At 38.1% G+C, this 72,089-nt stretch overlaps 1 protein-coding gene and 1 long non-coding RNA gene across 2 annotated transcripts; one reads left to right on the forward strand and one right to left on the reverse strand.

Moving 5' to 3' along the window:
- Positions 1-20,469: 20,469 nt before the first annotated feature.
- LOC113292646 (DEAD-box ATP-dependent RNA helicase 1-like) lies at positions 20,470-24,633 on the reverse strand. The gene is made up of 9 exons (XM_026541533.1): positions 24,351-24,633; positions 24,025-24,269; positions 23,688-23,935; positions 22,783-22,934; positions 22,253-22,424; positions 21,793-21,977; positions 21,427-21,631; positions 20,831-20,936; positions 20,470-20,704 (listed from the first exon to the last, which is right to left on the reverse strand). The coding sequence occupies exons 1-9, from the start codon at positions 24,497-24,499 to the stop codon at positions 20,586-20,588; spliced, it is 1,581 nt and encodes a 526-aa protein (XP_026397318.1). The 5' UTR covers positions 24,500-24,633; the 3' UTR covers positions 20,470-20,585.
- Positions 24,634-30,890: 6,257 nt separating this feature from the next.
- Positions 30,891-31,750, forward strand: LOC113330742. The gene is made up of 2 exons (XR_003350472.1): positions 30,891-31,097; positions 31,381-31,750. It is a non-coding gene; the product is annotated as an uncharacterized LOC113330742 (long non-coding RNA).
- Positions 31,751-72,089: the final 40,339 nt, after the last annotated feature.

Here is a 72,089-nt window from a genome sequence, read left to right on the forward strand (position 1 = left end):
AGATATGTAGTCTCACGACTGGACAACGGCATATCTCATGAATACTGGATACTTTCAGTGATTATTTCTATACAACATCACGAGATGGACGGCTCCTAGACAGCTTGCTCTGCTAGTATAGAGCGATAACGTCTTCAGGAACAAACAACAAGTTTACCCTGACTATATAAAGGATATGACTTACCGGCAAGCTCGTATCATGATAATTAATGCTCCTAGATAGCTTGCTCTGCTAGTATAGAGCCATAAAGTTAATTATTCCTAATTACAATCGCTCTTATTCCATGGTCGAATCCACGACTGGTCCCATGGAATGACAATAACAAATGTTCTGATTCTATGATCGAATCCGCAGCTTGATCTCATAGAATAGCAATAACTATATTATCTCATTACTACGATTTCATGATCGAATCCACAACTGGTCTCATAAATGGTAATAGATAAACCTTAATTACTCCGATTCTATGGTCGAATCTACGATCCCATGGAATGGTAATGCTCACTTTATTATTCTGAATTCGTAGTTGAATCCTCATCTGATCCTATGAATTAATAATAAACATCTTATTACTCAGTTTTGTGAATTATTCTCCACTGAATTCCAAAATTAGTAATAAATAATCAACAACTGGGCGTCTGAGCTACCTCTAAGTAAGCCCCGATTCAAATGGTGAAGGTGTATTCAACGATGATACACTAACAATCACCGCACGAACGAGTAGTTCAAAAATACAACGAAACGATGAACCTATGCAAAATAGAGAAGAAAATAATAAATAATTAAAAATATTGACCAGGATGCTGGGAGCACGGACACACGACCGACCGTGTCGTGGTCAATCCCACGCCAGTTTTATATTTTTAATGCATTTTTATTGTTTTCCATGATTCGATGAAAATTCTCTCATTTTATCAAATCTCCTTCGTCTTGAGGAAACTCCTCGGTTTCATGGTAGTTCCATAAATCCATAAAAAATAATATAAAATTAAGGAAAGGAGTGTGGGGCTTGACCATTGGCCAACCGGCCCCACACCCACAGTTCCTTATTATTTTATTATTTTTTTTATTATTATTATTATTTCTCTAATTTCATGAAAAAACTCCTTGATTTCATGGTATTTTTGCACAAATCATCAAATAATAATAAAATAAAATAAATTATGAAAACTTGTGGGATCGGGCCTTGGCCGGCCGGCCATGCCCTATCCGGTCCCACACGCCCCTTTGTTCTATTAGTTTATTATTAGTTTTCCTTGAATTCATCAAATTCCTTGATTTCATGGTATTTCTCTCAAATTAGGAAAAATTCCCTCAAATCATCAAAATACCTAAAAATATTAAAAAATTAGGAAAACTCATGGGACCGGGCCCTAACCGGCCGGCCATGCCTTCCACGGTCCCACACGCCCTTGTTTTTTATTATTTTAATATTTTTTGCTTCCTTGAACTCATGAAAACTCCCTCAATTCATGTAAACTCCCTAAATTCATCAAATTTCTCAAAATTCATGAATTTTTCATAAAATCACTATAAAATTAGGGAAACTCGTGGGACCGGGCCCTAGCCGGCCGGCCATGCCTTCCATTGTCCCACACGCCCTTGTTTTAATATTTTAATATTTTTTGCTTCCTTGAACTCATGAAAACTCCTTCAATTCATGGAAACTCCCAAAATTCATCAAATTTCTCAAAATTCATGAATTTTTCATAAAATCATCAAAATATTATAAAATTATGGAAAAGGTACCACGGGACCGTGGACGCGGCCGACCGACCATGCCTTGACCACGGCGGTCCCACGCCTCCTCATTCCTTATTTTATAATTATTTTTCATCATCTCATGGTGTTTTCCTAAGTTTCGTCGAAACCCTAATTTTGGCATATTTTCTCGAATGGATGCTCAATTGCACGCCAGAAAATATCAAAATTCTCATAACTGAGACACGGACGCCTTGGGGACACGAGCATGCTATCTTGACCGACCAAGATTGGCTCCTTGGCTCACGGAAGCCGGTCCCATCCATTTTCACAGTTTTGACCTAATTTGCACAATTGCTCGTATTAGGTCCAAAATTCTCCCAAATACTTTGGATTTGCATGAAGTGATCGTCAGGCGGTCACTGTACAACCCAGGGACGGTTTCATGACTCCATGGTCGGTCCCTCGCCTCGTCATAATTAATTAGGTTTTCTCACCTAAGGCTCAGACGAGCATTTTCGAATAAATGATTAAACAAGCATTTAATCATTTTTTCACCAATAAATCGTCAACTCTTCAGGAGTTCTTCGTATTTGCTCACGAGAGCATATGGACACTACATGGTTGATCCACGGTCCCATGTAATCGCTCCCTCCTTCGTCCCATGGTTGAAATTCTGACGAACCATGAATTGATCATCAATTGATCAAATTAGGGTTTCTGAATCCAAGGATCATCATTCCAGATTCTAACCTTAATAATTTTATGACGACCTCATGGTCATTAATTTTATTAATTATGACCGGTTTAACGACTAGTATTTTAATTAATATTTTTGGTACGCTGCCAATAATCCATCAGACGAGCAACACATGCTCAGACGATCAAATATTCAACAATTCATCACATGAGCAACACTTGCTCAGATGATAAATATTTGTTCAAACCAAGGAATATTGGTTCAACAATCCACCGAATGAGCAATACTTGCTCACTTCATTGTAAGAACTATACCTTTGTCTCATGAAATGTTCAATTCACGAGTTTCAGAACATCATGTTCAACTCAACGACTACATGGACTCATCGTCCCACCAAACCACAAAATCATCAATTGACTAACAAACCACGAGACGTCAATCGTGTCACTTGGGGGGATATCACTTAGGGTTCTGGTATGGCGGTCTACGGCACATGTGTTCAAACACACGATGGAATGTGAGCAATTCGTGAAATCAGTTGAAGGAATTCACGAGGTAGTGGGTGGAAAATCGACCAAGTCTCCGCACGTTGAGCAACTGGTTTCAAACACGATCTCCACTTCCCCACTCCTTGATTCCATCAACTGTCACACTTCATGGAATCATGGTGTCTACAATTCCAGCAATATAAATAAGTCTCTGAATCATGATTGAATCATCATCAGTATCATCAATCTCACATCAAACTGACAACACGAGATCATCAACTCATCAATTGAGCAACTACTCTCAATTGAGCAATTTCAATCACTCATAGCTTATCGTATTCAGAATTCACACACCCACAATCTTTGATTACCATTGATTTCACACATTTCTCAGCTTCCCTCCTACAGATCAACCCATCCTCTCTTGTGACCGAATTTACTCTGGAACGGTCATTGTCTTGATTTAGGACGGAGTACTACAGATTGATCTCTCAAATATAAAGCACCCCATTTGCAGCGGTGCATCTGTGTGAGGTTTAACATTTCGCTCGGTTCGAGGAGTCTCCTCCGTACGGTCGTCTCCTCAATTCCTTAAAAACCAGTAAATAGTTTTTCCCCATCTACAGATTGGCGAACACAATGGGAGATCATTCTCTCGGTTGCAATCTCACAATTTCACAAGATGGTTGATCTCAGGTCAGGTTCAGTTACGAATCCTAACACAAACCGTGCTAGCACTAGCAACAACAACAATCAGAATATCCCGAAGATAATTACGACCTCCAACACTGATGGTGGTGACACTACTCATCCTCACGCCGAAGGTCATCCACTGTCCGGAAGACACCCTGAAGAAGTCAGAGGAGATCCACCGCCTACCATTGCTGATCTTATCAAAGCGCAGGAGACTCTTGCAAAGAACCAGACTGACATGGCTGCTACACAGAAGGAGCTGTGTAATTATCTCAAAACTCTCACTGAAAAGATGTCAGAGAATAATCAAGAGAAGGGAAAGGAGAAGGAAAAATCCTCGGACGACGTTCCTGAAGTAATTCCAATCCATACAGTAGAAGACGACGAAGTCCACAAAACTGCTGCAAACAACTCATCAACGAAGGGATCACCGAATTTCATCACTCGCGAGGATTTGGAGCACCTCTTAGAGAACCATGGAAAAGGCAAGACATCGCATGACCATCGTCATCAACCTCCTTATCCTGCCGCTACGCTGAGGATTCCACTCCCCAAAGGTTACGTTTCTCCAACTTTCACCTTGTATGATGGAACTGGCAATGCTCGGGAACATGTCTCTCGTTTTCTCGAAGCCTTGGGAGAACATGAACATAATCATGTCGTTCGTCTCAAGGAATTCTCAAAATCTCTGAAAGGCAGGGCATACACCTGGTATAACAGCATCACACCAGGGACCATCAACAAATGGGGAGAAATGGTTAATGCATTTTACAGGAAATACTTCTTCGTGTCAGAATAAGTCACCCTCTCCGACCTTGAAAGAATGTTTCAGAGGGTCAGTGAAAATCGCAATGATTATGTGAAAAGGTTCAGAATCCAAGCCTTGGATTGTCATGACCCAAACGTCACGGAGCAACAACTGGTGGACTTGTGCATCAATGGCATGCTCCCGGTCTACATGGCCTTGCTAGAAAACCTTCGATTCCAGACTTTCTCAGAACTTCACGAAGCTGCGAAGAGGTCGGCAACCACTGCACCCGCTCTTTTGGAAAGAGAAAAGTATAAAAAGACTGAAGATTCAAAAGACACTCGAGGAAGCAGGCGTCTGATCAACAAGCAGTATAACTTGCAACCTTCAATAAATACTGTCACGGAAGGGAGTAAGCGAAAAGCAGAACCACAACACAAGCAGACTTCATCCACCCCTTCAAAGACACACAAGAAGGAGAATTCTAAAACCCCTCCCCAGCATACGGAAGATCCAGAAGCACCTGATTTTCCCTGTTCAATGGAAGAAGTTAATGAACTACTCGATGCCTGGATTCAAGACGGCGCAATCAAATTGCCTTAAGTCAAGAAGGAACCAACTGAAGAGGCCATGGAAAATCCTCGGTATTGTCGCTTCCATAGATACGTCAGCCATCCCACGAGTGATTGCAAAATATTGAAGCGCATATTCAAAGAAAAGGTCGAATCAGGAGAGCTCAACCTAGGGACTGAGGGGGTGCACACAAAACCCCTCCCAGTCAGAACTTTTACCATCTCCGAACCCCCTGTCAAGGAAACGGTCCAATATCTGATCGAACATGTCTGCGAGCTGTTGTATCTTTCAAAAGCTCAAAGGAAAGACATGTTTGCTGCACTGAACCACATCATGTCCGGAAGAAGTACGTTGATCCAAGAGATTATCACCGGACCTTCAGCCACTGACACAGAAATGTATGACTGGGGACCGCTCACCACAGTGCACATTAAAGGAAATGAGTTAAAGAGGGCGTTCATCGATGTTGGTACCGCCGTCAACATCATCCCTTTGAAAACTCTCAAAGATGCTGGTATTACTCGACGGTAAGCCACCCACGCTCCCATAGCAATCAGAGACCACGAAGGAATCTCCAGAAATGCATACGGCTTCATCACTCTCAAAGTTATGGAAAGATCGATCTGCACTGAGGCCAAGTTTTTCATAATCCGGGAAGACCCTGGATACGACATGGTCCTTGGGAGAACTTGGATTCATGCTGAAAGGACAACGATGCCTTCAACACATCCTGTCATCGACAAGGATTCCGAGTCGGAAGACGAAGCAGAGGACGCACCACCGTTTGAGCATCTGGAAGAAGTAAAAACTCTAATGGGACTTACACAGGAACTTGGAGATAATCCGCACACCTTTGACAGAAGGTTTCGAGCTCAGACAAGTCTTATTCCCCCTCTTGCTCCAATATTACCAATGTTCAAATACGCTATTATGGTCCAAGGACTTCTCCCCATGAATAATTTAGCAGTCATCAAAAGCTACGACTGGGTAACTTCACCTCAACAATATTACACTCAATGGTTGGGTTCAGAACTTCTTCAAATCGGTCACTCCATCGAGAGGTTTATTGCTGAAGACTTGGCTAAGCATGATCAACACTATGCTGGATACTCTCTTCCGCGCGAGTGTCCATACGGGCCACAATCGAGGAATTCCATCAAACAGGGAATTCCGAATCAACGGAAGATATTCAAGTCACAATCGACCAAGCCTAACAAGTTTCATGAAGGGGACCTGGTTCTCAAAGCAGTTCAGCGCGGTCTTCATTCTACAAGGAACTCCAATTGGGAAGGACCATTCATGGTCGCTGAATCCGTGGCCGAAGGATACTACAAATTGACCAACACATATGGCAGAACCCTACCAGTAATTCACGAAAATTGGCTCAAGGCATTTATCTGAAATTATTGGACATTTAAGGTATTGGGCGTTTGAAGCACTCATGGTGTTGGGATTTAACATTTAGGATTTTCTTTCATTTGTATTACAATTCCTCCAAAACATTTGCAATACTTGCAATTAGTATTTGAATTCAGCAATTTATCAAAATTCAGTTCATATTTCGTAAAAGAAAATCTCTATCAAATCTATAAGAAAATCCTCAACCATCAGTCAATCCAAAACCATCTAAATATCAAAAATCCAAGTATAAACCTCACATCTCTCAGAAGTTCAGAAGTTCAAGAGATCAGCAAGAAAAGGCTTTCGCTCATCAGCATCCTTCAAGATTTGCAAAGCCGCCCTCTCCTTGTTCAACTCCTCGGTCAGCTTGGCAATATTGTCCTCCTTCTCCTTCATAGAATCGTTTGGAAAGGGTATGTTCTTCTCACATGAATCCTTGATAACGTTTATTTTCTTACGAAGCCATTTCACGTTGAGGCCAAGCCTTTCTGAATTCTCCAAGTTAAACTCCCAATCAAAGAGTATATCTGGAGTCACGGCATTCCTGGGTCTCGTATGCATGTCACTCACGACACGCAAGATAACGCCTACTTGCATGATTAAAGCATAAGCACTCCCAGGTTTCCTGTCAACGATCATATGGCCGAACTTCTTCCATATCGTCTCATACAAGCGTGCATATCCAATGGGAACGCTGAATCCACCGATCAGTTCATGATACGGGAGTAAAGTGTTAAATAGAGGATCGAAAGCGACCCCTGCAGTTGGATATTCATACACTATTATATGGTTCTCGGTCACTGGAGCGGCTCCCACGACTAAAGCAACAATTCCTTCAGTATTCTCCGCCGCTGTCTCGATTTTTTCTATCACTGAGGCAACAACCATCTGAGTTTCCATAACAGCAGTAGCGACCTTCTCATGGCCTTTAAATGCAGGGATGTTTGTATCTTCATCAATAACTCCGGAATGGTTAGAGTTATCATCGTTGGCTCCAGTATCCTCAACTTCGGTATCTAGCACCTAATACGAAGATTACATGAGGTTAGAGTCACGAATCCAAAGGAGATTATGAAAAACAGTATACCAGCAAGGCAACATCATCAAGGTTCATCATACTACATTCAAGGCACGAGAAAATAACATGGAAGTCATGAAAACACATTTTACGATGAGTCCGTCTGAAGAAACTGAACTCTTCCCTGTACTAGGAGACTAACTGGGAGAAATCTACAAGGAATCCGAGGATGTGTCATATTCCATTCTCTTCGTATGGATGTCCTCTATGACATGTCAAAATTTCATGACAACCTGATGAACGAGCGAGTAGATGTGGCCAAAATGTCAAGTGACGCGCAATCTGAAAAAGTTCTGGAAGTCTCCTGGAAGTTTACTATTTCGCCTTTTTCAGGCTCTGAACGTGCTCAAAACTTAAAAAAATTCTTTCACAAAGCTTGGAATTTTTCCGGGATTGAATTTGCACATGCAGATCATCAAAATCCGACTCCGGACGAAGATTCTATAGCGTTTCTACTAAAAAGCTGGTTTCTGAATTTTCTGACGACAAAATTCGACTAAGTTTTCACATGTTCACATGGGTTCTCATTCATTCATTTACAAGTCAGCCCTTTTATACTTCTATGAAGAATGTACAGGATATATACTTACTTGAGGAGTCTCCAAAGTGTCCAAGAGGTTGGAGTTGTCCACATCAACGACAAGAGGAACATCACTTCCATCCGGCTCCGAATCTTGGGAATTACCTCCATTCCTATTCCCAGAGGATGATTGAGTTACAGAATTCTCCATCTCCATGATGACATCCTCCTGTACACGTCCTTTACAATCAATATTTTCATCTACGAAACACCCCATTTGAACATGTGAAGAAATACTTACAGTTTCTTTGTCACTCAAATCAACGATTGCTTGTTCAGTAGCAGAAAATTGAAGACCTTCAAGACTTGATGGAGTAAAATTCTGGAACAAAATTAACAACGTTGGCTTCATGATTCTAATGCTAATAGCAATGAAATTCACGGTGATAAATATTGGGAACTCACCAAAGCACCAACTGGGGACTTTACGGTATTAGGTAATAGCTTATAACCTTTGTGCCTGCCTTCTCCGCCATGAATAACTGCCTCAGTCTCTGAGAAATCTACACCGATTCGAGGTCGTATATTACGACCGTCCTGTGGTGAAATCCAGTAATATAATCAGAATAAAGTTCTTATAATTTCGTGAAGATTATATGAAGAAACATACCTGAGAGCATCCTGGAGACGATTTTCGTTTATCACCAAAAAGATACTTCAATCTTGGTCGACTGGAAATCATCTCAGCCGAAGGAAGATCCTTGAATGGTGGTCTGGGAAATCTTACAAAGCCACGCAAACGCCCAAGTTGCTGGTCCCATAATTCTACATAACCTGGGGTTACATAGGCGAATCTATCAGAACCAGGAAACCAGTAGCTACTCCCTTCCACGTGAGTATGATCCAAATGAGTCCTGAGTTGCTCAACTGATGGCTTCCTTCTCCGTATGGTTGGAACACACTGATCCATACCCATTTGTCGAGCTGCTCTATCAATATTGTACTCCTCCACTGAAAGCTCTCCAAATGTGACTGATAGCAAATGACCAGGAGTGCAACTCAACATGAAAGATCTTTCGCCATCACTCAGATGCGCACCAGACGTCAAACTCGTTCTTTCCCCAGTATTGAAAGTCATCGGCTGAGAAACATAATTAGGGACTGACACCCACAGGCGAAAATTGAACTCAGATTCTTCATCTAACACATCAATAAAACGTATTTTAGAACGAGGCTACTTGGTGGACCAACGCATGATCCTAGCATTGTCTTTCTCAGGGAAAGTATGGCGCGCGTCAGTATTCGGTCCTTGCAGAACATTACGTGGAGTAGGTGCATAATTCTTAAAATGCTCCCACATCAAAGCTTGAAGAAACATCGTGTTGGCATAACACTCAATCTTCATAAAGCCGTTCGACACACTGGAGTCTATAATCAAGGAGTCCAGGTTGTAATACAAGGAGCCTAAAAATAAACTATCTATCGGAAGTTGCTCACCTTGAGCCATCTTAATAGCAAAGGGAATCACAAAAGGCTTCAACAAGTTTCCACTGTCTTCAAAAACGTCTCTGGACAACCACAAACATAAGAAAGCAGAAATGGGTAACATACCGTCGATGGGTTTATCAGAAACCTCGTCTTTGGGCCACCAGTGTGTCAACCAGGAAGCATAACATCCTTTACTACCAGCCTTATTCGCTTTCTCCATTGCAGCTGTCAAGACATGAGAGACGGGGTATCCTCATCTTAAATATCCCCAGGAAGATTTCCCGTGATCGGGAGATGCATCAGAGCCGCCACGTCTTCCAAGGTAATGGTAAACTCTCCCCATCTACATATGAAAGTGTGAGTGGGAATGCACCAGCGAGCAAACAGAGCCACAATACCACTTGCATCATGATAAATGAACAACTCTCCAGAAGCTTGAATAGCTCTCGTCACCTGCGCCTGGTCGAGCATAGTCCTCACATGAGGAAAACCCAATATGTGCCTCGCCCAGCCGGCAGATTTCTCCAAAGGTTGTCGAGAAAGCTTAAAATCTATGATTGATGAGGCGAAGACCCCTCGTCACTGTCTTAGGAGTCACCAATTTCTTCTGAGCAACAGTTCTGGGATTTATCAAAAGACGATACACTGGGGATTTCAAATGTTGCTCAGCTCCTGGAATATCTTTTTCAAAGAATGCATCATCTATGTTCGGGACATTCTTAATCCCAGGGATTTCGTCTTCGTCTCCCCCAACGGAATTTTTATCCATGCATGTCTCATCTCTGGAGATACCATCGTCAACACACATCTCTTCCCTCGAGGCGTCGTCAGCTTGGGAATTGGACATCTTTGCTAAGTAGCTGAAAAGGTTCACACTACATTCTACTTCAATATGTTGTCCAGATATAAATCAAGGAAATACAAGAAAAAATGGTAACTCTTAACTCTTACCTTTTATACTTCCACTAACAATAGTGATAGTAATGCTAGAGTTAACACCTCAAAATCGTTCGTCTCTTCGAAAACTGCAAAAAACGAACGAAACTTTATTTAATTTCCGAAATTGATTTTTCATGAAATCACGGACACAATTTCCATAATGTGAACATTCACACAACTGACCTATGAAGTTTAAAATAATAAAATATTTCATCATAAATATATTGTCTATCTTCGAAGGTTCCTCAAAACCCACGTTTTGATTTTTCAAAAAAAACAGCAATTAATGCAACATTGCTTACATAAATTCTCAAGAATTTTATCTAATGAAAACAAATTCATTCAAATAAAATATACCATCATATTTTGCACAATATATGTCACGGATACATATATAAAAAAAAAAACTTTATTTTCCTTCGTATCGTCGTTATTTGTCTTTAAAACGAAGGTTTATTTCAAAAAATATTGTGAAAGCTCACATCTCATACATATGATAAAGTTTTGTATTTACATGAAAGCTCATAAGCAAAATTTTATTACTAGACACAAGTTCATCATACATATTTTCCTTCGTGTCATCGTTATTTGTCTTTAAAACGAAGGATTACTCCGATTTCATGAAAATTCACTTCTTTTATGATAAAACCTTGGTACCCATGAAATATCATAAACTAAGTTTTATCACTGAACCTAGGTTCATATAATAAAAAAAAATCTCTCCTAAATCAGGGATTATAGTTAGTTTTCAAGACTAACGATTGAACGAACATACGTTTTTCAAAAACGAGGTTTTTTTCATAAAACTCACACTAATATACACACATGTATATGACTTCATCATGATAAAAGCATGAACAACTCATGAGGATCATAAACATCAGGAAAAAAAAACGCACCTGGAAAGTTCTGACGGAAATTGGCCGGCGGCAACGGCGACAGGCGGCGGCGGCGCTGGAACTCGGCGACTTCCTGCTGCTGGCGTGATGAAGATGAAGAGTTGATCAAGGTGCTGGTCGTGTGAAAAAAAAAGGATTAATCCCTTTTATATCAATTTTTATTTCCAAAACCTAATTTTCTAAGGATTTCCTTATTGGGCCCGACCCGCGAATCCTAACCGACCACGGACTCGTCGTCCAAACCAGCGGTTCAACACCAATTTATGCTCATCAAACGATGCTCCAATCATGACATTGAAGCCTTCATCAAGTCGTGGTTTGCTCATGCTCTCTAAATCCGATAACGTCTCAACTTACGACTAAGTTCAATTACTGGTATTATTATTTATGGCCGGAAAATCACCATTTAATGTTGACTGAGGAACACAGCTTTCCTCAGTAAGCAGGGGACTTAATGTAGATGGTGGATTTCGACAAAGGCTAAATTCGTAAACTCATAATTATACGAAGCTCTGATTCAGCAATCAGACGTGAGTATCGAGACACGAGTCTCTCATCGAATTCTCAACAGAGAGTACTTTCTCTCAGAGTACATGTAGATATGTAGTCTCACGACTGGACAACGGCATATCTCATGAATACTGGATACTTTCAGTGATTATTTCTATACAACATCACGAGATGGACGGCTCCTAGACAGCTTGCTCTGCTAGTATAGAGCGATAACGTCTTCAGGAACAAACAACAAGTTTACCCTGACTATATAAAGGATATGACTTACCGGCAAGCTCGTATCATGATAATTAATGCTCCTAGATAGCTTGCTCTGCTAGTATAGAGCCATAAAGTTAATTATTCCTAATTACAATCGCTCTTATTCCATGGTCGAATCCACGACTGGTCCCATGGAATGACAATAACAAATGTTCTGATTCTATGATCGAATCCGCAACTTGATCTCATAGAATAGCAATAACTATATTATCTCATTACTCCGATTTCATGATCGAATCCACAACTGGTCTCATAAATGGTAATAGATAAACCTTAATTACTCTGATTCTATGGTCGAATCTACGATCCCATGGAATGGTAATGCTCACTTTATTATTTTGAATTCGTAGTTGAATCCTCAGTTGATCCTATGAATTAATAATAAACATCTTATTACTCAGTTTTGTGAATTATTCTCCACTGAATTCCACAATTAGTAATAAATAATCAACAATTGGGCGTCTGAGCTACCTCTAAGTAAGCCCCGATTCAAATGGTGAAGGTGTATTCAACGATGATACACTAACAATCACCGCACGAACGAGTATTTCAAAAATACAACGAAACGATGAACCTATGCAAAATAGAGAAGAAAATAATAAATAATTAAAAATATTGACCAGGATGCTGGGAGCACGGACACACGACCGACCGACCGTGTTGTGGTCAATCCCACGCCAGTTTTATATTTTTAATGCATTTTTATTATTTTCCATGATTCGATGAAAATTCTCTCATTTTATCAAATCTCCTTCGTGTTGAGGAAACTCCTCGGTTTCATGGTACTTCCATAAATCCATAAAAAATAATATAAAATTAAGGAAAGGAGTGTGGGGCGTGAACATTGGCCAACCGGCCATGCCTTGGTCCCAACCGGGCCCACACCCACGGTTCCTTATTATTTTATTTTATTATTATTATTATTTCTCTAATTTCATGAAAAAAACTCCTTGATTTCATGGTATTTTTGCACAAATCATCAAATAATAATAAAATAAAATAAATTATGAAAACTTGTGGGACCGGGTCTTGGACGGCCGGCCGGCCATGTCCTAGTCGGTCCCACACTCCCCTTTGTTTTATTATTTTATTATTAGTTTCTTGAATTCATCAAATTCCTTGATTTCATGGTATTTCTCTCAAATTAGGAAAAATTCCCTCAAATCATCAAAATACCTAAAAATATTAAAAAATTAGGAAAACTCGTGGGACCGGGCCCTAGCCGGCCGACCATGCCTTCCACGGTCCCACACACCCTTGTTTTTTATTATTTTAATATTTTTTGCTTCCTTGAACTCATGAAAACTCCTTCAATTCATGGAAACTCCCTAAATTCATCAAATTTCTCAAAATTCATGAATTTTTCATAAAATCATTATAAAATTAGAGAAACTCGTGGGACCGGGACCTAGCCGGCCGACCATGCCTTCCAAGGTCCCAGACGCCCTTGTTTTATTATTTTAATATTTTTTGCTTCCTTGAACTCATGAAAACTCCTTCAATTCATGGAAACTCCCAAAATTCATCAAATTTCTCAAAATTCATGAATTTTTCATAAAATCATCAAAATATTATAAAATTAAGGAAAAGGCACCTCGGGACCGTGGTCGTGGCCGGCCGACCATGCCTGGACCACGGCGGTCCCACGCCTCCTCATTCCTTATTTTATAATTATTTTTCATCATCTCATGGTGTTTTCCTAAGTTTCGTCGAAACCCTAATTTTGGCATATTTTTCTCGAATGGATGCTCAATTGCACGCCAGAAAATATCAAAATTCTCAGGACTGAGATGCGGACACCTTGGGGACACGAGCACACTATCTTGACCGACCAAGATTGGCTCTTTGGCTCACGGAAGCCGGTCCCATCAATTTTCACAGTTTTGACCTAATTTGCACAATTGCTCGTATTAGGTCCAAAACTCTCCCAAACACTTTGGATTTTCATGAAGTGATCGTCAGGCGGTGACGGGACAACCCAGGGCCGATTTCATGACTCCATGGTCGGTCCCTCGCCTCGTCATAATTAATTAGGTTTTCTCACCTAAGGCTCAGACGAGCATTTTCAAATAAATGATTAAACCAACATTTAATCATTCTTTCACCAACAAATCGTCAACTCTTCAGGAGTTCTTCGTATTTGCTCACGAGAGCATATGGACACTACATGGTTGATCCACGGCCCCATGTAATCGCTCCCTCCTTCGTCCCATGGTTGAAATTCTGACGAACCATGAATTGATCATCAATTGATCCAATTAGGGTTTCTGAATCCAAGGATCATCATTCCAGATTCTAACCTTAATAATTTTATGACGACCTCATGGTCATTAATTTTATTAATTATGCTCGGTTCAACGACCAGTATTCTAATTAATATTTTTGGTACGCTGCCAATAATCCATCAGACGAGCAACACATGCTCAGACGATCAAATATTCAACAATTCATCACATGAATATTTGTTCAAACCAAGGAATATTGGTTCAACAATCAATATTCAAAGATCCACCGAATGAGCAATACTTGCTCACTTCATTGTAAGAACTATACCTCTATCTCATGACATGTTCAATTCACGAGTTTCAGAACATCATGTTCAACTCAACGACTACATGGACTCATCGTCCCATCAAACCACGAAGTCATCAATTGACTAACAAACCACGAGATGTCAATCGTGTCACTTGGGGGGATATCACTTAGGTTTTGGTCTGGCGGTCTACGACACGTGTGTTCAAACACGCGATGGAATGTGAGAAAGTCGTGCAATCAGTTGAAGGAATTCACGAGGTAGTGGGTGGAAAATCGACCAAGTCTCCGCACGTTGAGCAACTGGTTTCAAACACGATCTCCACTTCCCCACTCCTTGATTCCATCAACTGTCACACTTCCTGGAATAATGGTGTCTACAATTCCAGCAATATAAATAAGTCTCTGGATCATGATTGAATCATCATCAGTATCATCAATCTCACGTCAAACTGACAACACGAGATCATCAACTCATCAATTGAGCAACTACTCTCAATTGAGCAATTTCAATCACTCAGAGCTTATCATATTCAGAATTCACACACCCACAATCTTTGATTACCATTGATTCCACACATTTCTCAGCTTCCCTCCTACAGATCAACCCATCCTCTCTTGTGACCGAATTTACTCTGGAACGGTCATTGTCTTGATTTAGGCCGGAGTACTACATATTGATCTCTCGAATCTAAAGCACCCCCTTTACAGCGGTGCATCTGTGTGAGGTTTAACATTTCGCTCGGTTCGAGGAGTCTCCTCCGTATGGTCGTCTCCTCAATTCCTTAAAAACCAGCAATTCGTTTTTCCCCATCTACAAAGAAGGAGTGGTTTTCATTGTAAGATGAAGTATTAACTAAGGGGGAGTGGTACATATCACCGTAGTATTATTGTCAAAGTTATGATACAATTGAACTTTGATGTTGTGTAATAATACTATGACACCGTATAACAATAATTGAGAACATATGTTTTCTTATTGTTATGGATACGAATATTCAACAACAATGATGTTGCGTTGAACACGTTCAGAATCACTGGAGTACTTGGTGTAACGAAGAATTCAAGGAATGTTGAAGAACCAAGGAAATCAAGCATGTTGGATGAGAAGTTACAAAGTTTATTTATTTTGTAATCCATATGTATTGATAGTTTTGTCACTAAAATTGACAAAATGGGGGATTTTTAGATCACTGCTTGGTCGAACTCGCAAGCGTTGCTATCTTAAGTTTGTTTTTAAGTTTAGGTGATCAAAACTATAAGTCTTGATTTCTATTCTACTTATGACTATGTCTCGGATTAGGATAGAATGTGTAGTTGAGCTTTAGACTTCACGGCGTTCATCGATTGAAGAAAAAGATCTACTGAGGAGAACTTGGAGGAACTTTATAAACAAAAGGTATGTAGAGACTAAACTTATCTATCACTCAGAAGTTTATTCTATTATATCTCCTAATGAGACTAAGTCGTATAGCTATATAGACTTTTACATTATACACATTTGATATTTCGAGCTGAGTTTAACTCGCTTATATCTTTCTCGAAATATGTGTTGAAAAGCTTTTTGCTTTAGCTACGTTCATCATTATTCTTGACGAGTTTAGTTGGAAAACAATTTATTTGTTGGAAACTAAATAATGATTCAAAAGATGATCATGTGAAAATTTCCTTGAAACATCTTACATAATTTGTGTGAGACAGTCATTTGATGTAGACTCGGAATGTTTCGTATTGATCATTCGATCACTTGAAAATTACTTATAAGTTAATAGTTTGTGTGAGACAGCTATTTTCGTCTTCTAAGGATGTTTCAATGATTCAAATGGGAGTTTATAACAATTAACCATTGTCTGGATATAACACAGTATGCATACCAATATGCAAACTGTTGTGGTATGATTCAGGTCCGGAAACCAAGTTTGCATACCAGTATGCGAGCGGTTTTAACTGTCAAAGTCTGGGAACCAAGTTTTCATACGATTATACCAATGGTTCTACCTGAGTTAGGTCCGGAACAATAGTATGCGTACCCGTTTGCGAACTGTCGGTCAAGACCAAAGTTCGGAACTTAAGTTTGCGCACCCGTTTGCAAACTAAGTTGGTTTAAGTTCTAAAATCGGTTAAGTATGATTTCATACTCAAGAAAAAATACATTTATAAATTAAGGAATGCAATATTTGCAAATTGTGGCTAAATGTTCATGAATTGGTTGTTTTGAATCAAATCTGATTTTGTTTCAATTGTGTCTTGTATACTTCTATGAGAATACAAACAATTGAACAAATCTATGAGTAACACAATTAGGTTCATTTTATTATCATTTGATCTAGAAGTGTTAGATGAATGTGGTTAATACAAAAGTGTTCATATGGCTAACTTCGGTTAACTATTGTTGAGCCAACTCAATGTACACGTTTAGGTACGGTTACCCATATCTAAATTAAGGTATATTTCATTTGTGTGTAAAAAGCTAAGAGCATATAACGGTGGAGAGATATTGCTTTGGTTTTAAGCAAACTTAGCTTGAATCTTAAATCAGGATTTCATCTAATAGTGAATATTGATTGCTTTATTTCAAAGCTATCAAAACCTGATTTGAAGACTATATAAGGGAGAACTCTAGCAATTGGAAAACCTAATCCCCACACCTCATGTGTGATACTAGTTGCGTACTAGATTTTATTCTCTTTTAACCTAGGTTTTTCCTAAAACCATTAATGTTAACGACTTAAAGACTTCATCGGGATTCTGAAGCCAGACCCAACTATTTTTTCTGTAGTTGCTTGTTCTGATCTTACTTGTTCTATCGTATTGAATACTATCTTCTCTAAGATTTTCTCGAGATTTATCTCCGATAGGTAAGATATAAAAAGTAATCACAAAGCTCTTCGTCTCATTCTTTGTGATTCCACGATAACTTGTTCTACTACCATATAGTTAAGTTATTGTGAGTTGATTGATATTTTTAGGCCGTTCTTCGAGAATATAAGAACAGATTATCAATTGGTTCCTTTTCACCTTGATTTATCAAAATACGGAACAAAACTTCGTAGGTACTTCTGTGGGAGACAGATTTATCTATCAGAATAGACTTTTCTGTGGGAGACAGATTTGTTTATAAAGTCTTCGACTTTGGGTCGTAGCAACTCTTAGTTGTGGGTGAGATCAGCTAAGGGAATCAAGTGTGTAGAGTCCTGCTGGGATTCAGAGACGTAAGGAACGCGACTGTACCTTAAACGGTGTGAGACTTGGTTAGGGCTCAAGTACATTCCAGTCTGAAGTTAACTTGTAGTAGACTAGTGTATGTAGCGGCTTAATATAATGTGGTGTTCAAATCAGGACTTGGTCCCAGGGTTTTTCTGCATTTGCAGTTTCCTTGTTAACAAAACTTCTGGTGTCTGTGTTAATTCTTTTCCGCATTATATTTTTTTATATAATTGAAATATCACAAGTTGTGCGTAGTTCAATCAATTGGTAAATCCAACCCTTGGTTGTTGATTGAAATTGATTAACACTTGAACATCGGTCTTTGGTACCGATCAAGTTATTTCTCATATCAATCAGGCTCACAGATCTCTATATATTCGATTGTAGAATGTATTGAGAAATTGAGATAGAACTCTTGGATGTTTTTCCTTGATTAAGTTTGACTGTCTAGCTAATTCTTTTTGGAATTATATTGGAGTTAGTCCGTACAGATTTCCGAACGAAATATTGGGTGTGGTTGTTAGACCCCCGCTTTTCACAGTCCATTTAATTTTTCTTATTATAACACTATTGAAGACCTCCCTTTCGGATTTTTAACAACTTTTTCCTATAAAAAATCTCACTGGATCTTGTTTAATTCTTGGCAAGTTTCCCAACATTTAAGTTATCTTGAAAAACATTCTTCCTAGTGGATCTTGTTTAACTCTTGGCAAGTTTCCCAACATTGAGGTTATCTTGAAAAATATTTCGACGTCAGAGTATCTGAAAATACAAATGAGAGTAATGCAAGTGAAGAGACATTTTGTACTCAATAGACCTGCTCGGAGATTTAATTTACTTCATATGGTATTCCACTCGTTTTGGTTAAGAGGCTGAATACTGAATTAATGTCTCAAGTTTTTTTTTTCTTTAAAAATATATTGAAACAACAGAAAATTACAGGAGGCTATTAACGCTGTCGGCTTCCCTTATCTCATTTGTGAATTTTGAGATATGGGGAACTTCCAACAAGTTGTTACACTCATAATGTGAAAATATAGCATTTGAAAGTAAAAACATAGTGTCATAGTCTAAAGCATAATGAATAAAATGTGGCATTTGTCTCCATTGTTGTTTGCGTGCACCTTGAATTCTTTCATGTTTTGCTAGAGCATCTGCTGCCTTATTACTATTCCTACGATTGAAAGTAAAACCCAAAAAAAAGACTCATATGTCAGCACAACCCTCATGGCTTCAGAAATAATTGCCTGATTTCTCCGCTGAATCGTGTTTTGCCTGACCTTGTGCGAAATCAATTACTCCATTACAATCTCCCTCAATCCATAAGAATTTACGATTCGTGCATGTCTCCCATCTTGCTGCTTCGAGCTAAGTCGGTGCTTCTGCGCCTTCAGGGATGGAGGCATAGATGATACCAGATCCATCTTGAATAGTTGTACCTATTACAACACGTAAGATTAGTACATCACTTGTGATATTATTTTCATTAATCCATAAAGCATCAAAACTGATTTTACATGTATTTGGTTCAGGTGAAATCCATCTTTTGCTGTTATTAGTATTCTGAATTGTAAGAGGTATTGGTATTGTTCCTGAAACAGTTGTGTATCCTGATGTCAATTCAAAAGAAAGATGTAACAAAGAAGGTGACCAAAATTTAAGATGTCTGCAAACTTGTTTTTGGTTTTTCATGGACAATTCTCAAGCATCTTTCTTTCCATATTATACAACATTTTGTGGCTACAATTTCGATCACATTATTCTCTGAATTTCCTACAATCCTGTTAGAGTAAAGATTCTTCAATAAAAGGCCTGGGTTTAAGTTATAATTCAAACCTGGCAACGGTGGTAGCATCCATACAAATTTGTGTAAGCACATCAAAAGAAAAAAATGTTTCAGAGACTCGCATGGATGATTACAAAAAAAATGCAATGTAAGTCCATGTTTCCTAAGTAATGACCTAGCAATTTCCTAATTGGTAATGCATTATGGATGTATTTCCACAAAAAGATCTTAATTTCTCTGCGATGCATTCAACTTCCAAAAGGCTTTCCATAAGGCGACCGTGGGTTGCGTAGTCTGGTTAGGTACATTGTTATGCAATTTATCATACATCGATTTTAGAGTTTACCATTTTTAGTTAAAAGCCATCTTAAGATGTCTTTTTTTCATTTTCCCATTTATGTCTGGAAAAAGTTTGATCTTTATACTTTTATCTGAGATACATGAAGAAAAGTTATTTCTAACTTTATCTAAGTTCCACTTCTGAGTCGATTAACTCGGATGTAAGTGTTGAAAGAGTTTAGTTTTGAACCACGGACCCCGACTTCCCAACAGCTAAATTTGTGAATCATCGACACTCCCTATTTAATACATTTCCGTATTCATGTCTCATTGTAATGCCTTTTTGTGTGAAAAATTGTTGTATTTCTAAAGTACTTGTCTCTTGGAATACTAGCCCACAAAGCCTTTGGTTGAGAAGCAATCTCCAGGCTAATTTGGCCATCATAGCCATTTTCATTTTATTGGCTTCTTTGAACCCTAAATTTCCCATAACTACTGCACAAAAAATAAAAACATTTTAAGTAACATCCCTTTCCCCACCAGAAATCTCCCTAGATTGCATTAATGTTTCAAGTTGTTGGTTAAAACATGTGATTGAAATATTAGTTAACATTTTGGTACACAATTTCACTTGAGGAATTTTTGTAACATAAAAAAAGGAATTATTCGCATTACTATCACATTTACTTTCTAAGAAATGGCTTGTGCAATAACTAGTTTTTACATACAGAAGAACCAAAAATTGGTGATGAAGTATACCAAACCCTAATTCGTTTGACTATTCCATTTCTTGGCTGATCTTCATGCTTCCTTCCGAGGCTCTGGAAGACTGGAAGTTCATTTGACGTCTTTTTTTGAACTTCTCCTGTTGCATGCACTCCTTATATTTCTGGTTTGCTGTTTTGAAACAGAGTAGAAATCTTAAGTGATAGGCTAACTCAAATCAACCTAGTACTCAAGTTACTGATCAAGTTAAATTGACTACTAGATATTCTTTTATGGAAATAAAGATTGAGAAACTACCAGAATCATAAACTGAGCTAAGTTTTTCGAATATATCTTCGGGTACATTATGAACACTACAAGAGTCTTTATCAGCTTCTTTCAGAAGTTTTTTAAACTCAACAACCTGAAATGTAAAATCAGTGAAAAAAGAAGACATTGAGCAGACTAGTAGAAAATGAGTTTCACATATTACACAACAGAAAAGAGAAATCGTGTTTCAAGATAAAAGTTCATAAAAGTTCATACAAAAGACTTTAATGTCAGCCTGTTTCCTCTCTTCTTTTAACCAAATCCCTTCAGTAAACAAGAGATCAAATACAATACTTGAATACATAAAACATTAAAGAACTTTTTGTCTTAGTTCGATTGGGAGAAGTGGTAAAGGATCATTTTTTTTTTCTTCAAATTATTCATTTATACCTCATCATCGAAACCAATTTGACAGACTAAACCTAATGCTCTTTTAGACTACTAAGCCTTAATAAATAACAAATACAAATTGATAGGCCGTCCTTTACTATTAGATCTAGGGTAAAAAAAAGTGAAGGAACTTGTTCTGGTATTAGTAACTATTTTGACAAATGTCTTGCGAAGAAATCATAGAGTCCGTATACCTGATTTCTTGCCAGAAAGGTGAAGCAATGTCCACTATTCCCTGCCCTGGCAGTCCGACCTGCGCGATGGATATATGTCCTAACATGGAAAGGCATGGCGTAGTTAATCACATTCCTCACCCCTGCAACATCCATACCACGAGTCATAGCATCTGAAGCAATAAGCACCTGTATTTTTCCCTCCCGAAATTTTTCGAGTGTCTTGCTGCAAACGAAGGACGGAATATGAAAATTCACTAAGGAGAATATCCAGCATCAAACAGACTCTAGTATTGCAAATATAACCGAGTGATACCTTCAGGCTGCAAGGTACATATACAGCTCAGAAGTTGAAACGTAGATTTTCTTAATCAGTACAGGATTTACCTTCGTAGAGATTGAGGTTGAAAAGCAGAATATTCTTTGATCTTAAAGGGCAAATCAAAACAATTTAACATGGTACAAAGTTCGTGAGTTGAATCCTTAGATTTTGCAAAAACAATACTTTGTTCTCCTTTTAGCTCATGCAGAAGTGCCGCCAAGTAAAGAGGTCTACATTTTACTTCACATGTCTAAACAAAGAAATCAAAGGAAAATATACGTGAATTGATGAAAAGAATAACTTTGGAATCTCTTAAAAATAGAAGGTTACTAAAAGAATGTTCACATGATACATAGATTATTTAACAATATTAAAGTAGTGTAACCAGATTGCTCTTTTCTGTAACCAAGTACGGGAAATTATACAGAACCTCCAAAGGAATGAATTGATGCTTCAAACAAAATAAAAAATAAAATAAAGGAACGGAACGGACTGTTTAGTAAGATAATGCTCAAGGAGACGTACCAATTTGAATAATTGTAGCTTGTCAGGTAGCTTATAGCGGCCAGTTGTCAAAAACAGAGGATGATGCAGATCAAGCTTGGAAAGCTTGCTAGGACTTTGGGTCAGAGTGGCAGATAAAATCATCTTCACAAGCCTCGGGGAAGATTTACCTTTAAACCCCCTTTCGTTACCGCTACATCAAAAAATTATATTTTGAAGGTGATTAGGTTTACTATTAGCTTAAAGGAATCTGCAGACTATGTGAGAGACAGAAATGGCCTCTGACAAATCCACAACCGTGGAGTATTCAAATAATCATCCTGCAACAGCGGTTTTCTAAGGTCAATGGCATAGCTTGTTATTACATGTATATGTAGTATCATACTGTAATAAAACAAACTCAGGAGCACTGACGAAATGTATTGGCACTCGCTCAGGTAAACTTTTAGCGGACAAATCTGTCCCAATCCTCTTAAAGGTTAATTTATCTGAAGTTAACAAACAATTGATTTTACAAACTAAGTATCAAAATGGGATCATATAAAACTTACGATCTTCTTATAGTTCTCAGGGGACCGAACAAAGATTGAGAAGCCCTCATATGTGAAAACTGGTGTTCCTCATCTGAACGGGTCAATTGAAGCACGGCATGAAGAAAATCTTGATATTCCTCTCCAAGTAGCTTGTCTATTTCATCAACTACCTGAAAATCTCAAGTATGTAAGCTTATATATATTACTACAGTTAGCTGAGGTCCTATGATAGAACTGGTCAATGATATGTTTGTTGTGATTCTTCTAACTAAACAGTTTCAATGACCCATGCCTTTAGTTATTGAGACATTATGCCATTGATTTAATTCAAAGGCATGATGAACCTTGGGTTACGACAATACTGACTACTGATCCAAAAAGATAGGGAGCTTAGAGTGATAGGAGTTAAACCTGGCAGAAACGAACCCGAACATTCTCATCAAGTGAATCATTTAGATGAATTTGTATTCATCATTAGTATCTAAGCATACAATCATGTGACAATTCTAACTTGCCAAGATATTCGTCAACTTTTTGAATTCCTTATAGATTACAAGTGAAATATCACTTAACAAAATTAGAATGTCATACTAGCAAGGCACAAGCTATTACGAATTCAGAATCCCCTACCACACATACAACTGTAAACACAAAATTGCTCTAGCAACAAAATATCTACTTGAGTATGCTACGTATACAGAACCTCTCCAGACAGTCGATGTCCTTAGATTCATCATTTTAAGGGCGAGATTACGAGTTTAAAGTCTAAATCTATTCATACAAGCATAGCAAGTTGATACATCAACGAGAAAACTTGAGGGAAGGGACAAACAAACGGAATATAAACATAAGAAACTAGAGTAGAAGAATTTCAGTCTAAAAATTGTGCATAGATAACTCAGTTCACACAGTTTATCACTTACAAGAAACTGAAGATGCTCAAGAGTAAATCCCTTTGTTGTGTTAATATGGTCCATCAGTTTTCCAGGTGTTGCCACTAAAATATCAACTCCGCTTTCTAATTCTTTCTCTGGGTCATACCAAACACCTGCCTCGAGCTCAGGCCGCTTAATGAGCTGTGCTATCTCATCTGACATTTTACCTTTACCACCAATAGCTGAACCAACAGTTAACCCCACAGCTGGTGCTATACATTCAAATACACTTTTACCTATAAAATGCAAAAAAAGAAAGAAAAAAAAAATCACTAAACAGCCCAACTCTAGAAAATTAACACATCAATTACCAACGTTCGAAGACGAACCTGCACTGCCAAATCACGGGAAGGCAAGACGACTAATGCGCGTAAGCGTCTAACATTCTGTGTTGAAAGAGATTGAACAATAGGCAATGCATAAGATAAGGTTTTTCCACTTCCAGTTGGTGAATTAATACAAAGGTCTCTCTCGAATTGACCAGGTCCAATTGTTTGTTTCCATACTGCATATTGAATTGGATACAATGTAGTAAAATTCCCATTGATATTACTTAATGCCTCCACCAATCTAAACAAAAATAATTCAATAATCAAAGAAACAATCAGAAACACTAAAAGTGAATGACAGATAAAGGGGGAGAGGGGATACCTGGGATCAAGACCAGGAACATGTTCCAATAGAATATCTTCAATAAGATTAACATTTATAGGAGCTCTCATCCATGGGAGAACGGGAATTTTCTTCTGTTTCGGCTCCTCTTCAACCATTTCAGATGATTTTCGTTTAGTACTAACCATTTTGAACTAGTGGATGTAATACAGTCCCTGAAACTGATTTAAAATTGAATCAATTCATGTTACAACTGATTTAAACAAACAGAAAATCTTTATTCAAACCCTAGAAATGACAAATCACTCTCAACCCATTTATATTTTGTATGATTCATATTTAATCTTAATCTTAAATGAATGAGAAAAAAAAATAAAAACCCCAAAATTTTCATACCTAGGAGTAGGAAGTTCACAGTTGAAAATGAAGTGTTGATTTCGATAGGTGTTGGACCGTTGGTGAAGATTCGAAGTAGTTGTTGTAAAAGCAATGTTGTTAAAAAGAAGCTTATTGTAAGAATCCTATATTACTAGATTTTATGTCCGTGCTATGCACCGGACAGATCCGAGAATCGCTTTGTCTCGTCCCGTCCCGATGAATGCTTAGGATTTTTGAATTGGAGTAGTTCCCGATATAGGCTTAGCATTTTTTATTTGGTATGGTTCGGCTTTGCCTCGCCCTGTCGCTTAGAATTTTTGATTATGCCCGTACTACGCATCGTGCAACCTTTTCTTTTAACCATATTTTTGATTTAGTATGGTGTGGCTTCGCCCCTCCCCATCGTGATGCGTTAAACTTTTTTTTTCCTTTTAACAAATTAATACCTAAACCGTGCTTTGCAGAGGGTCCAACTTAGGATTTTTGATTTCATCTGGCTCGTTTTCGCCTCGCCTCGCCTGGCCGTTTATATTTTCTTTTGATGATCCAGGCACCATATTTCACCCTTTTGGTTTTCTTCTTATTTTTATTTTAATGGGAAATAGATCATTCTTGATTTATGCGGTGTTGCTCAGTGGCTAGCAGTAGCGCTCTGCCACTCTCTTTCATTTTTGTCAGTTTTTGACTGTGGTTAGTTACTCCGACGTTTTCAGTTGGAAAAACTTGTATTTTCCCTCAATTTATCGTCGGCCCCTTGGACAATAAGCATATTGAACAGACCGTACAGTTCCTCAAAGCAGCCACTGCAGTTTTGGTATTGGGCACCTTTTCTCGGTAGCTATTATTCAGTTCACGGATGCCTTTAGCCATCATGTATCTTTTAACACGTGTGCTGCCTTTCCAACAATCAGTTAGACGTGTCATGTATCACAGACAACACCGTCTTTTCTTTCTTTCCACTTCATATTTCTTCTCTGCTTTTACAATTAAAAACTAAAACGAAGATACCATGTTGCTTAGAATACCGGAGAAAATCAAAAAAATTCTTCATATTTCGTCTTTATCTATCTTCAAGTCTTTTAGCGTATCAGTTCCTTTTTCGATCTTCTTCAAAGAAATCTCGATGATCAGTTTAATTAGTAGTCTAGGCTCTTCCTGTTCCCTCTCTTTCTCCACAAATTTCAATCTGTCGCATCTTTCTCTCTTAATTTTTAATTATGTTTTATCTATTAATGATTATCTGTATATTAGTAATTTATGTGAAGCAATCGATCTTTATGTTCGTCTTTGAATAAGTGGCTGCAATTAAATGGGAGTATTCTGAGTTGTGATGGGATACTAAAGGACGGGTTTGTCTTTAATTTCAAAATGGGATATGGTGGACCCGAATTGGTGCAGGTAATGAGAGTTTGCCGAAAACAACAATGTTGCTGCTGTCATGGTGGTGGTTGAACAATGGAGTTAATTATGAATGTGAAGCAAGGTAGTTCTGACGGATTACTACCCTGGACTGACTTGGTTAAAAAGAACAGGGAAGTCTGTGTATGCTGATGGTGATGGTTTCGATTGACCACCACTGTGATTAGGAGATGGTTTCAGGGAGACAGATGGAGGTATCGATGAACTTGAGGAGGAGTTTGGTTTTAGGTTTAGTCGGCAGGAGTTATCTTCTTTTTTTTTCTTTCTGTTTTTCTCAATGGATATATGTCTACCTAATGGACGTGAGTAACGTCCAGTTAAGTATTTGGTGTGAACCAAATGTAACTAATTCATGGTGTAAAATACATGGTGTAAACGGAGTGTAATTGATGTTTTAATGTCTCGATCAATAAAATCCCGACACTTGTCGTGTTCAGGATTGTTCTTACTCAAAGCTTTAATTTAATTTGAGAGGAGTGTCAAACTCACCGTGCGACGTGGGAGCGGATATGACTTAGTGGATATGACTTAGCATTATAAAGGAGGGGAGATATGACTTAGCATTATAAAGGAGGGGAGATCGGGATGTAGGGGAGAGAGTTTTTGTGGGCTAATGCTATGTGTAGCCAAAAAATGGATAGGGGGACTCAAGGTATATGAAATAGTCGAAAAATATCCTTGCTTAAATTTCAATATTCAATAAAAAGAAATCCTAAATCTATAATTTTCTCCTTCTCATTTACAAATCATGATGATAATGATTTCATGATGAAGATCATTAAAAAAAAAACTAAATCTATTATCTTCTCTCCACACTTCTCTTCCCATTCATAAATTGTGATAAAGATGATGATCATAGTTCATCATGATGAGAACGATGATCATAAAAAAAACCCAAAATTATAATTTTCTCTTTCTCCTTTTCATTCATAGACCATAATAAAGATGGTGATCATCATAAAAAGAACAAACTAAGAAAACCCATCATTTATTTTTGCTTTTAAATGGTTAAAAAATATGATTCTATGAATTTCGGGTTAAAAAAAAGTTTCTGAAAGTATTTACGGCTGGGAGTTCTTAGATTCCAAGCCGAAAGTACATGTTTCGTCTTGGTTTTCCCAACCGAAATCAATTTTCTGATGTTTTTAGCAGAACCAGTTACGGCTGGGAAAATCCAGCCTTATCTGGTTCTAAAAACAAAAATAATCAGAAAAATGATTTCGGCTAGGAGTTCTTTATTTCCCCGCCGTAAATAAAAAAACGGCTTGGAACACCATTATTTCCCAACCGTTTTTTTGTTATACGGTTGGGTCGACAAATTATCCTAGCCGAAAACCAAGACGAAGTGCAGTTAAGGCTGGGAAAGCCTAGCCGTAACTGGTTCTGAAAATCGAAAAAACTTTCGGTTGGAAAAACCAAGCCGAAACATGGACTCTCGGTTGGGTCGACAAACTATCCCAGCCGTAATCTTGATCCACGGTTGGGAATCTAAGAACTCCCAGCCGTAAATACTTTCGGAAACTGTTTTTTTTTACCAGAAATTCATCGAATTGGATTTTTTAACCATTTAAAACAAAAATAAATAATGCGTTTTCTTAATTTTTTTTCTTTGTATGATGATCATCATCTTTATCATGATCTTTGAATGAGAAGGAGAAGGAGAAGAAAATGGTTTCCGATTTTTTTGATGATCATCATCCTCATCATGATGAAATTATGCTCATCATCTTTTCACAATTTATGAATGAGAAGAGAGGATGGGGAAAAGATAATAAATTTTTTTTATTATTTTTTTTATGATCTTCATCATGATGGAATCATGATCATCATCTTCATGATGATTGTAAATGAGAAAGAGAAGGAGAAGATTATAGATTTAGGTATTTTTTTTTTATATATTTTATGAATAGTGAAATTTAGGTAAGGGTATAATAGATATTAGGAATATGATGTGATAAGGGATAACCTCATTTACTATTTCATGATCCTGAAAAGCCCCAAAAGACCATTGACCTTCAAAGCCCCAATAATAGGATTCTAATGTAAAGTTTTATTTCTTGTTTTCTTCTATTAACTGCCTCGAATATGTAGAACAAAATTTTGGTAGACTGAAATGTCCAAGGAAAGGTGTGACCTACAAACAAAATGTCAGTGCCTAAATTCAGTTGTTAAGATGGCATGTATATCCCTACAGATCAAATAAAATACAGTAGAACCTCTGTAAATTAATACTCACTAAAATAGTAATCTCGTTAAAATAATAAATTTTCTTAGTCCTTTCTTGGATCTATAGTGCTAAAATAATAATTTCGACAATATAATAATTTAATACGTTTCAAAAATCTCCCTTAAGTATTTATAGGTCCCAAAATATTATATAAATTAATAATTACTAATAAGAAAATTGAAAAGTTTTTTATACATATCAAACTTTAAAAGTTAATTAGGGTTATTGACCAACAATTTCCAATGGATGAATACGTATCTAATTTTCTATAGGCAATAGTCAATTGTAGAGTACTTCAAATTCCAAATCCTTCAAATTAAAAGAGTCAATTTATTGACCTTATCAATTGGAAATATTCTCTAAATGAATATATTATTAATTTATCTTTAAAATAATAAATTATTAATTTATCGATAATTTAAGGGTGTTCTTTTATATACCCCACAAATACTAATGATACCCTTTATCTACTTACTCCCACAACTTATCTACCTACCCCATCGGATTATATAATCATATACCCTCTGGAGAAACAGAACCACGAAGACGCATCAGTGGCATTTTCTCCTCCACAAGCTAGTATATTATCAGATCTCCAATGGTGTGTACTTCATTACGTACATAGAAAAATATGGATTTATGGGTTCACAAAACAGATGGTGCCAAACTAAAGACTCTGTTATGCCTTAATATATTTCACTTTTCCAGATGAGATGATGCGAGATCATAATCAAGATTTAGTCAAACCGATGGAGATCGATGAACAACGATTGACATGTTGCATAGAGAAGTAGGATGATGAAAATTAAGTCTGTAAAGGAACTTAGTGATTTTCAAATTAAACCCTAACTGGGTTTGTGTACAGAAGTACAGGGGATATATGATTTTGAAGATTTGAAAAGCAGTTAAAAGAATGGTCGCGCGTTAAGTGCAAAGGAGAAAGCTAAGTTATACGTACATATGAAGAATCTGATTGGCTAAAGTTGATATAGGGTTAGGGTTCAAGGCAGTTGATAAGAAGAAAAAGATGAAAGATGGGATTAAGGACTTATATTGTGTCATCTGTATCAAGAAATTGCAGAGGAAAAACCATGAAGGCATAAATTTAGAAAAAATATTATACTTGAGTATAAAAATCTCGATTATAATTAGTTCAATTTTAAAATCGATTTCAATTTTTTTCTTTTACGGTTTTGGAGAGGGAGTATGTGTATCAAAATTTTGAAAATTTTCAACGATTTCCGTGTTAATCAAATTACAACTAACATAAATAATTGGGGTACCATTGGTATTTTTAAGGGTATATAAAGGAACCCGCTAATTTAATATCTCTTTAAATTTTAAATTAATAAAATTTAGTGGTCCCAACTCTATTAAATTATAGAGGTTTAACTGTAAATGTATTATAGTTGCCATGTTTAAATTTATACATGATTATTACTTAACTCCTAGTTAGTTTATAAGGATTTATGCGTATATAGAAGTGATCCTTATCACTGGTAGTTAATTCAGGATTCTTTGCAGATATATTGTGGCTCAAATTAGGATTATTCTTCTTTGCATGTAATTATATATATTACTTAGAATAGTTAGCCAAATAGTATATAGCATTACTTCTATATTTTGTTCCCTGTTATAGGCTGTACAATGATCTTATTTATACAGAATGAAATGAATAGAGAAGGCATTCAGCCATTTAGCATTTAGATTGTCATGATCAGAGCCAGCAATCAGTTTCTGATTTTTTTTTCTTTGGGCTGTCTTTTCGTCTCGTCTTGGTTTTGGGTTGATTTTCAACAATTTTGGTTTTATTTTTTTAGAGATGTCTATCGAACATTTTTCTGGCAAATCCTCGGAGACATTTGCAATCAGGCTTACAGGTAAGAACTATGTTGCCTGGGAGTTTCAGTTCAGAATGTTCTTGAAAGGGAAGACACTTTGGAATCATATCGACGACAGTTCTTTAAAGCCTACAGACGTTGAGGAACTTGCGCAATGGGAAACCAAAGATGCTCGCATCATTTCTTGGATTTTAGCAACTATTGAGCCACGTATTGTCAATAATCTGCGTTCTTTTCATACAGCAAAACAAATGTGGGATTACCTGAGACGTATTTATCACCAAGAAAATACTGCGCGGCGCTTTCAACTTGAACTTGAAATCAGTCAATTCAGTCAAGGTAATCTTTCCATTGAGCAATATTATTCTGATTTTATTAACCTCTGGAGCGAGTATTCTGGTATTATTTATTCTAAGGTCTCTCAAGAGACGTTGGAAGATCTTCAGGCAGTGCATGAGGAAACCAGCGGGATCAATTCTTGATGAAATTGAGACCAGAGTTTGAGACTGCGCGAGCTGGATTGTTGAACAGAAATCCGGTTCCCTCATTAGATATATGTGTTGGTGAATTATTGCGTGAGGAACAAAGGATGGCTACACAAGCTGCTATAAGTGGGCAGAAAGAAACGCTGATTTGGTCAATCTGGCCTATGCTGCTCAAGGGAGGAATCATGGGAAAGGGCAATCACAATGCTATAGTTGCAAAGATTTGGGCATATTGCACGCAATTGCAATAAGAAATTCTGCAACTATTGCAAACAACAAGGCCACATTATCAAAGAGTGTCCTACACGTCCAGAAAATAGAAAAGCCCAAGCATTTCAAGCTGTTGCTTCATCCTCTACTGTTAGTCAGTCAACAATTACTCCAGAAATGATACAACAAATGATTCTTTCAGCTTTCTCTGCGCTTGGACTTCAAGGTAATAGTAAGTCAATTACCTTTCCTTGGATTGTTGATTCTGGAGCGTCCAATCATATGACTGGCTCATCTGATTTATTACACAATGTACGGGATATACTGGTACACAAAATATTGAAATTGCTAATGGCAGTAAACTTCCAATTACAGCTGTTGGAGATATTACACCCTCTTTTCGTCATGTATTTATTTCCCCTGGATTATCTACTAGCCTTATTTCAGTTGGTCAAATGGTGGATAATAACTGTGATGTGCACTTTTCTCGTAATGGTTGTGTTGTACAGGATCAGGTGTCGGGGAAGGTGATCGCGAAGGGGCCTAAAGTGGGCAGAATTTTTCCGCTGCAATTTTCGATTCCTAGAACTTTGTCTTTAGCTTCTATTTTAGTTGAGAATAAGGCTTCCATTTGGCATAAACGCTTGGGTCATCCGAATAATGAGATTTTATCAACATTAATGAATCGTGGTTTTCTTGGTAACAAAGATAAAAGTTTCAATTTTGATTGTTCTACCTGTAAGTTGGGGAAGAGTAAAGTTTTACCTTTTCCTACATCTGGTAGTCATGCTACTACATGTTTTGAGATTATACATTCTGATGTTTGGGGTATTACTCCTGTTATCTCACATGCTCAATATAAATATTTTGTTACGTTTATTGATGACTACAGCCGTTTTACATGGATTTATTTCCTGCGCACCAAGGCTGAAGTATTCACTGTGTTTCAAGCTTTTCTAGCCTATATTGAAACACAGTTCTCTACATGTATTAAATTTTGCGATCTGATAATGGAGGTGAATACATGTCACATGAATTTCAGGGATTCTTGCAACAGAAAGGTATTATATCTCAGAGATCTTGTCCTAATACACCTCAACAAAACGGGGGTGAACGTAAGAACCGTCACTTGTTGGATATGGTTCGAACATTGCTTTTGGAGTCCTCTGTTCCAGCAAAGTTTTGGGTGGAAGCTTTATCTACGGCTGTATATTTAATCAATCGCTTACCCTCTCAACAATTGAGGTTTGACTCTCCTTATTATCGCCTCTTCAGCACATATCCTCAGTACGACAGGTTGCACACTTTTGGGTGTGTTTGTTTCGTTCATCTGCCTTCTCATGAGCGTCACAAACTTATGGCTCAATCAGTAAAATGTGTTTTTATGGGGTATAGTACTACTCAGAAAGGATATTGTGCTATGATAGTGTTGCTAATCGCATGCGTATTTCTAGAAATGTGATTTTCTTTGAAAATGAGTATTTTTCAGCAGCATGTCTCTCATCTTGATAATGTTTGTATTCCTACTTTTGAGCATATCAATGATCTGTCACCACTCATTGAGCGTTTTAAACGCAACCATGTTTATCACCGAAGACGGCCCCTTTCTTCACAAATCCTTCCCGACCCTGATCCGGTGATTGCTCCAGTGGCTCTCCGCAGGTCACATCGTACCACTCAGCCCCCCACTCGGTATGGTTTCTCTGCCACTTTAGCTAACACTGAAATTCCCACATGTGATTCTAAAGCAGCTAAATTTGCATGTTGGACGAAATCCAGGCAAGAAGAGCTTCTAGCTCTTCAGGAGAATCATACTTGGGATATTATCCCATGTCCTGCGGGTGTAAAACCCATTGGATGTAAATGGGTATATTCCATTAAGCTACCTCTGATGGGTCTCTTGATAGATATAAAGCAAGGTTGGTGGCACTTGGTAATCGACAACAACATGGAGTTGACTACGAAGAAACATTTGCACCTGTCGCAAAAATGACTACTGTAAGACTTATTCTTGCTATTGCAGCCTCTCAAGGTTGGCCATTGAGTCAAATGGACGTTAAGAATGCTTTCTTACATGGGGATCTTAAGGAAGAAATCTATATTACTCCACCACCTGGATTCTTCTCCACTCCATCGACAGATGTTTGTAAGCTCAAACGATCACTTTATGGCTTGAAACAGGCACCACGAGCCTGGTTTGACAAGTTTCGCACTACACTTATCAACTTCTCCTTTGTCCAGAGTCAGTATGATTCTTCTCTGTTCCTTTGCAAAACTTTAAATGGCATTGTTTTACTCTTGATTTATGTTGATAATATCGTTATTACGGGTACAGACTCTACTTTGATTTCCAAACTTAAAGAACATCTTTGTCAGTCCTTTCATATGAAGGATTTAGGTCCTTTACAATATTTTTTGGGTCTTGAAGTTCAGTCGACAGACACTGGTCTTTTTTTACACCAACATAAATATACTCGAGATCTTATTTCTTTGGCTGGACTACAAGATGGTCGCTCAGTTGACACTCCTTTAGAGGTAAATGTCAAATATCGTCGGGATGATGGTGATTTTCTTTCTGATCCTTATTTGTATCGTAGATTGGTGGGAAGCCTCAATTATTTGACGATTACAAGGCCAGATATTTCATTTGCTGTTCAACAAGTTAGTCAATTTATGCAAGCACCTATACACATCCATCTAGCTGTTGTTCGTCGCATTATTCGCTATTTGCAAGGCACTTCTGATAAAGGTCTCTTCTTTCCTGTGGGTACTTCCATTCGTTTAGATACATATAGTGATGCAGACTGGGCTGGTTGTTCAGATACTCGACGTTCTATTACCGGCTGGTGTATGTTTCTTGGTGACTCTCTTGTATCATGGAAGAGCAAAAAGCAGCAACGAATATCTAAATATTCAACTGAGTCTGAGTATCGTGCTATGTCCTCTGCATGCTCAGAAATTATTTGGCTTCGTGGTCTATTGGGTGAACTTGGCTTCTCTCAAGCCGAGCCTACTCAACTTCATGCAGATAATACCAGTGCCATCCAAATTGTCGCAAATACAGTATTTCATGAACGTACAAAACACATTGAAGTGGATTGTCATTCTATTCGTGATGCATATGATAGTCGTGTTATTTCACTTCCTCATATCAATACTTCTCTTCAAACAGCTGATGTTTTCACGAAGGCTCTTTCAAGAAAACGTCATCAGTTCTTGGTTGACAAATTGATGCTTCACAATCATCCAGCATCAATTTGAGGGGGATATCACTGGTAGTTAATTCAGGTTTCTTTGCAGATATATTGTGTCTCAAATTAGGATTATTCTTCTTTGCATGTAATTGTATATATTACTTAGAATAGTTAGCCAAATAGTATATAGCATTAGTTCTATATTTTGTTGCCTGTTATAGGCTGTACAATGATCTTATTTATACAGAATGAAATGAATAGAGAAGGCATTCAGCCATTTAGCATTTAGATTGTCAATCCTCTGAGAAACACTTTTGCTCAACCACGGAATTAGGAATTTGATTTTGAGTTGGATGCCCGTATTCTAACAGATTTTACTATCTGATGCGCATTTCTGTCATGTATCAAACTCTAGATAATAATAAGATTACAAATTAGTACATATTCAAAGTTTTTAGAGCACTGTAAATCATCTCTTAAGTATTCAACAGATCAATTAAACTAACTAGATCACCATCAACCAGAGATAACTCATAAAAAGGTCAATTACTTAAATAATCAACGAGGACCAGCAGTATTAGAATCAACATCACGTTCTCATTACAACATAATCAACTAAGATCATTCACAGATTCACAAATTTGTATCAATCATCACAACATGGCAAATTGGGTTTTATTATCACAATAAGCTAAAATCAAGGTACTTTTTAATGCAATAAGCCAAAAATTATAGCTTTTTAATTCGGAGTAAGTAATAAACAACGACAAAAACAGACTGTTTTAGAGCTACACATGAATCAAAACCCAACATCCCTATTCTTTCTGGTTTCCAACATTAATTTTCTCTAAATACATAAGAAATAAAAAACAAAAAAAAACATGAATTTATTAAGAATAATAGGTTACCTATATTAATAATTCTCCATCACCAATCTAGATCGTTTCAAAGAAAAACTCAGTATATAACAAATAATGTTTTATAAAGATAAGAGAAAGAGATTAAAGAAATTAGAGTGAGTGACTAGGTTCATCTCTGTTGTCAATATGGTGCCCTCCATCCCTTCCCTATCCCTCAAATGTAGGGAAGGGATATCACAAGGAAGACAATCTCAGTACGGTGTCCTTTCTTTCCTTCCCTACACGATACGAAAACTCAGTAGCCGTACGAATTGTGCCATACGGCTACTCAGTTGCCGTATTTTTTTTCCATTTTTTTTCCAATAAGAATATATTTTTTTAGGTAAAAAAATATATTTTAGAGTAAAAAACGATATATAATAGGTAAAAAGGAGATATAATAGATAACAAATAATAGGTAAAAAGGAGATATAATAAGTAACAAAAGAGCTTTAGTAAAAAATAAGAGTGAAAAAGGAAAGTTTTAGGGTAAAACTTTAAAAACCAGATACGGAAACTCAGTGGTCGTGTAAAATGCTACGTCTACTGAGTAACCATAAAGTGTAAATTCATACGGCAACTGAGTATCCGTGTGATTTCCCTTCCTTACAAGAGGGATGAAATGTGATCCTCCTAGTAGGGAAAGGGAGGGATATCCCTACACATGTAGGGATATGAAAGACCATAGTGCTTGGTTTTTTGAGTTTTTGAGGGATAGGGAAGGGATGGAGGGCACCATAGTGCTAGCTCTAACAGGAGAGAAATGAAAGAAAAGACGAAGAGATTGAAACATTTTTTCTATTCTAGGGTTTACCTAAAGGGTTTAGCGCTATTTAGGACTTTTCAATTGGAAAAAGTGGGACCAAACAGTAACTTAACCTCTGATTTAACAAAATGGGGGACTAGAATAATCGTCCCACCGACGGAGCGTAACGAAGGAGAGAGGACCTTCTATATGGTCACCTTTTGTAAAATGTAAGTGATCAATTGACACAAAAAAATAGAAATGGTTCGGGACGAAAAACCAAAAACGCCCCTCTGAATCAAAATTTTCTTTTTATCCTTCAGACATTTTCGTAAATAAACCGAAGAGGAAGAGAAAATAGGTATTAGACATTTTCATAAATAAACCGAAGAGGAACGACAAATAAATATTAGACATTTTCGTAAATAAACCAAAGAGAAAGGGTAAATAGGTATAAGAGTCAAATTGTATTATCATTCCTTATGTATCATATTTTTCCAGGGATATAATTGGCAAGCAAACTAGAATATAACATATCTAAAAATACATGCCTTGGAATTTTACAAATTTTATCTTGTTGGAAAGATTTAAAGAGATCTACACAATGAGCACAAACAACAATATCAAATTTAAAGTTTTCACGAAAAATTCGGAGGTGTTTATCATTTTAGGCATAATTTTCAAAAATTGATTTCATAACCATTATGCAAACCACCAAAAAGGATGCATAACACATTCTGTAGCCATAACTAATTTTCCGTTGCAACTAATAAAACGATGTACTCCCTCCGTTTCAGGAAAAGTGATACTTTCACTTTAAGCACAAATTTTCTTTTACAATCCAATTGCAGCAGTGTTTCTTTTTTCTTCGGTCGTCCCTCCCCACCGTGGTAACGACGTTCTAGTTATAATATGGGGGGCAGTCAACATTGGTCTATATTATTTTTGGGGGTGCAATCAAAATTGGCCTAAAAATAGGATTTTACCTTGAGTAACTCAAAAGCAAACTCATCTCCAGAAGCTGAAAATTGTAAAAAAAAAAAGAGTAAGCGACATTGCATCCAATGCTCCAACAACATTGAAGGAGGCAATTATAGCTCGAGCTCCACCCCTTTCCATCAATATATCAATGGCTTGACCAAAATCGCAAGTCACAATCGGTGATGGTCATAAAAGCAAACAGAGGAAAGTCGTGCGGCGTCGTGCCTCCCGATCTCATCATCGATCGAGTAGAAGAACGAGCTTCGATGTTTCTTCCTTCCCTGAAATAAACTTCCTCCCTTCTGAATATAACAAAAGAATAAGGGAAAAAGTTTTAAAAAAATGGCATAAGAGGGTGCAAAAAAGATGATTATCGCAGGCTTACCAAGAGGGGAATAGGCTTCAAAACTAGCAACAAAGATTCCCATGCCGTCTGAAAAGGAAAGTGGAAACCCCAAAAATTTAAAAACATCATCGGAAAGATGTAACGAAAAACCAACAGAAACACAACAATTCAATGCGGAAATTGGTGAGTAGTATTAGTGTTGAAAATCATGGTCTATAACATGATTATTGGGGTGGACGGATTAATGAATCCAAGCTAGGTTTACGTTCATCTGATGAAAGATTGTGAAAATGAAAAGAAATAGACAGAAGCTGGAAAGCAGAGGAAAAGATTTGAAAGCCTCTAAGGATATATATATAAAATGATGAAAAGGGAAAGTGGAAAGACGTGACCGCCTTAGCCAGAGTACACTACCTCCACTACCTAACTCTAAAACTTAAAAAACAAATGTAACGATGACCGACAAACACAGGTCATACACCACTAACTCATTAAAATAGGAGGAAACTCCTCGACTTCCAAAGAGGTGTACAACACCCACTGGAAAAACTCTTCGATCTCTGAGAAGAGGTGAAAAACATACTCCATGTGAAAGGATGTGCACATAATTAGCGACAGTAACTTTTTCACTCCAAAAACTAGCGGCTAATATTCCTCTAGAGAATAATATTTAAAGCCAAAATTCAATAGGTGTCATTGGTAGGGTTTTGAAAGAACCTACAACTTAGACCTGCAAGTATACAGGGTCAGTTGTAGTGAGTGAATAAGCAGGGGAAGTCCACAGGGACAAGGAGGGAGATGTGTTGATTTTCTATGTTTCTTAATTGAATTCGAACCTAAAGTGTCAAGACAAAAGATAAAGCTCAGTGTGGATATGGAGATTCCTAGGATTTTGGAGTCCACCACCTAATCTTAGCTAAGTAATTCAGTTACAGTGATGTCATTGTCTCTGGTAAAAAGTATTTATCACAAGTATTAATTGTCTGATTAAAGCACAACTAATCAAAAGATAAATCTATTCATTTTAAGCATGATTTACAGCACAACAACATAGAATTGATCAAACTACCAAGGATGCATGACATACATGGTGAAAGTAATATGTTGTGGAACTAAGATGAAATCTACCCTTAAACAATTAAGTACAGCAATAACACCACTAAAAACATGAATCAATTTAGCAAAATATTAAGGGCTCCATCTAACCCTAGCAGAATGGATTAGAACATAACAAACATTGTGAACAAATGTAATTGAGTTCTACTGAACATGAAATTATGCTAAAAACTGAAATTGTAATTGAAACTAACAATAGAGAGCACTGGCTAGTCCAGGCCTCTAAGGTTGAGCTCTGGCTAACCCAGGCATACTTCTAACACATACCCATCATCCTTATTTATACACAAACCAACTTTAGGGTTAACACCCTTTTACCCAAAACAGTGAAATTAGGGTTTGGTGAAAATCAAAATTAGGTTTTACCTAATCACTGATAGCAATTATAACTCTTTACCTGTGCCTTTATTTCCTCTCCTGATGCAACCCATGCCTTCAATTTGTACATGCAAGCTCAATCCCAAAAATCCCCAAATTAACAGTAAAATTAGGGTTTTGATTTTTTTACTCACCAACTGTGATGAGACGAATCAATCGTCTACCCATGCTTCTTATTCGTATTCTCCTGCTCCCCACGCCTCCAATTGCTTCTCAATTTCGACCTAATTTCCCAATTTTACACGCTAGGGTTTCTGATAGAAAACGTGCAGAAATTGAGAAAATAGGTGGCTAAGGAGAAGGGAAAATGATGGGATTAGGTTCCTTTGATGGACGTGGTGGTTATGATGATGGTTGAGGTGGTGACAGAGAGTTGGTGGCGGAGCAGGTGGTGGAAATGGTGGTGGTATGGCGTTGTGAAGAAGAGGGGAAGGAGGAAGAGAACTCGATAGAGTTTCTCTTAGGAATTGTTTGGTTTAGGGTAAATAGGTTAGGGTTCTAGAGTGTTGAGCGGACCCATCGAGTCTTGATGTTTTGCGAACCGAGACCGTTGGATGATATGAGATGAGTTGGATCTAACGGCTAGATGGAGGCATATCTTGAGCGACCGTTGGATGCAAAAATACAACGAAACTGACGGCTCAAGATGGAGTTAGGTTCTGTAGTGTGAAGCAGAATCTTCAGATTTTGATGCACGACGATGAAGCGACCGTAGGATGCTGAGATGATCCAATCTGACGGCTAGAAAGGGAAACATGTATGGATATAGGAATTGGATTTGGGTGAGGGTTTTGGGCCTTGGGTATGCCAAGCCCATATCTTCTTTAAGAACAATTCTTCCTCTTCAAGCCCACTTCTAGCGTTTTGGTCTTGTGCACAACATTCTTCGCGGCTTTCCTGTGAAGTTCCTCCCGGCTTCCACCACTTTTCTGCTCTTTTCTCCGCTATTCATCTAGTCTTTATTTATACCTAAAAATGCAAAATTAATTAATAAAAATATTTATCTTGAAAACAAGAAACAGATATGGGATAAAATGTTAGAATTAATGCAAAAAGATGAGTTAAATGCCAAGAAAAATATAAAAATATGCACTTTTAGCACTCATCAAATACCCCCAAACCTGAATTTTACTTGTCCTCAAGTAAAACAAAACTAAGGAAATCCTACCTATACCACTGTCGCTGGTCTCTCGAATGCATTTAGCATATGCAACTAAGCCTTTTAAACAACTAAGTGTCCCTAGTGGACGAGTGAAGTCTCGTGAAGGTTTGCTGAGAACGTACCAACAAAGTTCTAGGACAAAATATAAGCTCATATTCCATCAAATGTGACATGTGCAAGACAGTTTAAGCTCACAACAAAATGGAGATGTCAATCTAGCTATCAAAGGCACAATCCTAGCACTGATAACAAATAAAGACATGTGATAAGAGTGTAAAGTGTATCTACACATGTGTAAAGAAAGATCGGATGTTATGACTACTAATCACCAAGAGATAGTTTCTCAGGCTAAGAACCAAGGTCGAAATCTAGCTAGCTGTCCGGACTTTACGAGAATTGTGAATGAGTTGGAGGTATTTCACAATTACTCGCGTTGTACATCAATGGCATACACCCTTCCTTGCTTATTACAATAAAACAAAAGATGACTCTTTACATGACTCTTATTTACATTGACTACTCTCTTTTATTTTTGGAACAAGAGAGGATGGAATTGATAAATACTTGATTTTTTTTTTTGAATTTTTTTTCTGATATTAATTTTTTTTTTCTTTTCTGAATATACATCATATTTTTTTTTTTTAACATGGTAACACTTTTGATACATATACAAAAGGAAACAAAAAATTACATGACTCTTAGCAAGAGGTAGCCCTTTTTGATGCACCCAGTTAAATTCGATGGTTGTCTTTCTTAATGTAACCTCTACCTTCTATCCCAACCAACCAAAGAACAAGCTAGTCAAGTTTCGTTCAATATTCTAAAGTGATTGGCAATCGTGACTTCCGATAGAACACCTCAAGGATGAGGCTATACATGTATTGGTAGATCGTGCGCGTGCAAGTTTCTTATCACTATGTGAATTGTGCTAGAATCAGGGGTGCCTAAATATCTAGACTAAGAATCCTTATGTTTACATACATGCACAAGAGTCAACATTTCAAGGTAAATGAGCTCCATTTTTATGTTTTTTTTCAATTTTTTATTTTGATTTTTTCATTTTTTTCATTTTTTTCATTTTTTTTTTAACAAAAAGAAAGAGTTCAGTTTTCAATTATAGCATGTGATCGTGGTATCTATACCATACCCCCAAACCTAAACTAAACATTGTCCTCAATGTTCCAAAATATGAAAAGAATTATAACATACGAAGAGGATTATGCTGAGTAGAGAGAAAGGAAAGAGAATACCCGATTTGACGGCGAAAGCAAAATTAGAACTCCGTTATTCAAGGCAAAAATCCAACATATTTCAGTTAAGAGTCACATTGGATTAGCAAAATATGTACAAAAGAAACAAAAGATTTAACTAAGAAACTATCTACTAGATTCTATACAAGAAAATTTGGTTTTTAATGGGATTGGACTTTTTGGAAAAAATTTGGTTTTGTTGGGAGACATTTGATTTGACATTTGATTTTGATGGGAAAAAGTAAAATTTTGGTTTTTAGGGAATCATTTGGTTTTTAATGGGTTTTGAAAATAAAAATTTGGTTTTAAAATCGGAAGCAAGCCCACATTGGTGGAAGAATGCACAGCCCACTAGAAATTTGAAATCATCCCACAACTGATGTGCAAAATGAAGCCTAGCTGAGTGTGAAGTGAAGCCCAACGAATCAGTTTGAATTGAGCCCAGCAAAAGGTTTTGAATAAAAGAGCCCAACTTCATGCCGAGCCTACTCAACTTCATGCAGATAATACCAGTGCCATCCAAATTGTCGCAAATACAGTATTTCATGAACGTACAAAACACATTGAAGTGGATTGTCATTCTATTCGTGATGCATATGATAGTCGTGTTATTTCACTTCCTCATATCAATACTTCTCTTCAAACAGCTGATGTTTTCACGAAGGCTCTTTCAAGAAAACGTCATCAGTTCTTGGTTGACAAATTGATGCTTCACAATCATCCAGCATCAATTTGAGGGGGATATCACTGGTAGTTAATTCAGGTTTCTTTGCAGATATATTGTGTCTCAAATTAGGATTATTCTTCTTTGCATGTAATTGTATATATTACTTAGAATAGTTAGCCAAATAGTATATAGCATTAGTTCTATATTTTGTTGCCTGTTATAGGCTGTACAATGATCTTATTTATACAGAATGAAATGAATAGAGAAGGCATTCAGCCATTTAGCATTTAGATTGTCAATCCTCTGAGAAACACTTTTGCTCAACCACGGAATTAGGAATTTGATTTTGAGTTGGATGCCCGTATTCTAACAGATTTTACTATCTGATGCGCATTTCTGTCATGTATCAAACTCTAGATAATAATAAGATTACAAATTAGTACATATTCAAAGTTTTTAGAGCACTGTAAATCATCTCTTAAGTATTCAACAGATCAATTAAACTAACTAGATCACCATCAACCAGAGATAACTCATAAAAAGGTCAATTACTTAAATAATCAACGAGGACCAGCAGTATTAGAATCAACATCACGTTCTCATTACAACATAATCAACTAAGATCATTCACAGATTCACAAATTTGTATCAATCATCACAACATGGCAAATTGGGTTTTATTATCACAATAAGCTAAAATCAAGGTACTTTTTAATGCAATAAGCCAAAAATTATAGCTTTTTAATTCGGAGTAAGTAATAAACAACGACAAAAACAGACTGTTTTAGAGCTACACATGAATCAAAACCCAACATCCCTATTCTTTCTGGTTTCCAACATTAATTTTCTCTAAATACATAAGAAATAAAAAACAAAAAAAAACATGAATTTATTAAGAATAATAGGTTACCTATATTAATAATTCTCCATCACCAATCTAGATCGTTTCAAAGAAAAACTCAGTATATAACAAATAATGTTTTATAAAGATAAGAGAAAGAGATTAAAGAAATTAGAGTGAGTGACTAGGTTCATCTCTGTTGTCAATATGGTGCCCTCCATCCCTTCCCTATCCCTCAAATGTAGGGAAGGGATATCACAAGGAAGACAATCTCAGTACGGTGTCCTTTCTTTCCTTCCCTACACGATACGAAAACTCAGTAGCCGTACGAATTGTGCCATACGGCTACTCAGTTGCCGTATTTTTTTTCCATTTTTTTTCCAATAAGAATATATTTTTTTAGGTAAAAAAAAATATTTTAGAGTAAAAAACGATATATAATAGGTAAAAAGGAGATATAATAGATAACAAATAATAGGTAAAAAGGAGATATAATAAGTAACAAAAGAGCTTTAGTAAAAAATAAGAGTGAAAAAGGAAAGTTTTAGGGTAAAACTTTAAAAACCAGATACGGAAACTCAGTGGTCGTGTAAAATGCTACGTCTACTGAGTAACCATAAAGTGTAAATTCATACGGCAACTGAGTATCCGTGTGATTTCCCTTCCTTACAAGAGGGATGAAATGTGATCCTCCTAGTAGGGAAAGGGAGGGATATCCCTACACATGTAGGGATATGAAAGACCATAGTGCTTGGTTTTTTGAGTTTTTGAGGGATAGGGAAGGGATGGAGGGCACCATAGTGCTAGCTCTAACAGGAGAGAAATGAAAGAAAAGACGAAGAGATTGAAACATTTTTTCTATTCTAGGGTTTACCTAAAGGGTTTAGCGCTATTTAGGACTTTTCAATTGGAAAAAGTGGGACCAAACAGTAACTTAACCTCTGATTTAACAAAATGGGGGACTAGAATAATCGTCCCACCGACGGAGCGTAACGAAGGAGAGAGGACCTTCTATATGGTCACCTTTTGTAAAATGTAAGTGATCAATTGACACAAAAAAATAGAAATGGTTCGGGACGAAAAACCAAAAACGCCCCTCTGAATCAAAATTTTCTTTTTATCCTTCAGACATTTTCGTAAATAAACCGAAGAGGAAGAGAAAATAGGTATTAGACATTTTCATAAATAAACCGAAGAGGAACGACAAATAAATATTAGACATTTTCGTAAATAAACCAAAGAGAAAGGGTAAATAGGTATAAGAGTCAAATTGTATTATCATTCCTTATGTATCATATTTTTCCAGGGATATAATTGGCAAGCAAACTAGAATATAACATATCTAAAAATACATGCCTTGGAATTTTACAAATTTTATCTTGTTGGAAAGATTTAAAGAGATCTACACAATGAGCACAAACAACAATATCAAATTTAAAGTTTTCACGAAAAATTCGGAGGTGTTTATCATTTTAGGCATAATTTTCAAAAATTGATTTCATAACCATTATGCAAACCACCAAAAAGGATGCATAACACATTCTGTAGCCATAACTAATTTTCCGTTGCAACTAATAAAACGATGTACTCCCTCCGTTTCAGGAAAAGTGATACTTTCACTTTAAGCACAAATTTTCTTTTACAATCCAATTGCAGCAGTGTTTCTTTTTTCTTCGGTCGTCCCTCCCCACCGTGGTAACGACGTTCTAGTTATAATATGGGGGGCAGTCAACATTGGTCTATATTATATTTTGGGGGTGCAATCAAAATTGGCCTAAAAATAGGATTTTACCTTGAGTAACTCAAAAGCAAACTCATCTCCAGAAGCTGAAAATTGTAAAAAAAAAAAGAGTAAGCGACATTGCATCCAATGCTCCAAAAACATTGAAGGAGGCAATTATAGCTCGAGCTCCACCCCTTTCCATCAATATATCAATGGCTTGACCAAAATCGCAAGTCACAATCGGTGATGGTCATAAAAGCAAACAGAGGAAAGTCGTGCGGCGTCGTGCCTCCCGATCTCATCATCGATCGAGTAGAAGAACGAGCTTCGATGTTTCTTCCTTCCCTGAAATAAACTTCCTCCCTTCTGAATATAACAAAAGAATAAGGGAAAAAGTTTTAAAAAAATGGCATAAGAGGGTGCAAAAAAGATGATTATCGCAGGCTTACCAAGAGGGGAATAGGCTTCAAAACTAGCAACAAAGATTCCCATGCCGTCTGAAAAGGAAAGTGGAAACCCCAAAAATTTAAAAACATCATCGGAAAGATGTAACGAAAAACCAACAGAAACACAACAATTCAATGCGGAAATTGGTGAGTAGTATTAGTGTTGAAAATCATGGTCTATAACATGATTATTGGGGTGGACGGATTAATGAATCCAAGCTAGGTTTACGTTCATCTGATGAAAGATTGTGAAAATGAAAAGAAATAGACAGAAGCTGGAAAGCAGAGGAAAAGATTTGAAAGCCTCTAAGGATATATATATATAAAATGATGAAAAGGGAAAGTGGAAAGACGTGACCGCCTTAGCCAGAGTACACTACCTCCACTACCTAACTCTAAAACTTAAAAAACAAATGTAACGATGACCGACAAACACAGGTCATACACCACTAACTCATTAAAATAGGAGGAAACTCCTCGACTTCCAAAGAGGTGTACAACACCCACTGGAAAAACTCTTCGATCTCTGAGAAGAGGTGAAAAACATACTCCATGTGAAAGGATGTGCACATAATTAGCGACAGTAACTTTTTCACTCCAAAAACTAGCGGCTAATATTCCTCTAGAGAATAATATTTAAAGCCAAAATTCAATAGGTGTCATTGGTAGGGTTTTGAAAGAACCTACAACTTAGACCTGCAAGTATACAGGGTCAGTTGTAGTGAGTGAATAAGCAGGGGAAGTCCACAGGGACAAGGAGGGAGATGTGTTGATTTTCTATGTTTCTTAATTGAATTCGAACCTAAAGTGTCAAGACAAAAGCTAAAGCTCAGTGTGGATATGGAGATTGCTAGGATTTTGGAGTCCACCACCTAATCTTAGCTAAGTAATTCAGTTACAGTGATGTCATTGTCTCTGGTAAAAAGTATTTATCACAAGTATTAATTGTCTGATTAAAGCACAACTAATCAAAAGATAAATCTATTCATTTTAAGCATGATTTACAGCACAACAACATTGAATTGATCAAACTACCAAGGATGCATGACATACATGGTGAAAGTAATATGTTGTGGAACTAAGATGAAATCTACCCTTAAGCAATTAAGTACAGCAATAACCACTAAAAACATGAATCAATTTAGCAAAATATTAAGGGCTCCATCTAACCCTAGCAGAATGGATTAGAACATAACAAACATTGTGAACAAATGTAATTGAGTTCTACTGAACATGAAATTATGCTAAAAACTGAAATTGTAATTGAAACTAACAATAGAGAGCACTGGCTAGTCCAGGTCTCTAAGGTTGAGCTCTGGCTAACCCAGGCATACTTCTAACACATACCCATCATCCTTATTTATACACAAACCAACTTTAGGGTTAACACCCTTTTACCCAAAACAGTGAAATTAGGGTTTGGTGAAAATCAAAATTAGGTTTTACCTAATCACTGATAGCAATTATAACTCTTTACCTGTGCCTTTATTTCCTCTCCTGATGCAACCCATGCCTTCAATTTGTACATGCAAGCTCAATCCCAAAAATCCCCAAATTAACAGTAAAATTAGGGTTTTGATTTTTTTACTCACCAACTGTGATGAGACGAATCAATCGTCTACCCATGCTTCTTATTCGTATTCTCCTGCTCCCCACGCCTCCAATTGCTTCTCAATTTCGACCTAATTTCCCAATTTTACACGCTAGGGTTTCTGATAGAAAACGTGCAGAAATTGAGAAAATAGGTGGCTAAGGAGAAGGGAAAATGATGGGATTAGGTTCCTTTGATGGACGTGGTGGTTATGATGATGGTTGAGGTGGTGACAGAGAGTTGGTGGCGGAGCAGGTGGTGGAAATGGTGGTGGTATGGCGTTGTGAAGAAGAGGGGAAGGAGGAAGAGAACTCGATAGAGTTTCTCTTAGGAATTGTTTGGTTTAGGGTAAATAGGTTAGGGTTCTAGAGTGTTGAGCGGACCCATCGAGTCTTGATGTTTTGCGAACCGAGACCGTTGGATGATATGAGATGAGTTGGATCTAACGGCTAGATGGAGGCATATCTTGAGCGACCGTTGGATGCAAAAATACAACGAAACTGACGGCTCAAGATGGAGTTAGGTTCTGTAGTGTGAAGCAGAATCTTCAGATTTTGATGCACGACGATGAAGCGACCGTAGGATGCTGAGATGATCCAATCTGACGGCTAGAAAGGGAAACATGTATGGATATAGGAATGGATTTGGGTGAGGGTTTTGGGCCTTGGGTATGCCAAGCCCATATCTTCTTTAAGAACAATTCTTCCTCTTCAAGCCCACTTCTAGCCTTTTGGTCTTGTGCACAACATTCTTCGCGGCTTCCTTGTGAAGTTCCTCGGCTTCACCACTTTTCTGCTCTTTTCGCTCCGTATTCATCCTAGCTTTATTTAGTACCTAAAAACAAAATTAATTAATAAAAATATTTATTCTTGAAAACAATGAAAATACAGAATATGGGATAAAATGTAGAATTAATGCAAAAAGATGAGTTAAATGCCAAGAAAAATATAAAAATATGCACTTTTTAGCACTCATCAAATACCCCCAAACCTGAATTTTACTTGTCCTCAAGTAAAACAAAACTAAGGAAATCCTACCTATACCACTGTCGCTGGTCTCTCGAATGCATTTAGCATATGCAACTAAGCCTTTTAAACCACTAAGTGTCCCTAGTGGACGAGTGAAGTCTCGTGAAGGTTTGCTTAGAACGTACCTACAAAGTTCTAGGACAAAATATAAGCTCATATTCCATCAAATGACATGTGCAAGACAGTTTAAGCTCACAACAAAATGGAGATGTCAATCTAGCTATCAAAGGCACAATCCTAGCACTGATAACAAATAAAGACATGTGATAAGAGTGTAAAGTGTATCTACACATGTGTAAAGAAAGATCGGATGTTATGACTACTAATCACCAAGAGATAGTTTCTCAGGCTAAGAACCGGTCGAAATCTAGCTAGCTGTCCGGACTTTACGAGAATTGTGAATGAGTTGGAGGTATTTCACAATTACTCGCGTTGTACATCAATGGCATACACCCTTCCTTGCTTATACAATAAACAAAAGATGACTCTTTACATGACTCTTATTTACATTGACTACTCTCTTTTATTTTTGGAACAAGAGAGGATGGAATTGATAAATACTTGATTTTTTTTTGAATTTTTTTTTGATTTAATTTTTTTTTTTTTCTGAAATACATCATATTTTTTTTTTTTAACATGGTAACACTTTTGATACATATACAAAAGGAAACAAAAAATTACATGACTCTTAGCAAGAGGTAGCCCTTTTTGATGCACCCAGTTAAATTCGATGGTTGTCTTTCTTAATGTAACCTCCACCTTCTATCCCAACCAACCAAAGAACAAGCTAGTCAAGTTTCGTTCAGTATTCTAAAGTGATTGGCAATCGTGACTTCCGATAGAACACCTCAAGGATGAGGCTATACATGTATTGGTAGATCGTGCGCGTGCAAGTTTCTTATCACTATGTGAATTGTGCTAGAATCAGGGGTGCCTAAATATCTAGACTAAGAATCCTTATGTTTACATACATGCACAAGAGTCAACATTTCAAGGTAAATGAGCTCCATTTTTATGTTTTTTTTCAATTTTTATTTTATTTTTTCATTTTTTTTTTTCATTTTTTTCATTTTTTTTTTAACAAAAAGAAAGAGTTCAGTTTTCAATTATAGCATGTGATCGTGGTATCTATACCATACCCCCAAACCTAAACTAAACATTGTCCTCAATGTTCCAAAATATGAAAAGAATTATAACATACGAAGAGGATTATGCTGAGTAGAGAGAAAGGAAAGAGAATACCCGATTTGACGGCGAAAGCAAAATTAGAACTCCGTTATTCAAGGCAAAAATCCAACATATTTCAGTTAAGAGTCACATTGGATTAGCAAAATATGTACAAAAGAAACAAAAGATTTAACTAAGAAACTATCTACTAGATTCTATACAAGAAAATTTGGTTTTTAATGGGATTGGACTTTTTGGAAAAAATTTGGTTTTGTTGGGAGACATTTGATTTGACATTTGATTTTGATGGGAAAAAGTAAAATTTTGGTTTTTAGGGAATCATTTGGTTTTTAATGGGTTTTGAAAATAAAAATTTGGTTTTAAAATCGGAAGCAAGCCCACATTGGTGGAAGAATGCACAGCCCACTAGAAATTTGAAATCATCCCACAACTGATGTGCAAAATGAAGCCTAGCTGAGTGTGAAGTGAAGCCCAACGAATCAGTTTGAATTGAGCCCAGCAAAAGGTTTTGAATAAAAGAGCCCAACCGTTTGGGGCAAAGCTTGGTCTGAAGCCCAGATGGGTTGTTTTTGGAGCCCAAATTTGTTTTAAAAACTTTGATTCTTAGGCCCACTGTTGGTGAGTAAATCTCACCGTTGGTTTTTTGGAATTTTGAAAGTTTGGCCCACTCGAAGTTTGGTTCAGGCCCACAGTTCAGAAACAAGCCCAGAGTTCAGAAACAGTTGGGTTTTTGGGCTAGCAGTTAACTGGAATGCGAGGCACAGCTGGGTTTTAAAACTTTAAAACGTTTTTCAAATTTTTGGTATGGGTCTAAGCTCACAATGTAGGGGTTTAAAGTTCAGTTGAGTCTAAGCCCACGAATGGTTGGAGCCCACAGTTTAAACAAATTTCAGTTTGAGGCCCAAAATGTAACTAAGTCCACAGTCCAATTCACAAGCCCATAATCACTTTTAGAATTTACACAGCCCAAAAAGAAGTGCAACTGGGTTTGAAAATGGTTGTCAACTTTTGTTTGGGTCAAGCCCACAGTTCAGGCTTACTCTTGTAGCACAACCCAACTGTTCTGTTTTAGGTGCACAGCCCAGTTGGGCTTGGTTCACAGCAACAGCAACTTCAGCAAGAGCACCAGAGTCTCATCAGCAACAACAACAAGAAGAAGAAGCAGCAGCAGTAGGAGGCAGCAAGACAGCAGCAGCAACAACACAGAAAACAGCAGCAGCACCAGAGGCTGGCTGTAGCAGCACCTGTTGGCTCAAAAGAGAAGATCAGTCTCTTTGAAGCAAATGGGTGAGGCCAAGAAGCAATGAGGAAAGCTGAAGAGCAAGGATGCAAACACAGATGCAAATGCAAGATGCAGATATGGAGAAGATGCAGGCATGCAATGATATGCAAGTGACAGATGCAAGTTATGATGACAATATGCAAACTAGAGATGATGCAGGTATGCAGATATGGATGCAATGGATGCAATGCTTACAACTAAGATGCAGATGCTAAATGATGCAGATATGGATGCAGGAGATGCAGAACTACAGTTACATCTAAAGCTAAGTTACACTAAGAGCTACACTAAGTTACAAATGCAGTTATACTAATATAGCTAAGTTATACTAAAACTATTATACTAATATAGTTATACTAAGTTACAACAGCAAAACACTAAGTTACAGCTACAACAGGCTAAGTTACACTAAGACAGGTACACTATTTTTTTTCTTCTTTTCAACTACACAGCACCAGTCCCCGGCATCGGCGCCAAAAACTTGGTAGGGTTTTAAAAGAACCTACAACTTAGACCTGCAAGTATACAGGGTCAGTTGTAGTGAGTGAATAAGCAGGGGAAGTCCACAGGGACAAGGAGGGAGCTGTGTTGATTTTCTATGTTGCTTAATTGAATTCGAACCTAAAGTGTCAAGACAAAAGCTAAAGCTCAGTGTGTATATGGAGATTGCTAGGATTTTGGAGTCCACCACCTAATCTTAGCTAAGTAATTCAGTTATAGTGATGTCATTGTCTCTTGTAAAAAGTATTTATCACAAGTATTAATTGTCTGATTAAAGCACAACTAATCAAAAGATAAATCTATTCATTTTAAGCATGATTTACAACACAACAACATAGAATTGATCAAACTACCAAGGATGCATGACATACATGGTGAAAGTAATATGTTGTGGAACTAAGATGAAATCTACCCTTAAGCAATTAAGTACAGCAATAACACCACTAAAAACATGAATCAATTTAGCAAAATATTAAGGGCTCCATCTAACCCTAGCAGAATGGATTAGAACATAACAAACATTGTGAACAAATGTAATTGAGTTCTACTGAACATGAAATTATGCTAAAAACTGAAATTGTAATTGAAACTAACAATAGAGAGCACTGGCTAGTCCAGGCCTCTAAGGTTGAGCTCTGGCTAACCCAGGCATACTTCTAACACATACCCATTATCCCTATTTATACACAAACCAACTTTAGGGTTAACACCCATTTACCCAAAACAGTGAAATTAGGGTTTGGTGAAAATCAAAATTAGGTTTTACCTAATCACTGATAGCAATTATAAATCTTTACCCGTGCCTTTATTTCCTCTCCTGATGCAACCCATGCCTTCAATTTGTACATGCAAGCTCAATCCCAAAAATCCCCAAATTAACAGTAAAATTAGGGTTTTGATTTTTTTACTCACCAACTGTGATGAGATGAATCAATCGTCTACCCATGCTTCTTCTGACTCTCCTGCTCCCCACGCCAACTTGATAGGCTTGGGAATGTGTGTAAAATAAGAGAAGCCTACATGGTTATACCGCAAGTGCACGGTGTCGATTGTAGCTTGTGCAAATACGGGTCGAATCCACAGGGACTAGGGTGTGAGTTGAAGTTTCCTAAGCTAATTCTCTAAGCAGTGAACTAATGAAGCAAAGAGTAACAGTGGCAGTGAGTGACAAAGAGTGACAAAGAATGACAGTGGCAAAGAGCCAAAGGAAGTGACATAAGATGATGGCAGTAAATAAACTAAATGGTGAGATGAGTGAACTAGGTTCTCTAATTCCACCTCTAACCTACATCATGCATTTGCTGAGTAGACAACTCTTGTCCTTGTGATGACATGGGTTAAGATGTTGGTCTTACCTATGTCTAAGGTGTTTCCCAATTAGAATTTTCAAACCCACTAAGATATCTTCCCATAACACTAATTGTCTAACTAAAGTACAACTAGTCTAAGGATCAGCATTGACCTGGTTTAGCATGAGTGGTAGCTCTATCAACACGGAATAATCCTAATTACAATGCATACATGGCATACATTGTGAAAGTAACATGATGACATGCTAAGTTTGAATCTTTCATAGACAATGTTATCATTCAAGAGTGGCATCATCAGCAACACACAACAGCAGGCTAGGGCATCATTGAAACCCTAGAATTGAACTAAAACATGAACTGAAACAAAAAAAACATTTGAACTAAAAACTAAAAAATAACCCTTGAGGCACTGGCTATTCCAGTCCTCTTGGGTGAAAAACTGTCTAGTCCAGGCTTATCTTTAACACAACACACAAGCCTTCTATTTATACCCAAAATTAGGGTTTACAATTTTCCCCCAAATCAGAGAAATTAGGGTTACTGATTTACCTAATTTGATGGAATGATAACTACTCCATGCGTCGACCCATTCTTCTTCTGACTCTCCTGCTCCCCACGCCTCCAATTGCTTCTCAATTTCGACCTAATTTCCCAATTTTACACGCTAGGGTTTCTGATAGAAAACGTGCAGAAATTGAGAAAATAGGTGGCTAAGGAGAAGGGAAAAATGATGGGATTAGGTTTCTTTGATGGACGTGGTGGTTATGATGATGGTTGAGGTGGTGACAGAGAGTTGGTGGCAGAGCAGGTGGTGGAAATGGTGGTGGTATGGCGTTGTGAAGAAGAGGGGAAGGAGGAAGAGAACTCGATAGAGTTTCTCTTAGGAATTGTTTGGTTTAGGGTAAATAGGTTAGGGTTCTAGAGTGTTGAGCGGAACCATCGAGTCTTGATGTTTTGCGAACCGAGACCGTTGGATGATATGATATGAGTTGGATCTAACGGCTAGATGGAGGCAGATCTTGAGCGACCGTTGGATGCAAAAATACAACTAAACTGACGGCTCAAGATGGAGTTAGGTGCTGTAGTGTGAAGAAGAATCTTCAGATTTTGATGCACGACGATGAAGCGACCGTAGGATGCTGAGATGATCCAATCTGACAGCTAGAAATGGAAACGGGTATGGATATAGGAATTGGATTTGGGTGAGGGTTTTGGGCCTTGGGTATGCCAAGCCCATATCTTCTTTAAGAACAATTCTTCCTCTTCAAGCCCACTTCTAGCCTTTTGGTCTTGTGCACAACATTCTTCGCGGCTTCCTTGTGAAGTTCCTCCCGGCTTTTCACCACTTTTCTGCTCTTTTCGCTCCGCTATTCATCTAGTCTTTATTTAGTACCTAAAAATGCAAAATTAATTAATAAAAATATTTATTCTTGAAAACAATGAAAATACAGAATATGGGATAAAATGTAGAATTAATGCACAAAAGATGAGTTAAATGCCAAGAAAAATATATAAAAATATGCACTTTTTAGCACTCATCAGTCATGTGATCAGAAAAAGGTGGAGAAGATATCACTTAGATCACTGACTGACAATCTAGTATTTTCATTAAAAGATACTCCTCTTTTTAATGGGAAGATAGAGGAATAATCGATCTTATCAGCGATATTCTCGATTTAAACAAAGACTCAAGATCGGATACCTAGGTCATATCGCCTATTTAAACAATACAATGTCTCGATGAGTTGTTTAAGCAATCTACAAATGATCTGTCAAAAAAGCTTTTCCAAAGCTATGTTGGCAAAAAAGAACATCTTTTGGACGATCTAAAAAAGTCTAAAAAGATTAAAAAAAACAACCAAAGTTTAAATACAATACAATCCAAAGACTACATTTTAAATAAACTGAGGGCAAATATATGTAGATGAAAAAATATAGCATCTACCAGTAATCGACAGCTGGAGAGTCTGGAGCTCAGAGCTAAAAAGGAGCTCACGTCGAGATCGAGTTACAAGTCCTCACATCGAGCACGATCAGAAGATAAAGACTTAACAAAGGACGATACACGACATATAAATGTTATGCCACATGGAAGAGTTCGAGTTCTGGAGCAAGAAGTGAAGACAAGGCCAAAGCTGTCAGGATCGCGACCTAAAGATCAAGATCTTCTGAAGATCACAGGTCAAGAGATTAACCAACTAATTAAAGAAGTAAAGTTTGAATTGATGATGACGTCACCTCCATCTAGGCATTTGTGGTTCCTCTGTATTAACGTGTTTAGCGTGAGTCACACGCTAAACTAACCGTATATAAGCCCACGAAGGCTCACCTTGTAAACGAAGATGTATGTTTCAATCTAACTAAATCAATAAGAGTTATGTATCTCTTATTCTATCTCCTACTAAATTATGATCACCGACCCAGAGATAACTCTATAATCACCGATTGAACAAAGGTAATAACTTACAGACGAAGATGCACAACAGATCGAGTCTGAAGATATGACTAAAACCACTAATCAAATCATAATATTATGTATGTACGTATTTTCTATTTTGTAAGCTCGATTAAATGATATGAAAAATATGCATCTTCACTCACCCTGTACGTGTGACCTACCATCGGCTTTGATAATATATGTAATGATCTGAACCTCTACCAATACTTTTCCTACTTAGCCACTGCGATCATCCAGTAGTATGGCGTTTCCAAACGGGCACCGTTATGGTTATCCAACAACAGCTTCCCGGGAGGTCACCCATCCTCGGATTATTCCTTCCCGAGCATGCTTAACTTTAGAGTTTTTTTTTGCCAAATCTGGTGCCAATTTTTCTAGCAATTCCTCGGTGTTAGTAAAGGTCAAACTATTACTTGTATTCCGGTTCGGTAAACCCTACTTGTCGAATAAGGGTATTACAATACCGCACCTTAAATTGGAGCCTTCCCACTCATGAATATCTATCCTAAATCTTTGATGTTCCTTGACCCACATGAGACAAGCACTTGGACCAACCTATCTAGCGCACCTTCCTACCTTCAGCAGGTGACGCGTCGTTGATTATAGTACCACTTGTAGTGACCATACCATCCACCGATATTATCCCATCTTAGCCACGACGGCCATCCATAAGTATGCATCTTTTAACGGGAACCAATGATGTCATCCAAAATCAACTTTCCGGGAGGTCACCCATCCACGGATTTCTCCTAGCGCAAACACGCTTAACTGCAAAGTTTTTTGTCAACTCCGAAGTCAAATGTGCTGAAATACCTCGATGTTAGTAATGGTAAAACCATTACTTATATTTCATTCGGTGAACCCTACCCGTCGAATTGGAGTATTAAAAATACATTATTGTTGATATTATTCATTTGATACTCAAGGAAATATCATACTAATATCTTAACATACATTTTCGAATCCATCTATCGAATCAATATCGATGTGCTTTTCTTACCCTGGAGATTGCACATAACCAGTTAATTATTCTAGCACATTTCATTTACTTGCTCTTAGCTAAAATTAGTTGTTATATTGGTAGGATATCTCATATATTAATGTGAAAAATATATTAAAATTTTATTCCATCATTTATGTTAATAGAACCAAAGAATACCAAGAATATTCTTAATTTCAAAAATGATATTAATAGAATATTTTTGGGAATTTCAAAATTAGGTTTCTTAATTAGTTTCCAATCAAAGTCTTAGTCGTAACACTATAAATAGTGGAGCTTTGTATACTTACAAACTTCTTCATGAAAAAATATGAGATAAGTGTGAGGTTATTTTTAGTAGAAAGTAGTCTGATTCAATTTGGACAAAAACTGTTAGACTTCTTGGGATCAAGAAGCTCTAGTAGTTCTGTTGGTGGGAAACTAAGATCATTATTTAGTTTTCAGTGTTTAGTACTTAATATTGAATTAACGCGTAATTATCTTCAATAATTGTTCTTTTTTATTCCACGGTCTTTCTCTTCTGATATAAGGCCACTCAAGAGCTTCAAAGATGAGACTATAACATATTCTGGTGATCAAAATATTTGGATAAAAATATTGATTTTCCAAAGTTAACAGACTTCGTTCTGTGAAAAAAACATCAATGGAATCAAGTGCAGGTTGTTACTTTTGAAGATTAAGAAGATTGAAGACTTTGAAGACTTGAATTCCTTTTGTGTTTTCGATCTTAACGTGATCATCTGGTTGACTTTATTTTCTTGGAGAAGAAGCAGTTTATCTTCGATAAACATAAAACTTGTGAGATCGACAAGTTGTTTGTTTTATAAACTTGACTTGTAAAATCAAGATTGATTATTTTGAAAATCGTGATCTTGATTGATTTTTATCATGGACTTTTAGATTTTTTAAATCATTAGATTACAAATTTAACTCTGAATTAATCATATTCATATGGTATTTGGGATTGGTAGTGAGTGGTTATCAAACAATTGGGTTCTTTGTTGTTTGTTAGACGTCCTAAAGGAATTGGGTTGCATAAGTCTTCATGAAGGTGAAGCAATACTTGGCAGTGGATTTCGTTAGGAGATTCATGTGCGTAGGGCAGATAGGTTATAGGCGCAGTGATACTGAGAAAACTGAGTAACTAGGGGTAGTTTATTTTGTATCAACTACATGAGGTTGCAGGTAGTCATCTATGTAGTGGCTTAATAATGAGAGTATTCAAAACTGGACTAGGTCCCGTGGTCTTTCTTCCAAGCAGTTTTCATCGCTAACAAAATCTTGTGTGTCTGTGTTATTTACTTTATTATGCAATTATATTGTTCAGCCTTATGATTAAAGTAAATACAGTTTTACAATGGTGCATCTTGGATCGATCTTTTAATTTATTCCTTGGTTGGTACGTAGAGCAAATCCAAGATTGCGTTGTATAAATAATCTTTAATCTTTATAAGATTATATAAGATTTGTCTATATAGGTTAAAATCAAAATAGTTGCTGGTGTATTCGGTACCCTCGTCTTTGCAATTGGTATCAAAGCAAAGAAAATAATAAAACATCTAACAGTCAATGTTTGGAGGGATCCAACCTATAAGACATTAGTCAGAATAAGGAAAAGAAAAACCTAGAAAATACTTAGTTAACATTCCACGAGGTTTTGGTGAATCTATCTCTTGTTTAGATTACGCCAATTGTATAAAAATAATCTATTTCATCTAATCAATAGAATAAATCTGCAATAACTCATGATAAACTAAAGACAAGACATATACATCGAGATTCAAAATATGAAGGATAAACTTGGTAAAAGCCTAATTTGAGAACTACAACATTTTATGACTAGAATTTAATTAAGACATCATTCTAAAGTTAATAATAATTTTGTGAACGAGTAATTCAGACTCTTGTAATCTTAAATCTTAAATCACTCCTCAATCCCAGGTAACTCGTCATCGCAAAACGATTGTTCCTTCTACATCCAAATCCTTAAAAAAAAGCTTTATGAACCACAGAAGGATTCACAAGAGTGACGAAATTTCATAAAAACTGATAAAGATGTATATTGTGATCATATCTATCATATAGGAAATTCATGTCATGAAAGGAATGAGAAATATCTCTGTGTGAACTAGTTATACTACCAAAAATTCCTTTCAAGATCAAAGGTGCTTGTGATGTTGCTGTCTCAGTATGTGGTGAGATATTCGTTCCTCACACAACACGATATAACTGTGTTGGCTTTGAGCATCCTCACCTCATGTGCCCAAAATATGATGGGTGTGGGGAAGCACAAGAAATTGGGCACCTAATATTTTAATAAAGTCTTCTATGAAAAGATAGAAAGTCACATGTACGAACATTGTTGGCATTTCTAATAAGTATATCAAGGTGTTTGTGGGTAAAAACTGTTTCCGTGGGTTTTGGTAAATTTAGGTGTGTAGATGAGAAAAAAATCTAAACCTAAAACAAATGCATTGCACGGGAGTACTTTAGATTCGAGAGATCAATCTGTACAATCCTGGCCTAAACCAAGAAATGGTCGTTCCAGTATTGCTTCGGTCACAAAGTGAAGGAGAAGGGTTGATCTTAGGGAGGGAAGCGAAGAAGGTGTTGAGACCAGAATGGTTAATTCTGAAGGTGTGGCTATTTTATGACTTGTATCAGAATTTGGATCTGGCTTGCGGAATGAAAGCTATCAGTTCTTTGGTATTTTTCTGGATACTGTGTTGTTGTTCTCACCAAAACTTGTTGTGTGGTTGAAATAGGTAAAACCTATTTATACAAGTCATATTGAACGCACCCTGATCTCGTAGAAAGTGGGAGTGATTTATTAATGGAGAAATGGGATTATGTGTAAATGCCAGAGACCACGTTCCCACCATGGAGGAAACTGGTTAGTTTACACCTACTTCTTACCGCCATTAACTGCCTGCTTTCTGACACTTTCTTATAATGAGCGTGTTGCACTCCGCGCGCTGTAAACCGCCAGACCAAGTGTTTGTGACATGTTTGATGTCTCAAGTGTTTTTATGGAAAACATGTAGCAGTTTGCTATGTATAACAAGTCAAAGTCAGGAGACTTGCCACAAGAGAATAACACATGATGCTATTTGGCTTGTCTTAGTTGGTCGCCTAAAACTTGCCATAGGCCTGTCAGTTCTATCGCGAATTCGGAAGGCTGAGATCGTAACTCATGAGAAAGGGTGGCCATTGATTATGGCCACATTCTGTTGGCGCCTGATGACAGCACAGTGGCGTCATTGACACATGCCAATGGTGTAGTGGCATATAGCGGCATGCTAGTGGCATAGTGGCGCCTGGCGTAGCCGTGCCATAGTGGCGCCTGGCGTAACCATGGCAGCTATATAGGCATATTTGTGTTAGACCCAAATATGGCTCTGGAAACATCAGCCCTGTTGCTATATCAAACTTAAGGCCTAAGGAGAATTACTTGACTTAGTTGGCATGGCAACTTTAGCTAAATTAGGGTTTGGCATATCGAAATCCTAATTAGCGCGTACGGCATGGTGGCGCTTTATGCAATCGGTACCATGGCCACATCAAGGGAATTATGGCAGGCCATAATATGGTAAGAATCACAAGGCGCAAGGATGGCCAGGGGTGATTATAGAATGACGTCGTTTTTAGGGTTTGGCGGGTCCCACATGGCTCGTGGCATGTTGTAGAGCCAAAGTAGCATAATTGGGCCACGACTGGAAATTAGAGTTTCGACTAATGCCACTAAGGCAAAGCCGTTTAGAATAACCTAATTGGAATATGTTATGGCGTTTGGCCACGAACAAGAAGTGGGTTAGCACGTTGGCACGCTATTTATGGCATGTTGACACGATCGGCATGCTACTGCGGCAAAGTGGCATGTTTGGCATGTTCGGCATGCTACTGCGGCAAAGTGGCACGTTTGGCATGCCAATTAGCTTATTGGCGCGGCATGGCATGTTCAACATGTCACTAGCATGTCGGAGTGGAATGGCACGTTTGGCATGCCAATTAGCATGTTGGCGCGGCTTTTGGAAAGCCAATTTGGCATTGTGACCTTCTGGTGCAACTTTTCCTCTTCTGATAGTATGGCAGGTTTATAGCGACCTGATTGGTCAAAAAAAGAGGCGCCGACCAAGCATGGGCGTGGCCACACTTCTGGTGTGCGTGTGGCGGATTTAAAGCGACCTGATTGGTCGATGGGAAATAGGGCCGACAAGTATGGGCCCAGCCACAACTCATGTGCGTGTGGCGGGTTTAAGGCGACATGATTGGTCAACAGGAAATAGGGGTCGTTTCGAGCAGCATGGGGTGTGGCCACTTGCAAGTGGCGCCGGCTAACCTATGGGATGGCCCCACCTCCCTTTGTTGTTTCTCCTATTCCGCGGCTCATTTTATTCCTTGTTTTCTGATTTTGGGTAGGATTTTGCACCTACTAATCCATGGCGGATTAATTGCTTAGTTCGCCTAAGCTTAATTTTGACCAACAGGGTCTAATATATTGCGCAAGGCGCAAAACCTTAATTTCTGCAAATTAATCAGGGTAATATTTGAATCTTGTGAATTATCACAAAATTGATTAAATTCTATGTGTTGACACAGAGTTCTTGAAGTTTATTGCCAGAGAGCCGTATGCTTTCTGATTGAGTACTTTTATGCAAGGACCTTAACCTTAATACTTGGAAATCCGCGCTACCCTGCTGCGAGTGAACATAAATTGTCATGCCATATCAATATTAAGGATTCGGCCGGGGAACATAGCAGAGAAAGTATTCAAAGAAACTTATAATACAGGTAAGGCAAGGTGCCGAAATTTACAGAATATCTGGGATTGTTGCTACATGCACCATTCTGGGTAAATTTCATAAGAAAATATTGAGTTGCTCAATAAATGCGTCAGTGAAGAGGTTGAAAACTCATCACTTTTACATGACTCCGTTTTTTACAGAGTGACGGCATACTAAACACAAGGTTTACAATTTTAACCCTGAACTAAAAACCACCATCAACATTAAGTCCCCTGCTTAGCTCGTAACAGTGGCATTGTTGCGGGGTAAGCATGAGATGGTGACAAAAAGGGTGAAACCAAAAAGGCAAAACATGCGGAAATTGTCAGAGAGAATTCGACTGACCTTGGCAAGAGGCCCGAGTGGTCTATGGTCCTTGCGTCGGCGGCTTCGGACGTTGGCGTACTTCCGGCTCGGCTATAGGGTGCTAGCGTTTGGTGTTGCAACTTTGACCACGGAGTATTGGTGCTGGTTTGGTCACGGAGCTTTGTGTCATGTTGGCGCTGATTTGGGCGTGGCTGAATCCAAAACAGATTCTTTTTCCTGCCTAAACTCTCAAGGTGCTGTGCATTCAAAAGGGATTAACCTCTCTTCTACTCTTGTTCTGTTGGATTTGCTTCTGTAGCAGCGAGCTTCCTTTTGTCAACAACCCAGGTGAGCCAATTATCCCATACAGATAAGCATCTAATCCGATTGGTATCCCGTATCCCGAGCCTTCATATACGGCAGGCGAAAGAGTTTCTCCTTTTTAGGTTTCTCTTTTATATCTGCGTAATATAAAAGACCATTCTAAGCTTTTCTTTTCATATCGATCGTCACAGAATTGCGTTCATCTTCTTTTCAGGTATTGCTTCATATCTTCTTGCAATTTTTATTTTGTCTTATTTCATCACGTAGGTTGTTGATGCAGACATAATGCCTTTCTGCAGTATATGATGGGAACTTCTGGCGATAATCACTCTTCCAATTCCTCGAAGAAAAGCTTTGAAGTTGACAAACCCAGGTTTTCTGCGTCTGAGGAGGTGTTAAACAAAATAAATCCTCTGTTCCGTGAGGCTGGCCGGATCATACAGGGTATGCCTCTCACTCATCTGTGCATTGTTCGAGGGCGTGCTCAAACTTTTATGGCTTCGGTTGACATAGAGGATAAATGGAGACATGATGAATCGTCCCAGTGTGATAAGGCCTCTCAGCGCGACGAGGCGTCTCAGCAACCAAGTACCAGAGCTCAAAGGTTCGCTGCTCGACTGAAACGACGAAGGGTTGATCATAAGAAAACCCCGGGCGAGAATAAGTTTGATTATCCTGTTCATAACGACATCGTAATCCTTGACTCTGATGTGGACGAACCAGTGTCTCCTCAAGGGGCTGTTGGAGCAGTTTCTGAGAAAGATGTTAATGCGGCCCACGAGAAGGAAACTGGAACAGCTTCCGCCAAAACTGCTGCTGAAACGGCTCTTGGAGAGGATGCTGAAGCTGCTGCTGAAACGGCTTCTGGAGTGGATGTTGAAGCTGCTGCTGAAACGGCTTCTGGAGTGGATGTTGAAGCTGCTGCTGAAACGACTTCTGGAGTGGATGCCTGTTGTTAGAGAGGGTGATGGAGCAAGTGCTTGAGAGAACTCTAGCGGAGGCGCTGCTGACCTTAACATTGGCATTGACAACTAGTTTTCCCAATTCATCATTTCCTTCCGTAGAAGAACAATCTTTTTCGTAACTTGTAGATGTTTTTGATACTTCAGTTTTTTTGTTCATGTGACTGGAGCCATGCTTCACCGAGTAATATTCTTTCATTCATGCTGCTTTGATAATTTCATATCTTTAGTTGGATTAATGAATAAAATCTCCGAAAGAATTCAAAAACCCCTTTTTGCGAAAAACAAGTTCTTCCATTCTTCCAGAGCGATTCAGCGGATGGAAAGTCAAAACGCATAAATAACGCAGCAATAATGCTAGCTGGCGTGTCACATCCCGTTTGGATACTTCCACAATAACGCCTCCGCATGTCTTTGGAAACCGTAACTCAAAACAGGGGAAACAGTAGCAATAGTTAAGGGTTTGACCAACCTTTTATCGGACTTTCCCTTGCAAATTACACAGGATGTCCGTGGCATGCCGCCTGGGTATGTAGAAGTGTGAGCTTCCAAAAGATTGGAAACCCGTCGTGAGAAGTAGAGAAACCTCATCAGGCAAAAGTTGAAGCCAAATGTTCTTATGCCGCCACTTGCTGATCTTCGTCCTTGCATATTCCCTTATTCAGTACCTTTGAATAAGATATTTCTTGTAGGGTTTGATTTTTTCTGGTTTCGAATTGATGGGTAATGGCTTTGTGAGGGTTTGGATTTACTTGGTGCTTTTCCCTTTGGGATTCAGGAAAACTTTTTTTTTGAAAGAAAGATACTTTTAATTAAAATCCAAACCTTAATTATGAACGCAAGCAGTACAATCATTTTGGAGGAATTACAAATATTGCATGAAAGGAAAATTGCTGAAGGAAATACTAAGAAGAATTTTGAGGCAAGAGGTGGCGTGAGTTTTTAGACTTTGAAGGGTTTAAGCCACCGGGCATGTATTACTACGCCTTCTAACTTGTCCGTGTTGATGAGCTTGCAGTAGCCTCCCAAAATATAACTTCTGCTACTAGGTATGGTTCGTCTGTGGATTCGAACGAAGGAGGTTGAACGACAACTTTCACTACCATGTCTCCAACTTGGAATGGGTTTTGATGTTGCGCCGCTATTTGATTCGTGGATCCATTATTGTTGACTAAGACAACTTCCAAGATTTTGATGAAACACTTGAAAGGGCCGACATCCCATTCACACCTTCCAATGACGCCCGGGTTGATAATTGGATCTAGTCCCCAGGCCTGGGCGGGAGGAGAAGTGACTGGTTACAGAAAAGGTTGTTCAATGAGACTTACTTGTGTCCGAAATCTGCGTATGTACGTTGATGGGCTTTCTCCAGGCAGCTGGGTTACATTGGCAAGTTGTAGATACGACATCATGTAGTCCTCAGGATCGGACGGCTTGTTGGAAATTCTTTCAGGTACGAACATCGGCAGAGGACATACTCCTAATTTTTCATTATTGTTATGCACCCACGAGCGCCCCAGAATCATGTCATGATTTAGGCATTCTTTGACAATGTGGAATTTGCCGTGTGTTAAAGTATCTCCCACCTTGATTTCGAGATTGATGTAGCCGTAAGCATTCATTGCTTCTCCTTCTGGGTTTTTGACCACAATTGGGGAGTGAGTAGCCTCTTGCTTTGAAACCCCTGCAGATCTCAAAGTTTTGACAGTAATAATGTTGAAGTCGGAGGCCGCGTCGATTAGTGTGTTATCGAACTCGACATCCTTCAGGTGAGCAGTGGTCAGCAATCCCCAGTTGCACTTTCCAACAGTGTTTCCCGAGAGAGATCGGGATTTAGGAATGGCTTCTTCGACAGAGAAAAGCCGTTTGCCCGACACAACGCGATTGAGGGCTGCAAATATCTCTTGACGCTGCACCTTGGAGAAATAGAGGATTTCGCATACACGCTGCATCATGGACTGCACAGTTTTGTGAACAGAGTCCCTAGAAAGCATACAACTCCTGACTGGAAGAGGATCAATGTGAACTCCCTCATTGCCCAGTTGAAGTTCCTCTGCTTCTACTTTTTCCTTGAAGATGCGTTTCAATCTATTGCATTCGTAGGTCGGGTGATGGACGAACCTGTGGTAACGACAATAGTTGGGATTTTCCATTTCCTCTTCAGTTGGCGGGCGTATGATAGGAGGCAGCTTGATGGCATCATCCTGAATCCATGCTTCCAAGAGTTCAATTACCTCCTCGATTGGGAATGGGAAATCCAGGGCAGCTTCTCCGGCTTCTTGATGTTGCACAAGGGCTTTAGCCGTGACCTTTCGAGGTGGAGCTGCCTGATGTGCTGGTGCTGCACGCTTGGGTGGCTGTTCTGTTGCTGGAGCTTCCCCTTTTCCTCCTTCACCCACCACGCTCACAGAGGGGCAAGTGTTGTATTGTTTGTTGATGAGGCGCCTGTTTCCTAGAGTTTCGCGTGCGTCTTCACTCTTGGCCGACCTGATTCTTTCTAACAATGTTGGTGCTGTTGTGGCCTACCTCTTAGCGGCTTCATGAAGTTCAGAAATGTCTGGAAGCGTAGATTCTCCAATAAGGCGCGGTAAATGGGAACCATGCCATTGATGCACGACTCCACCAATTATTTCTCAGTCATATTTGGGTCGTGACAATCTTGTGCCTGAATTCTGAATCTTTGACGTAATCATTTGGATGTTCATTGTTTCGTTGGAACATCCTTCCTAAGTCTGAAAAGGTGATTTGCTCAGACACAAAGAAATAATTCTTGTAGAAAGCTGCAACCATCTCACACCAGTTGGATATGCTGTTTGGTGCAATGTTGTTGTACCAGGTGTACGCTCTTCCAGTAAGTGACTTTGAAAATTCTTTCAAGCAGAGGACATGATTGTATTCGTGCTCACCAAAGGATTCTAAAAATCGAGAGATATGTTTATGCGCATTACCAGTGCCGTCATAAAGGGAGAATTGAGGAGAAGAATATCCCCTCGGAAAAGGAACTCTTTGCACATCAGGAGGATACAGAGGTTGATGCTGCTGCATGTCCACTGGGTTTTCTCTGTCTCGATTTTGGATAAGTCGTTCCAAATCTTCACGTGTGACGAAATTGGATGGTTGATTCCTCTCCAACGGGAGGGACTCTTCATCTACAAGGGTGAGCCCTGCTGAGGTACTGGCGCCAGGGGTATTAAAAGTGCTCCTCATTGTCTCTGGTCGGCGTGGTTCCTGCGGTAACCGCTCCGTTAGTGTCTTGAGGAAAGTAAGCACCTCCTTCTGAGTTGAAGCCATGTCCGTCTGAGCCTTAGAAAGAACTTCCCGTCTTTCCATCAAATCAGCAATGGTGATAGGGGGTTGGCCTCCTCTGGTTCCTCCAGTCTCTCGTCCCGATGGTGGAGTGGCGACGGCTCTGGTGACAAATGGGAGCGTCACGCTTGAAGCAATATTGGGGGTGGCGGCAGCGGCTCTGGTGATCGGAGGTATAATTCCTGAGGGAACGTTTCCTGCTACGCTAGTGTTGATCATGCTGACAGGTGGTACATTGATGTCACTGGAAGGAACGTTGATACCAAGGACGTTTTCAACGCCGGTGGCCTCAGGGTTTGTTGCTGATCCGGACCTGAGATCTACCATCTTGAAATTGGGATTAGAAAAATTAAAATTGGGAATTGATATTACAACCGAGAGATTAATCTCCCACTGTGGTCGCCAGTTGTTTATGGGTAAAAACTATTTCTGCTGGTTTTGGTAAATTTGGGTGTGTGGATGAGAAACAAATCTAAACCTAAAACAAATGCACTGCATGGGAGTACTTTAGATTCGAGAGATCAATATGTACAATCCTGGACTAAACCAAGAAATGGTCGTTCCAGTCTTGCTTCGGTCACAAAGTGAAGAAGAAGGGTTGATCTTAGGGAGGGAAGCGAAGAAGGTGTTGAGACCAGAATGGTTAATTCTGAAAGTGTGGTTATTTTATGACTTGTATCAGAATTTGGAACTAGCTTGCGGAATGAAAGTTATCAGTTATTTGGTATTTTTTTGGATACTGTGTTGTTGTTCTCACCAAAACTTGTTGTTTGGTCGAAATAGGTAAAATCTATTTATCAAGTCATATTGAACGCACCCTGATCTCGTAGAAAGTGGGAGTGATTGAGTAGTGGAGAAGTGGGATTATGTGTAAATGCCAGAGACCACGTTCCCACCATGGAGGAAACTGGTTAGTTTACGCCCACTACTTCTTACCTCCACTAACTGCCTGCTTTGTGACACTTTCTTATAATGGGCGTGTTGCACGCCGCACGCTGTAAACCGCCAGACCAATACCCTGATGAGCATCCCCCACTTTGTGACATGTTTGATGTCTCGAGTGTTTTCATGGAAAATATGTAGCAGGTTGCTATGTGTGGCAAGTTAAAGTCAGGAGACTTTCCACATGAGAATAGCACGTGATGCTATTTGGCTTGTCTTAGTTGGTCGCCTAAAACTTGCCACAGGACTGTCAGTTCTGTGGCGAATTCGGACGACTGAGATCGTAACTCATGAGAAAGGGTGGCCATTGATTATGGCCACATTCTGTTGGTGCCTGATGACAACACAGTGACGTCATTGTCACATGCCAATGGTGTAGTGGTATATAACGGCATGCCAGTGACATAGTGACGCCTGGCGTAGCCGTGGCATAGTGGCGCATGGCGTAGCCATGGCAGCTATTTTGGCATATTGGTGTTAGACCCAAATATGGCTCTGACAACATTGGTCCTGTTGCTATATCAAACTTAAGGCCTAAGGAGAATTACTTGACTTATTTGGCGTGGCAACTTTAGCTAAATTAGGGTTTGGCATATCGAAACCCTAACACGGTGGCGCTTTATGCAATCGGTGCCATGGCTACATCATATGGCAGGCCATAATATGGGAATAATCAAAAGGCGCAAGGATGACCACGGGTGACTATAGAATGACGTCGTTTTTAGGGTTTGGCGGGTCCCACATGGCTCGTGGCATGATGTAGGGCCAAAGTAACGTAATTGGGCCACGACTGGAAATTAGGGTTTCGACTAATGCCACTAAGGCAAAGCCGTTTAGAATACCCTAATTGGAATATGTTATGGCGTTTGTCCACGAACAAGAAGTTGGTTAACATGTTGGCGCGCTATTTATGGCATGTTGACACGATCGGCATGCTACTGCGGCAAAGTAGAACGTTTGGCATGTTCGACATGCTACTGCGGCAAAGTGGCACGTTTGACATGTTTGGCATGCTAATTAGCGTATTGGCGCGGCATGGCATGTTCATCATGTCACTAGCATGCCGGAGTAGAATGGCGCGTTTAGCATGCACGTTTGGCATGTCAATTAGCATGTTGGCGCGACTTTTGGAAAGCCAATTTGGCATTGTGACCTTCTGGCGCAACTTTGCCTCTTCTGATACTGTGGCAGGTTTAGAGCGACCTGATTGGTCAAAAAAAGAGGGGCCATCCAAGCATGGGCGTGGCCACACTTCTGGTGTGTGTGTGGAGGATTTAAGGCGGCCTGATTGGTCGATGGGAAATAGGGCCAGCAAGTATGGGCCCAGCCACAACTCATGTGCGTGTGGCAGGTTTAAGGCGACCTGATTGGTCGACAGGAAATAAGGGCCGGTTTGAGAAGCATGGGGTGTGGGCCGTGTGGCCACTTGCAAGTGGCGCCGGCTGGCCTATGGGATGGCCACACCTCCCTTTGTTGCTGCTCCTATTCCGCGACTCCTTTTATTCCTTGTGAAAAAGTGGGGGTACAACAACCACACCCAATATTTCGCTTAGCAATCTGTATGGACAAACTCCCATATACTTTCTAGAGAATCAACTAAATAGTCAGACTCAATCTAGATAAAAGTATATCAAAGAGTTTATATCTCAATCTCTCGATTTGATATATACTCAAGCAAATAGAAATCTGCGAGTCTTTATCAAATACTAGAGAGATAACTTGGATGTTACCAAAGACCAATATTCAAGTGTCAATCAATTTAAATCAACAACCAAAAGGTCGGATATTCTAATTGATTGAACAACACACAACCTGTGATATTTCAATTATATAACGAAATATATTGCGGAAAAGAAATAACACAGACACTAGAATTTTGTTAACGAGGAAACCGCAAATGCAAAAAAACCATGAAACCTAATCCATATTGAACAGACACTGTATTAAGCGGCTACAGACACTAGCATACTTCAAACTAACTTCGGTCTGGACTGTAGTTGAACCCCAATCAATCTCACACTGATCCAAGGTACAGTTATGCTCCTATGTCTCTGATCCCAGCAGGATACTACGCACTTGATTCCCTTTGATGATCTCACCCACAACTAGGAGTTTCTACGACCCAAAGTTGAAGACTTTAATAAACAAATCCGTATCACACAGAAAAGTGTACGGTAATAGATAAATCCGTCTCCCACGAACATACCTACGAGTTTTGTTCCGTCTTTTGATAAATCAAGGTGAACAGGAACCAATTGATAACCCAGAATTATATTCCCGAAGAACATCCTAGTATTATCAATCACCTCACAATAATCTTAATCGACGCGGCGAAAGAAGATATTGTGGAATCACAAACGATGAGAAGAAGATGTTTGTGACTACTTTTTATCTTGCCTATCGGAGATATCAATCTCAAGCCAATCCTTACGATTGTACTCGTACGATAGAAACAACAAGATCAGATCACACAACTATGAGAAAGTAGTATCGGTCTGGCTTCACAATCCCAATGAAGTCTTTAAGTCGTTAACCTGGTTTAGAGAAGAAACCAAAGGTTAAAGGAGAATCAACTCTAGCTAATACAACTAGTATCACATGTAAGGTGTGGGGATTAGGTTTCCCAGTTGCTAGAGTTCTCCCTTATATAGTCTTTCAAATCAGGATTTGCAATCAATGTTAGCTTAGTAACAAAGCATTCAATATTAACCGTTGGATGAAAACCTGATTAGATTCAAGCTAATATTTCTCAACCGTTAGATCGAAAACTTAGCTTGTTACACACAAATGAAATGCACATTTCTAGGCTTGTGTAACCGTACCCAAACTTGTACATTTGTTGGTTCAATAATAGTTAACCAAATGGTTAGCCATATGAGAAATTTCATATCAACCATATTCTTCTTCACCATAACTAGTTCAAATGACTCAAATGAACTAGTTAGAGAGTTTTTCAATTGCTTAGATATTATGTAACTATACAAGACACAATCGAAGCAAAAAAATTTTGATTCACTCGAATCGGTTCATGAACTTTATAGCCACGGTTTGCAAAAGCATTCCTTAGTTTATATAAACATGAGTTCAAGAACAATCGTCTTTAGATATAACCAACTCAAGTTCGTGGACTGGGTTCGCGGACATAAGTTCCCGGAAGGAGTTCACAAACACCAGCAGATTTTCTCGGGTCGAGAACTTCCGCCAGTTCGCGGACCGAGTTCACGGCTCTTGTTCCGGTTCTCTTGATCAACAAAGTTCGCAAACTTCGGTTCAATGAATAAGGACTTATACATATATGTGTTTCCACAACAATGCTTATATCCACCAATGGTTGTATAATCTAAACTCTCATTTCAATCATTGAAACATTCTCAGAGGACGTTATATAGTTGTTATTCACAAACCATTTTTCGTCAGAGAAATTTTCAAAGTGATTGAAACATAACATGAATTTCGTCACTAGGTAAAGATGAATTTGGCTAAAGTAAAAGCTTACCAACACATATTTCGAGAAATAGATAGGCGAGATAAACTCGGCTAGAAATACCAAATGTGTATAATCAAAGTCTATATATAAAAACGACTTTTGTCTCAAGATAGGAGATTAAGTAGATAGACTTTTGAGTGATAGATAAGTTCAGGTCTCCATATACCTTTTAGTCGATGAAGATCGACCAGTTCCTTGAGTAGTCCTTCGTCTTGTATGATGATTGCCATGGAGTTCTTGAGCTTAACTACATTTTCGATCCTAGTCCGAGACCTTAGCTATAGTAGGCTAGAAATCAAGACTTATAGTTTTGATCACTAACATTGACAAACATGCTTGAGATAGCAACGCATGCGAGTTTGACCGACCAATGCTCTAACAATCTCCCCTTTGTCAATTTTAGTGATAAAACTATTAACACGTATGGAATACAAAAAATAAATAAATTAACTTTTGTAGCTCCTATTCCACATGTCTAATCTTCAACATTACTCAAAATCTTCGTCACTTACAAGTACTCCAATGATCCCAAAGGTTGTAAGTTCAGCATCATCGTTGTTGAAAATCCGTAGCTATAACAATGAGAAAACATAATTCTCGATCATTGTTATACAGTGTCATAGTATCATTATACAACGTCAAAGTTCAATTGTATCACAACTTCAACAACAATACTATGGTGATATGTATCACTCCCCCTTAGTCAATACTCCATCTCACATGGAAACCACTCCCCCTTACATAATGATCCGAAAACCATATGTATTTGTAGTGCGAACTACATATTAATTCTCCCCTTTTTTGTCAATAAAATTGGCAAAGGTACAAGAACGGGATCCTAATGAAATTTCTGAAAGAGATATTTCATGACCAAAAGAAAGCATATATCAACTTATTTAGATGCAATCATAAATCCGAAGCTAAATGCATTCATCAAGGAGTTTAAAGATACAAGATAACTCTTATAATATTCCACAGCCGCACTCCCCACAAAAATTTGACAATTAAGCACAAGTTCAATTAAGAACTCTCCCCCATATTATGTCATTCCCGAAAGCATAACAAGAGCGACCTTAATTTCGAAAGAAAAGAATGGTTTCTTTGGACATAACAAATCACATACAAGTATGAATTTGAATCCAAAATACTCAATTAAATCAACCACAAGAGAATTCATGATTAATTTAACCGGAAATGCTCAACATAAGTGAATTTATGGAGACTTAAAAATACTCAATTAGATTAATCACAAAAGAACCCATAATTAATCTAATCGGAATACACAACCAAACTAATCACAAAAAGTAATCAATTTAATTGGTCATGCTCGACATAAAGTACCTCACAGAGCAACAACTAAGCCAAAAACAATAACTCAGTCGATAGATCTCAACATAAGACACCTTATGGAACAACATAGTATATACACAAAAATTTTGGATCGAAGATCGACCTAATACTGTGGAATAAGCAAGGACTCATTCTATTTTCCATCACCATTTGCACAATGACATACAATAGACATAATCCTTGTAAACAAAAGATTTTAACCTATCTTCCATCAATAATTGACATAATAGGCTTAACATTTGTATTTGTCAAAAGTTCATTCATTCTTTTATCAATACATGCATATCGACTTACGAAAGACTTTATTTTTGACAAGGTATGGGACAATCATAGTTCACGGACGTAAACACACAGATCCCATAAAAATTTGCAATATATAAACTATAAAGATTAATACTGCAAAAATCATCTTCCAAACAATTTATAATTTAAAACAATAAATCTAAAAACATGAAGATGAAAACGTTGGACATAGCTATGTGTAGTCACAATAATGGTTATTCCAAACTCTAGTTATTCTTCTAAACAAAACAAGAAAATAGAAGATTTACTAGGCAATAATACCTTTGAAAAATTCTTTATCGTCCCCGAACTCCTTGTCGTCAACAACCATTGGAACATAAGGTTCATTAACGTAGGATCTTATATCAATAAACCTTCTTGGCTGATGATGTCGAACCAGGGCCTTCTGAATTCATGAGTCTTAATCACAAAAGCCTTTATTTGTTGAATCTCCTTTCGGATCTCCTTCAACACTTCAAGAACATCAGAAAACTTCTGAGAGTTTGAAGGAATGTCTCTTGGCTTCCTCACATTCCTTCTCTTTCTTTTCAAGGTAGGAGATAATGAAGATTTTTCTTTTCCTTCATGATTGATGGCTTAACAATCATATTAACATCTTTTCCATCAGAAAACATCATGCTTGGAGTATCCATAAACGTATGGGTTTGTGAGAGGAAATCACAATTTAAGCTCAACAAGTAGTCTTGAGATAAAAAGGAGGTTACAGAGAAGGAAAAAGGAATGTAGGGTTACGCAACCTTTTAACAGGTTCGTGTACGCACAACTCTGAACCCTAGAGAGAGTAGAATTGTCGAAAATAACCCTTTCTTTTGTTGATAGACATGGAAGAGCAAAAACTAAGAAAAGAAGGAAAAAAAAATTCCTAAAGCTTGAGAGGTACAAAATCATTGTCTCTTTTGATCAGGCACATGAGACAAGATTTTCAACAACAACACAATTAAGTTGCGTTGCGGTGAACAACAATTTGTCCACCATTTTTCTCATGATAGGAATGCACAGACCTTTGTCTATCAAAACGACTCGACCATACTTTTTTCTCTAATGGACTTGGTTTATTCTTGGAAACTAACTTCTTGGACGAAGATAAAATCCTACATACCTCATCGGTCTTCTGAGCAAGTTTAAGCCTGTTTGCTAATTGATTTGCTCTTCGTTGAAGTTTATTGACGTGTCTCACTTGGTGTTTGTACTTGTAACACTTTGAAAGTTCATGACCCTTTAAAGAACAATACGAGCACGTCAATCTAGGATAAAAATCAGGCTTCTGAGATGTGCACGCATCTAGACACATAGTGGAACCTGAAACATTACAAACAGAGTTTCCAAAGAATGGGTCAATTTTTTCTTC

This window comes from Papaver somniferum, chromosome 1 (assembly GCF_003573695.1).
Source record: "Papaver somniferum cultivar HN1 chromosome 1, ASM357369v1, whole genome shotgun sequence".
NCBI classification, from domain to species: domain Eukaryota; kingdom Viridiplantae; phylum Streptophyta; class Magnoliopsida; order Ranunculales; family Papaveraceae; genus Papaver; species Papaver somniferum.

Bases quoted from the DNA above. Each gene is read 5' to 3' on its own strand.
- LOC113292646 (XM_026541533.1), bottom strand. From the start codon at position 24,499: ATGGTTAGTACTAAACGAAAATCATCTGAAATGGTTGAAGAGGAGCCG. The intron at 24,270-24,350 runs GTATCCCCTCTC...ATTTTTGTTTAG, and splicing joins GTTCCTGGTCTTGATCCCAG to ATTGGTGGAGGCATTAAGTA. The intron at 21,978-22,252 runs GTACGTCTCCTT...TTCTTTGTTTAG, and splicing joins AGCTACAATTATTCAAATTG to ACATGTGAAGTAAAATGTAG.